Here is a 64,435-nt window from a genome sequence, read left to right as displayed (position 1 = left end):
TTATATTACATAATTATTATTATTAATTAGGGTTTTGTTCAATGGTAGCTCACGATGGTAAATCGTGTGAGGTTAATTAATTGATATTTAAAACCCGGTTAAGGTGGGTTGTGAGCATATGGTTTTGATGGTTGTGCTCATGACAATTAAGGACCGGTTCTTGAGCTACTGTTGTGAAACATTTATCGTGCCAACCACAAGCCAGCGTGGGCAACGGCTTTATCTTTTGTATAGCGTGGTTCATTATAGTGCGCCGGACTGAGAAGTGGCGAGAAGTCCATGGGGGTCGCTGGGGAGTCCATGCCTTGTTTATAAGGGGGTGATTATGATCCAGGAAAGGTGCGCTGTAATGGGTTATGTTGTGCAAGGGGTATTGTCACGACTCCTTTCCGAGGTACCGTGGTGGTATTGAGGCACATGGTGACATGATGTGGGGTTGTGTCTTGTGGGTACAGTGGTACACCTCTGATCAGAGTTTAAACTATTCGAATAGCCGTACCCGCGGTTATGGGTGAGTTGAGCAATGTTTTTCGTGGTTAGTCTCACACTACTCATTAATGGTAATAATGTGGTAATTAATTTAATTCCTGGTTTGGAATGGATAATTCCTGGTTTGGAGGTTTAATTTGTTCAACCGGGGTTGGTTGTTCAAAGGTGGTTGGGCCTATGCAACACAGGTGTGTTGTATGGTGTTTATTTAATATTGATTAATTATTCAACTGTTTTTATTATTCTCTTAAATATTTATTAAATGCTGTTTTCTGCAAATGAGCTATATTTTGCCATCCTTTGTTGTCCTGTGCACTTGCATATTTGCTGTGTGGCTTGTTGAGTATGTTATATGCTCATTCTTGCAATATTCATTCATCAGAAGAGGAGTATCTCAGTGAAGGTGATGATCTGGAGGATTAGGCTTGTTCTCGGTTAAGATGCCTGTGGAGTGGAGTCACCATAGCTGTTCCGTAGTTTGTTTTAGTTTTATTTTTCCGCTGCGTAGAATGTTATTCTTTGAGAGGAACTATCCTCCTCTGTAATAATTTATTATTTGCGAATATTAAATAGTTATTTATTTGTACTCTATTATCAAATTGTCATTGTGTGCCTCGGTTGATTCCTGGACGAGGGTTTAACACACATGTAAGCGTTTGGAATTTTGGATAGAAATTCCGGTCGTGACACGTGCCAGCCACAAGCCAGCGTGGGCAACGGCTTTTGTCACACCCTGAAAATTCAAAATATATAAATTGTTGTTTTAATGGAATTTTTTAGAATTTATTTTAAAAGCCTTGAAAAGAAGATCTAATTTTAATTAATAAATTCCAATATAAAATGGGGCTAGATAAAATTTCATTAAATACTTTGCTTAATTCTATAATTCTTAGATTTTTCTGGGATTTATTTGAGCTAAGGAAGTATTTTTAATAAATGGAATTGCATTTAAGAAATAATTTAAATTGAAAAACGTTTTAAAAGTCTTCTTTTGGCTTTGGGCCGAAAGTCGGCCCAAAACCTTTCTCTCTCTCCTCGGCCCAGTCCGGCCCAGTCCGCAGCCGCCCGCGCGCGTGTTCGGTCGCTGACAGGTGGGGCCCGCTTGTCGGATCCATCGTCTTCGTCGCGCCGCCGCCGCCCGAAACCCTAGCGCCGCGCCGCCGCCGTCTCCTTTCAAATCCGGCCGCTCCTTTCCGTTTCCGGTCGAATTGATAGAGGGGAAATGATCTTCTCGATCTCATCTACCTTTTCTCTTTTGGAAACATCGGCTAATTCGTTTTGGAAATCGTTGGAATCGAGTTCGAATCGGTTTCATCTCTCTCCTCCGAACCCTAAACTTTCCTTCTCGTCGCCGGCCACCGTGGGCCTTCGCCGCCGCCTCCTAGCCCCTTTATAAGCTTCCCCGGTGTCTCCTCTACCCGCCGCCACCCTCGCCTTCGCCTCTCGTCGCCCGTAGCGCTCTAGCGCCGTGTGCCCTAGCGCCGCCGTCGCCGCCGTCGCTCCAGTCGTGCGCCGCCGCCGTTCCAGTCATTGTCGTCGCTCGGGAAGACCGCCGTCGTGGTCGCCAAGTCGTCGCCGTCCTCGTCCGCCGCTTCGCCACCGTCGGAGACCGCCGGAGCATCGTCGCCGTCGTCAAGCCGAAGACCGCCGCCGTTTCAACCTCGTCGCCGTCGCCGTCCCTTGGTCTTCCGCCGTCGCTTTGGTCGCCGGTGAGTTCGCCGTGCCGTCCGCTACCTGTTGGTGCCCTCCGTTCGTGCCGAAGCGCCGCCGTTCACCGGCGAGCGTGCGCCGTCCGAGCCGTCCGAGCCACCGAGCCGCCGCCGCCGGTGGTGACGTCATCGTCGACGTCATCGTCGCCCTCTTCCGTGAGCCGGTCGTGGACCGATCGATCTCGGCCGTCCGTTTTGGATCAAGTCGATCTCGGCCGTCCGTTTTCGTGAACCGCCGCCGTGCGCCCGGTCCACCGAAACCCTAGCCCGTTGACGCAATAATCCTCCTTTTCCTTTTCAAAAATAATTCATTATTGCGTCATAATTCAATTAAAATCAATATAAGTGTTTTAATCCGATTAAATCTTCAAAAATTTATAACTAATTCATCTTAGCTCGGATTTAGTTGGTTCAAGTCTCTAAATTTTTCTAAAATTGAGATCTGCATGTTAAAAATATCCGCATGTACTGTTCATGCTTGTTTATGTGCTGTTTTGGTGATTTTGCTCTTTTATGCTTAGATTCCATCGTTTCCTGAGAGTCCGTTTTCGCCGGAGAAGAGTTTGAAGAGTTCCAAGGTCAGCAAGGCAAGTCACACAGATCCCAAACAACCCTTTGAGCATGTTGATCCTATTTAAAGCTATTGTTTCTATTCAACTATTGCATTTATTTTCGAATGTCATTGGGTGGAATTAACCTATTGTTTGTTGTAGCCCTTTTGTTCTTGATTAACTTATTCCTTGATACCTTGGGTTATTATAATTTGACTAGTTGAGCTTTATGTATATTGGTTCAACTAGATATTAGATATAATTGCTTAGCCCTGCTTAGAAACATTAGCTCACTATTGGGATAACTTATGAATCACTATAATTTAATGATGGCTTAATGATAGTTCACGATGGTCAATCGTGATTAGTTAATTAATTAATGTGCCAACTAAAACCTGATAATGGTGGGTTGTGAGCACATGGTTTTGATGGTCGTGCTCATGACAATTAAGGACCGGTTCACGAGTTTCGGTTGTGAAACATTAACCGTGCCAACCACAAGCCAGCGTGGGCAACGGCTTTATCTTTTGTATAGCATGGTTCATTGCGGGGCACCAGACTGAGAAGTGGCGGAGATAAGCCTACGGGGGTCGCTGGGGAGTCCATGCCTTGTTTATAAGGGGGTGATTATGATCCAGGAAGGTGCGCTGCAGTGGATTGTGTTATGCAAGGGGTATTGTCACAACTCCTTTCCGAGGTACCGTGGTGGTATTCAGGCACATGGTGACATGATGTGGGGTTGTGTCTTGTGGGTACAGTGGTACACCTCTGATCAGAGTAAAACTATTCGAATAGCCGTGCCCGCGGTTATGGGCGGGTCTAACAATGTCTTTCGTGATTAGTCTCACACTTCTCACCATAGTAAATGATGCTATAATTGGTAATAATTTGATTAGCTCCTGGTTTGGAATGGTATATTCCTGGTTTGAAGATAGAACTGTACAGCCGGGATGGTTGTTCAGAATGGTTGGGCCTATACAACAGGGTATGTTGTATAGCGTTGGATTAATATTGTTTAATTACTTAACTGTTTTATTAAATTCTGAAACGTTTGCTAAATGCTACTTTTGCAAATGAAACCCTATTATGCCATCCTTTGTTATCCTGTGTACTTGCATATTTGCTGCGTGGCTTGCTGAGTATGTCATATACTCACCTTGCAATCATTCATCAGAGGAAGAGTTCTACAATGAGGCTGATGGTGTGGAGGATTAGGTGTAGCCCTGGTCAAGCTGCCTGTGGAGTGGAGTCGTCTGCGCCGTTTATCTTTCTTTTCCGCTGCTTAGATCTTTATTGATTGAGAGGAACTATCTACCTCTGTAATGACATTTTATTCGCTTATTAATTAGAGTAATAATTGTACTCTATTATCAATTTGTTATTGTGTGCCTCGGCTGATTCCTGGACGAGGGTTCACACACATGTAAGCGTTTGGAATTTTGGATAGAAATTCTAGGCGTGACAAGTTGGTATCAGAGCCTCCTTGACCCTAGGTTATGCCAAATGGTTATCCATAGAAGCCCTCTAAAAATATTGGAAAAGTAGAACTGTTCTCCTCCCTTTCTCTTTTAATTAAACCAAACTAATGGCACATGCACTTCATAATCTCTTTTAATGGTTCTTGTTCAAAATTTATTTCAGTGTTATTAGTACTGTACATCTATTACTGTACTAATGGCTTATTTTTCCAGCAAAAGTTTTACAATGTTGTTTTATTTAATCTTGCTGCAACAAAATAAATTTAGCAAGTTGATTTTATAACTTTCTTTTATTTCTTTTGAAACCTGTTGTTCAAAAGTACAAAATTTGTAACCTTGTTTCCAACTGTTTCAACTTATCTTGCAAGCTTGGTTTACTTTATTTACTTACCTTTTTACTTTGATTTCTAAACTTTATTCAAATTAATCCAAAAACTTGTGCTATTAATTGGATAAATGTCTTAACTCCCTCCTTTCACTTGTCTTTAGATGCCGCGTTACAAGCCTGAGTACTTGTTTGGTGTTGAGGGTTTTGTCCAGGAGTTGCGTACGATGTCCTTTGTCATTGGATTTGGGACTGCCCCTTTTTATGCCCAGATTCCTCATGATCGTCATGAAGAGAAGTGCCGAGTCAAAGTCACCTTGAACAGTAATAGTAAAGATATCCCCTCAGTGATGTTCGAAGCTGGAGGAAGAAACTACATTCATGGATGTCAGGAGGTAGCAAGGATCGCCATAGGAGAGCTCCGCGATTGCTACAGTGATCAGTTGGCCGACACTGAGTATCGCTACCATCCTCGCCAACCCCAGGGAAGTGACCGTGGTAGCTACCTTGAGACTGAAGGAATTGAGAATGATGCTACCACAAGGCATTTGGTTGAGATGCTGTGGGCTATGGATGAAAGCCGTGCGGAAACTGTGTTAGCGGCTCAAGATCGTGAAGACCGGAATCGTGGTAAGATTTGCAAGCTAGAAGACAAGGTGGATCGTTTGGAGAAGGAGCTAGCTACATTGAAGGGAGAAGCACCACCGCAGAAGGCCAGGATTCGTCTCACCGCAAGGAAGAGAGCTCTATTGGCGCCAAAGGTCCGTGTGGTGGAGAAAGAAGTTACCCCAGCTCTAGCGGATCCTCCGGTCATCATCATAAGTAATGATGAAGAAGAAGAATCCAAGCGCACCCGTTCCAAGATTGAGTGGGTAGCAACTCAAGATGATGAAGACGAGCCGAACGAGCCTTCAATCGACCTCCGATGCTCGGAAGAACTAGAGTGACTTGTTAAGTCGTTGTCTTAGATCGTTGTGTTAGTTTGCTTGTTTTAAGTTTGCTTGTGTGTGTCTCGCATGTGATTTACATCAGTGGTGGGATGTAAGTGCATGTGTTTGTTTGCTTTTGAGTGTTAGGAAGTTGGTGAGTTTAGTGGTGTGAGAGTCTTCAGTTTTGTAATAATGAAACTCAGTTAAGATCAATAAAAGTTAAAGTAATTCTCTGTCCTAAGTAGTTCCCCCGGTTTCTCTTCTTGTGCCCTGTCCATGCCAGATGGTGAACACTCGCAGCAACGGGAATGGCCCCAACAACCCCAATAACAATAACAATGGAGAGAATCCCACACTTGCTCAAGTTCTTGCTCAACAGACTCAGCTTATGAACATGATGATGCAACAACTTCAGAACCAGCAGAACCAAGGAAATAACCATGCACCTCCCCAGAACAAGTTAGCAGAATTTCTTCGTGTGAGGCCGCCTATTTTCTCTAGTACCACTAATCCTGTTGAAGCTGGTGATTGGCTGCATGCCATAGAGAAGAAGTTGGATTTGCTTCAGTGCACTGATCAGGAGAAGGTCTCATTTGCATCACACCAGTTGCATGGCCCTGCCTCTGAATGGTGGGATCACTTCCGCTTGAATAGGACTACTGCTGAACCTATCACTTGGCTTGAATTCACCGCTGCTTTCCGGAAGACGCATATACCATCGGGAGTGGTGTCTCTCAAGAAGAAGGAGTTCAGGTCGCTCACTCAGGGATCTCGCTCTGTTACGGAGTATTTGCACGAGTTCAATCGTCTGGCTCGTTATGCTCCAGAAGATGTGCGCAATGATGAAGAGCGCCAGGAGAAGTTCTTGGAAGGACTTAATGATGAGCTTTCTTACCCACTCATGACTGGGGATTATCATGATTTCCAGAAGTTAGTGGATATGGCTATTCGTCAGGAAGACAAGTACAATCGCATGGAGCAGAAGAAACGCCGGATTGCTCAATTCAAGACACAACAGGGGAATAATCAGAAGCCGCGTCTTACTTTAGGACCCCAGTCCATGTCACAGGGAGGTTCTTCGTCTGTTGTTCGTCCGCAGCGTCAGTTCTTCAACAACAATGCTGGCAACAACATCCGTAATCAAGCTCCACGTCCTGTTGCAGCTCCAGCACAGCAACAACCTGCCAAGAGGGAGCAAGGCAGCAAGCCCGTGGTGTGTTTCAACTGTGGTGACCCAGGACATTATGCTGACAAGTGTCCGAAGCCCCGACGCGTGAAGGTTGTCCCTGCCCAGAGCAACTCTGCTGTACCAGCATCAAAGGCCCGTGTCAATCATGTTGCTGCTGCAGAAGCTCAAGATGCTCCAGATGTGATTTTGGGTACGTTCCTTGTTAACTCAGTTCCTGCAACAGTGCTTTTTGATTCTGGTGCTACACATTCATTCTTATCTATGAGTTTTGCGGGAAATCATGGGATGGAAGTAGAGGATCTTAGACGTCCTTTGATGGTTAGTACCCCAAGTAATCAAGCACTCTCTTTGCAACGTAGCCCCTCTGTCAGAATAGAAATTAAAGGAGTATCATTTCTGGCCAATCTCATCTTGTTAGAATCCAAAGACCTTGATGTCATCCTAGGGATGGACTGGTTAGCCAGACATAAAGGTGTGATAGACTGTGCTAACAGAAAAGTAACTCTCACCAGTAATGATGGTCGAGTTGTAACTGTTCATGCATTGCCTTCTGAGTCTTTAAGGTCAAGACTGAACCAAATAACTTTGGAAGAGATTCCTATAGTCCGGGAGTATTCCGATGTGTTCCCAGATGATTTACCTGGTATGCCGCCCAAAAGGGATATAGAGTTCAGAATAGATTTGGTACCTGGAACAACTCCGATCCATAAGAGACCTTATAGAATGGCAGCCAATGAGTTGGCAGAAGTCAAGAGGCAAGTAGATGATTTGCTTCAGAAAGGATACATCAGACCGAGTTCATCTCCATGGGGAGCTCCGGTTATTTTTGTGGAAAAGAAAGACCATACCCAGAGGATGTGTGTGGACTATCGTGCCCTAAATGATGTGACTATCAAGAATAAGTATCCGCTACCCAGAATTGATGATTTGTTTGATCAGCTTAAAGGTGCTACTATTTTCTCCAAGATAGATCTTCGATCAGGATATCACCAGTTGAGAATCAAAGAGGAAGATATACCTAAGACAGCTTTTACCACTAGGTATGGGTTGTTCGAATGTACTGTTATGTCTTTTGGACTTACCAATGCCCCTGCTTTCTTCATGAACTTGATGAATAAAGTGTTTATGGAATACCTAGACAAGTTCGTGGTGGTCTTTATTGATGATATTCTTATCTACTCTCGAACCAAAGAAGAGCATGAAGAACATCTTCGCCTTGCACTAGAGAAGCTACGAGAACATCAACTGTATGCTAAGTTTAGCAAGTGTGAATTTTGGTTGTCTGAAGTAAAGTTCCTTGGTCACGTCATCTCAGCCGGAGGAGTTGCCGTCGATCCTAGTAATGTGGAATCCGTAACCAACTGGAAACAACCAAAGACAGTTTCAGAGATTCGCAGTTTCCTTGGCCTCGCAGGATATTATCGGAGGTTTATAGAGAATTTTTCCAAGATTGCTAAGCCCATGACACGACTGCTTCAGAAAGATGTGAAGTACAAGTGTTCGGAAGAATGTGAGCAGAGTTTTCTAGAGTTGAAAAGTCGCTTAATATCAGCTCCCATTTTGATTTTGCCTGATCCAAAGAAGGGTTTCCAGGTGTATTGTGATGCATCCAAACTTGGGTTAGGTTGTGTTCTGATGCAAGATGGGAAGGTGGTTGCCTATGCATCTCGTCAGTTACGTCCGCATGAGAAGAACTACCCTACTCATGATATTGAGTTAGCTGCAGTAGTTCATGCGTCGAAGATTTGGCGTCATTATCTTTTCGGTACTCGTACAGAGGTGTACACCGACCACAAGAGTTTAAAGTATATCTTTACTCAGCCGGATTTGAACATGAGACAAAGGAGATGGTTGGAATTAATTAAGGACTATGACATGGGAATTCATTATCACCCAGGAAAGGCTAATGTTGTAGCAGACGCTCTTAGCAGGAAAGGCTATTGCAATGCTACGGAAGGACGACAGTTGCCATTGGAATTATGCAAGGAATTTGAAAGATTAAATTTGGGAATTGTCAGTAGAGGTTTCGTTGCAGCCTTAGAAGCGAAGCCCACTCTAATTGATCAAGTTAGAGAAGCCCAAATTAATGATCCTGATATTCAAGAAATCAAGAAGAATATGAGAAGAGGAAAAGCTATTTGTTTCTTGGAGGATGAGCAAGGAACTGTATGGTTGGGTGAGAGAATTTGTGTCCCCGACAACAAAGATTTAAAGGATGCAATTCTGAAAGAAGCTCATGATACCTTATACTCCATTCACCCTAGTAGTACCAAGATGTAACAGGATCTCAAAGAAAGATTTTGGTGGGCAAGTATGAAGCGTGAAATCGCAGAGTACGTAGCAGTATGTGATGTTTGTCAGCGAGTCAAGGCAGAACATCAGAAACCTGCTGGTTTGTTGCAGCCTTTGAAGATTCCTGAATGGAAGTGGGAAGAAATCGGTATGGATTTTATCACTGGTTTACCCAGAACGTCAATTGAACTCGGAATTGGACCGTTCAAGTCTCTAATTTTTCCTTAAGAAGTCAAGAACCCATTTTTGCGCTTTGTTTCTGCTGTTATGTGGAGTTTATTAGAGTAAAAGCCTTTTTCTTTTCCGTTGGTCGTGTAGACGCTGCAGCTTCGGAAGATCCGCTCTTCGTGGAAGTTGAAGCCGACGTTTGGGAAAGCGAGCAAGGCAAGTCACATCATCTTTGAACATATTGAATCCCAGTTTGTAAAATTATGTTGATTTAAATTATTGCATTATCGCTTTATTTAAATTCCCGCGTTATCACTGTTTTATTTAGCCATGCCTATTTACCTTTGTTATGACCCTATTATTGTTATTGCTATTATTACCTTGTTCACCCTAGAATAAACAAAACCTCAACTAGTGGACACTCTACTCATGGCACCACTAGTTTAATTTTAGGTAGATGCTTCGCAATTTAATTAAGCAACATTAGGTGGTTTTCAACTACAGACTTTGGGAAATATTCATATCACCTGGATACTTTGGAATGGTCTGGTTATTGTGGAATTGGTTTCACACCGCTCCTTCTATTCAAAATCCCCAAAATGGTTTTAGGCTGGGCTCGGGGTGCATGGTTTTGATAGTAGCACCTCGGCCATATAAGGACCGGTCTTCGGGCCTCTGTTGCAAAGCACTACCGTACTTCCACATGTCTAGTGGGTAAGGCTTAGTTTGTGGCTCATTCTGGTTATAAACAAAAGTACACGGATGGAGATGGATGAAGTCGGGGGTCGATGGACATTCTCCAGGGCAAATGAAGGCTACACGAGCTGCGGCCCGGTAGTCGAGATGTCATGGCACAGGGCCGGTGTCCTGCTGCTGGGGGCTCAGTCCTGCCTGCCTGTCCCGGGGGTTCCGGCCGTAGGTGGGATTGGGTCGGTACTCTTGTCTATGGCTAGGATGGGTTGGAAACTATGTCACGTCTTCCGTCTGTATACCGTGGTGGTATGTGGCGCGTGGTGGCACGTGAGGAAGATGTGTCTTGTGGGTAAAGATGTACACCTCTGATCAGAGTATAATCTATTCGAATAGCCGCGCCCTCGGTTATGGGCAAGCCGAGCAATGTACCCAAGTTAGTGTTTCAATTCTTAAAACTTGCTTAACAACTAAAATGTGGAATGGTTGGCCTGGGTTGGCTTGGGACGAGCTGGGACCCAGGGTCGGGTTGCCAGTTCGGTCTGAATCATCGTAGGCCTTGGGTTAAGGCAGGTTCGTGTGGGTTCACGGCCTTGATAAATAATGTTGTATAGTTCTAGGATCGTGTTTACAAAATAGCTTTGAGCAACTAAATGTCTTTAAATGCTGTTTACTGCAACCCTAACCTTTTATAGTATAATTCCCTTGTACTCCCTTGCATTTATTCTGCACTTGCGGGTGTGTCTTGTTGAGTACGGTGGTTGTACTCAGTCTTGCTCAATTTTTCCCAACCCCAGAAGAGGAGTTCCTTGAAGATGAAGGCTTTGGTGTCTAGCTCGTGCCTGCCGTCAAGCGCCTGTGGTCGTCGCCCTAGTCTTCCGCTGTTTCCCGTTTGTCTTTGTGTGTGCTGGGCCTTCGCTGCCCATGTAATAAGTTAACTATTTACGCTTCCGCTTGTTAAACTCTGAATTGTATCAACTTTTGGTGTACCTTGCCTCCTGGGACAAGGATTAATGCACGCACATAAGGAACGCCCGTTGGGTTATTTCCGGTCGTGACAAGTTGGTATCAGAGCCAGGTTGACCCTAGGACGAGCCGTAGACCCCAAGCCTTAGTAATATTTTCAAAAATAAAAATCCTTTGTTATTTGTGAAAACTGTCTAGTCTCTCTCTGTCTTGCTGCTTCATTTATCGCCAAAATCTGACCTTTTTAAATGTTGCTTTTCTTTTTGTTTTTGTTTGTAGATGGCCGGCAGCGTCACCCGTCGTGGTTTGGACATGACTGGCTTCGTCTTGGAGCTGCGGGGCATGTGCGTGGTCTTGGGGTATCCACATGGAGTGGACTACCAGGCCAGGCCGCTTCCGGAGCAGGAGGGTGACGATGCAGAGCCCCACGCTGGTTGGGAGGTCACCGCAGTGATCCTCTCTGGCTCTCCCGAGCGGACTTCGCTGGCAGTCACCGCGGGTGGAGATTCCTTCCCCGCCGCTTGCCAAAACGCCGCTCTCCTCGCCATCGGCACTCTTCACCAGCGCTACCCGGACGAGTTGCAGCAGTCGCCCTACCGCTACCACCCTCGTCGCGGAGGAGCCCGCGACTACGCCACCTTCCGAGATGCTAGCTCGGAGGATGACGCTACCATCGTGCACCTGGCGCGCATGGTGGAGGCGTACGACGCGGCTCGTATCGACTTCCATCAGATGGTGCGCCGAGGGATGGTCGAGAACAACTTGAAGATCCTGGAGCTGCGTCAGGAGAACCTGCAGCTCAAGAAGGACCTCGATGCGGTGGAGGCGCAGCTGCATCAGCTCAAGGTCGCCCAGGGAGAGGACTGCCGCCCCAAGCGTCGCCGCGTCTGCCGCAGCCAGAAGATCACCGCCCGCAAGAGCACCTCCAGGCCCGAGCTTGTTCGTCAGTCCCTGGCGTGGACTTGCTTCGTCGAGACCCCTCGTGCCGAGCCCGCGCCCGTGGTTCCCCAGGAGGGGGAAGCCTCCGGCGTTGGTAGCACGGAGGATGCGCTGCTGCTCACCTTCCGTCCTGGCCCGTCGCAGCGGTAGACGAGCAGTTAGTAGGCTTGCGCGTGTGTTCTTTCTCGTTTGTCTTCTTGTTGGAGTCGTGTGGGGCATGGTTATGCCGGTTTGTGGTATAACTGTGTCGGAGCCTGTCTTTATTTTGTTTGCCTAAGCAACTTGAACTTTAATGAACCAATTTAATAGCAGTAATAAATTCAAGATTTATAGTAGTCGTGGGTGGTTAGTTTTAATTGTCAGCTCTCTCTGTTTGCTGGTCTGTGTGGGGTTTTCAGATGGTGACGACCAGGAGAAATGCTAACACCGGTGATGGCAACCAACCTGAAGGCAGCAACCACAACCACCAGGGCAACCCACCTCCACCTCCTCCTCCGCCTCCACCACCACCACCAGATACCAACGCCATTCTCACCCAAATCCTCGCCCAGCAGGCCAATATGATGACTGCTTTCCTCCACCACCTCCAAAATCCGCCACAACATAATGCTCCACCACCACCTCCACAACACTCCAAACTCGCCGAGTTCCTCCGCATCCGCCCACCCACCTTCTCTAGCTCCAACAACCCTGTGGATGCGTTGGATTGGTTGCATGCCGTGGGGAAAAAGCTAGACACTGTGCAGTGCAGCGATGAGGAGAAAGTCATCTTTGCCGCCCACCAGCTGCAGGGGCCCGTATCTCAATGGTGGGACCATTTCGAGGCTACGCAGCCAAAGGGGCAACCTATCACTTGGGCTCGCTTCACCGCCGCTTTCCGGAGAACCCATGTGCCCGCCGGAGTCGTGGCTCTTAAGAAAAGGGAATTCCGGGAGTTGAAGCAAGGCAACCGCTCCGTGATGGAGTACTTGCACGAGTTCAACAACCTGGCCCGTTACGCCCCGGAGGATGTGCGGGAAGATGAGGAGAAGCAAGAGAAGTTCTTGGCAGGAATGGACCCTGAACTGTCCGTCCGTCTAGTCTCCGGGGACTATCCGGACTTCCAACGTCTGGTGGACAAGAGCATCCGCTTGGAAGCCAAGCACAAGGAACTGGAGTCGCACAAGCGCCGCTTGGCGAACTTCCGCAATCAACAGGGTGCTAACCAAAGGGTCCGCTATACCAATCCCTATCCAGGGGGATCCTCCTCGCAGCAGCAACAACAGCAGCAGCAACCTCGCTCCGCGCCCCGACCTCAATTCGTGGTGCGTGTCCCACAGCCGCAGCAGCAGCAGAATCAACAAGGGACTCGTGCGCCCCATCCTCCTACGCCAACTGTGCAGCCTGGTCAAGGCCGCAGGGACACACAAGGTCCGCAACGTCTGTGCTTCAACTGCTTCGAGCCGGGGCACTTTGCGGATAAATGCCCGAAGCCAAGGCGTCAGCAAGGCCAAGCGCCTCCCCGCTCCAACAACGGTGGGAAGGATGTCATTCGGGGTCGTGTGAACCATGTGACGGCCGAGGACGTGCTGACAACTCCAGACGTCATCGTTGGTACGTTCCTCATTCATTCCATCCCTGCTACCATTTTGTTCGACTCTAGAGCTTCCCACTCGTTTATATCTGTGCCATTCGTGGGGAGAAATCAGTTGGGGGTAGAAAGGCTTAGGAACCCTCTGCTCATCACCACCCCTGGAGGGGTTATGACAGCAAAGTATTATAGCCCTACCGTTCCTATAGAAATTCAGGGGATTCCTTTTCCCTCGGATCTGATTCTGCTAGACACCAAGAACTTGGATGTGATCCTTGGGATGAATTGGTTGGCTCAATTCCAAGGAGTAGTGGATTGCGCGAGGCGCACTGTCACTCTGTACCGAGGGCCGGAACAACCGGTTGTTTTCTTTGCACCCCCAACCTCTGTCAGAAGTTCAGAACTTCATCAGATAGGACTGTCAGAAATCCCCATAGTCAGAGAGTTCGGAGATGTGTTTCCGAAAGAATTACCCGGTATGCCGCCCAAGCGAGAGATTGAGTTCCGGATAGATCTTGCTCCAGGAACCACTCCTCTGTACAAGCGACCCTACCGTATGGCAGCAAATGAACTGGCCGAAGTCAAGAAACAGTTGGAAGAGTTGAAAGAAAAGGGGTATATACGTCCGAGTACTTCCCCCTGGGGTGCTCCTGTGATTTTTGTGGAGAAGAAAGACAAGACGAAGAGGATGTGCGTTGACTACAGAGCTCTCAATGAAGTCACCATCAAAAACAAGTACCCTCTTCCCCGGATCGATGATCTGTTCGATCAGCTTAAAGGTGCCACTGTATTCTCCAAGATCGATCTTCGTTCCGGATATCACCAATTACGTATTCGTGAAGAAGATATTCCGAAGACCGCATTCACCACGCGATACGGACTGTATGAATTCACGGTGATGTCGTTCGGTTTAACCAATGCACCTGCCTTCTTCATGAACTTAATGAACAAAGTGTTCATGGAATACTTGGATAAGTTTGTTGTGGTTTTCATCGATGACATTCTGATATACTCACAATCAGAGGAAGACCATCAGCACCATCTCCGTCTGGTGTTGGGAAAGTTGCGGGAACATCAATTGTATGCCAAACTTAGCAAGTGTGAGTTCTGGTTGTCCGAAGTCAAATTCCTAAGACACGTGATATCTGCTAAAGGAGTTGCTGTGGACCCCGAAACAGTGACCGCCGTCACCGAGTGGAAGCAACCCAAGACAGTCACCCAAATCCGCAGTTTCTTAGGTTTGGCAGGATACTACCGGAGGTTCATCGAGAACTTCTCCAAAATCGCCCGACCCATGACACAGTTATTGAAGAAAGAAGAGAAATTTGTGTGGAGCCCGCAATGCGAGAAGGCGTTCCAAACTCTCAAAGAAAAGCTGGTTTCCTCGCCAGTGTTAATCTTGCCGGATACTCGCAAGGATTTCATGGTGTACTGTGATGCTTCGCGCCAAGGATTGGGGTGCGTGCTCATGCAGGATGGTCATGTGGTGGCCTATGCCTCACGCCAGCTACGGCCTCATGAAGGCAACTACCCTACCCATGATTTGGAGTTAGCAGCGGTGGTTCATGCTCTAAAAATCTGGCGGCACTATCTCATTGGGAATCGCTGTGAAATATATACTGATCATAAGAGTTTGAAATACATCTTCACCCAGTCGGATCTGAATCTTCGGCAAAGGAGATGGTTAGAACTCATCAAGGATTATGATGTGGGAATTCACTATCATCCTGGTAAGGCCAACGTGGTTGCCGACGCTCTAAGTCGGAAAAGCCATTGCAACACTCTTAACGTCCGTGGCATTCCACCCGAACTTAATCAACAGATGGAGGCCCTGAATCTAAGCATAGTGGGTCGTGGATTCTTAGCTGCGTTGGAAGCCAAGCCCACCTTGCTCGATCAAATCCGCGAGGCTCAGAAGAATGATCCGGACATGCATGGACTCCTCAAGAATATGAAACAGGGTAAAGCCGCTGGTTTCACAGAGGACGAACACGGAACCCTATGGAATGGAAATCGGGTATGCGTTCCAGATAACAGAGAACTTAAACAGCTGATACTTCAGGAAGCTCACGAAAGTCCCTATTCCATCCACCCGGGCAGTACAAAGATGTACTTAGACTTGAAGGAGAAATACTGGTGGGTTAGCATGAAGCGGGAAATTGCAGAGTTTGTGGCCCTATGTGATGTGTGCCAGCGTGTCAAGGCAGAGCACCAACGACCGGCCGGACTTCTCCAACCTCTCCAAGTACCAGAATGGAAATGGGATGAAATTGGGATGGATTTCATCACTGGACTTCCAAAAACCCAAGGCGGATATGATTCTATATGGGTAGTTGTGGATCGATTAACCAAGGTAGCTCGATTTATTCCTGTGAAGACCACCTATGGAGGGAACAAACTAGCCAAGCTCTACTTCGCCAGGATCGTGAGTCTCCATGGCGTTCCCAAGAAAATCGTATCTGACAGGGGAAGCCAATTCACCTCTCATTTCTGGAAGAAACTCCAAGAAGAGTTGGGAACCCGATTAAATTTCAGCACCGCGTACCACCCGCAGACAGATGGATAGACCGAGCGTCTAAATCAGATCCTAGAAGATATGCTTCGCGCGTGTGTCCTCGATTTCGGGAAGACCTGGGATAAGAGTCTCCCCTATGCCGAGTTCTCCTACAATAACAGTTATCAAGCCAGCATACAAATGGCACCCTATGAAGCGTTGTATGGGCGCAAGTGCCGGACACCACTATTGTGGGACCAAGTTGGAGAAAGCCAAGTGTTCGGGACTGATATCCTGAGAGAAGCTGAAGCTAAAGTCAGAACCATTCGGGAAAATCTAAAGGTGGCCCAGTCTCGGCAGAAAAGTTATGCGGATAACCGACGCCGTGATCTGGAATTCGCAGTGGATGACTTTGTGTATCTTAGGGTCACGCCATTGCGAGGTGTACACAGGTTTCAGACAAAGGGGAAGCTCGCACCTCGGTATGTGGGCCCTTTCCGTATCATTGCTCGACGCGGAGAAGTCGCTTACCAGCTGGAGCTGCCCGCCTCCTTGGGCAACGTGCATGATGTGTTTCATGTGTCTCAACTCAAGAAATGTCTTCGAGTGCCATCCGAGCAGGCCGACTCAGAGCAAATTGAAGTTCGCGAAGATTTGACCTACGTGGAGAGGCCAGTGAAAATCCTGGACACCATGGAGCGCAGGACCAGGAACCGGGTAATCCGTTTTTGCAAGGTCCAGTGGAGCAACCACGCCTAAGAAGAAGCTACTTGGGAGCGTGAAGACGAGCTGAAGGCAGCCCATCCCGATCTCTTCGCCAGTTCTTCCGAATCTCGGGGTCGAGATTCCGTTTAAGGGGGGTAGGTTTGTCGCGTCCCAAAACGACTCTAAAATACATCCTCAAAATTATGCCGAGAATAATTAAAATCCATGTGAAAGCCTCCAACAATTAAAATGTGCAAATTTAAAAGTCAAATAAGGCGTGGAGGATTTTTGTATATTTCCTAAAAGCCTAAAATGCGTAAATAAATTTTAGTGGAATTTTCAGAGCACCAATAATAATTGAGAAGAAATAAACAAAGTTAAAATGGTTTTATAAAAAGAAAAACCCTAAAAAGTCTTCTTTTCCCCCCTTCCCTTCTTGGGCCGGCTCGGCCCACTTCCCTCTCTCTCTCTCTCCTCTCCCCCGCGGCCCAATCGGCCCCCTCCCCGCGCGCGCGCCGTTGACGGGCGGGCCCGCCAGCCACTCTCGCTGACGGGTGGGGCCCACCCGTCATCCCCTTCCTCCCGCCGCTCCCGCCGCTCGCCCGTGCCCTAGCGCCGCCGCCGCCGCGAATCTCGCCGCCTCCCGCCGTCCCCGCGCGCAATAAAGAGGGGGGAAATATTCCCCACGATTCCCTCTCTCTTTCCCCCCGTTTTTCCCTCTCTCTCTCCCTCGGATTCGTCCGGATTCACTCCCACAAACCTCGCCGGCGCCATCAATGGCGGCCGGATCCTCCGCGCCGGTTTCCATCTCATCCGGCCGCCCTCTCTCACTCCCGTCGCTATATAAACACTCCCCATGCTTCACTCCTCCGTTTCCGCCACTCGATGCTTCCCCTCCCCGTCGGAAACGAGCCCGCGCCGTCGTCCTCTCTCTCCGCCGTCGCCGCCGAGCTCCGGTTCGCCGCCGTCGTCGCCCCGGACCTCCTCCCGCTTCGGCACCGCCTTCTTCGGCTTCGCCGCATTCTCGTCGACCCCGTCCGCTCCTCCGTTTCGCCCGCCGACCGCCGGAACACCGCCGTCCTCGTCGACCCGAGCCGCGCCGCCGCCTTCCTCCGCTCCGGTCGTCGTTTCCGCCGTCCTCGTCGTCCCGGGGTGAGCCGTGGACCGCCCCTTTCGCTTCCCCCTTCCCTCCCCTCTCTCGGGCGCCGCTCCGCCGCGCCGTTGGTCGCCGGCGGCGACCATCGGGGCGCGGGCGCGCCGCCTCCCGTCGGCCGCGCCGGCGAGGCCGCCTTCGGGCGCGCCCCGCGGCTGCCAGGTGGGCCCGGCCGTCATCCGCCCGCGCCCTCGGGTGCGGCTGACGCGTGGGACCCACGGCGCCGGCCGGCGCAAGCCGCGTGCGCCCGGTCCACCGTGGACCGTGAGGCTGCCGCGTGGGCCCCACTCCCGTGGACCCGGTCCGCGCGCCCTCTCTCCCGGCTGACGCAATAAATCCGATTTCTAATTAAAATTTAAATGAAGAAATTCGCAAATATCCATTTAAAGAGCATATAAACTTCAAATGGCCATATCTTGGCCAATTGAACTCGGAATTGGACCGTTCAAGTCTCTAATTTTTCCTTAAGAAGTCAAGAACCCATTTTTGCGCTTTGTTTCTGCTGTTATGTGGAGTTTATTAGAGTAAAAGCCTTTTTCTTTTCCGTTGGTCGTGTAGACGCTGCAGCTTCGGAAGATCCGCTCTTCGTGGAAGTTGAAGCCGACGTTTGGGAAAGCGAGCAAGGCAAGTCACATCATCTTTGAACATATTGAATCCCAGTTTGTAAAATTATGTTGATTTAAATTATTGCATTATCGCTTTATTTAAATTCCCGCGTTATCACTGTTTTATTTAGCCATGCCTATTTACCTTTGTTATGACCCTATTATTGTTATTGCTATTATTACCTTGTTCACCCTAGAATAAACAAAACCTCAACTAGTGGACACTCTACTCATGGCACCACTAGTTTAATTTTAGGTAGATGCTTCACAATTTAATTAAGCAACATTAGGTGGTTTTCAACTACAGACTTTGGGAAATATTCATATCACCTGGATACTTTGGAATGGTCTGGTTATTGTGGAATTGGTTTCACACCGCTCCTTCTATTCAAAATCCCCAAAATGGTTTTAGGCTGGGCTCGGGGTGCATGGTTTTGATAGTAGCACCTCGGCCATATAAGGACCGGTCTTCGGGCCTCTGTTGCAAAGCACTACCGTACTTCCACATGTCTAGTGGGTAAGGCTTAGTTTGTGGCTCATTCTGGTTATAAACAAAAGTACACGGATGGAGATGGATGAAGTCGGGGGTCGATGGACATTCTCCAGGGCAAATGAAGGCTACACGAGCTGCGGCCCGGTAGTCGAGATGTCATGGCACAGGGCCGGTGTCCTGCTGCTGGGGGCTCAGTCCTGCCTGCCTGTCCCGGGGGTTCCGGCCGTAGGTGGGATTGGGTCGGTACTCTTGTCTATGGCTAGGATGGGTTGGAAACTATGTCACGTCTTCCGTCTGTATACCGTGGTGGTATGTGGCGCGTGGTGGCACGTGAGGAAGATGTGTCTTGTGGGTAAAGATGTACACCTCTGATCAGAGTATAATCTATTCGAATAGCCGCGCCCTCGGTTATGGGCAAGCCGAGCAATGTACCCAAGTTAGTGTTTCAATTCTTAAAACTTGCTTAACAACTAAAATGTGGAATGGTTGGCCTGGGTTGGCTTGGGACGAGCTGGGACCCAGGGTCGGGTTGCCAGTTCGGTCTGAATCATCGTAGGCCTTGGGTTAAGGCAGGTTCGTGTGGGTTCACGGCCTTGATAAATAATGTTGTATAGTTCTAGGATCGTGTTTACAAAATAGCTTTGAGCAACTAAATGTCTTTAAATGCTGTTTACTGCAACCCTAACCTTTTATAGTATAATTCCCTTGTACTCCCTTGCATTTATTCTGCACTTGCGGGTGTGTCTTGTTGAGTACGGTGGTTGTACTCAGTCTTGCTCAATTTTCCCCAACCCCAGAAGAGGAGTTCCTTGAAGATGAAGGCTTTGGTGTCTAGCTCGTGCCTGCCGTCAAGCGCCTGTGGTCGTCGCCCTAGTCTTCCGCTGTTTCCCGTTTGTCTTTGTGTGTGCTGGGCCTTCGCTGCCCATGTAATAAGTTAACTATTTACGCTTCCGCTTGTTAAACTCTGAATTGTATCAACTTTTGGTGTACCTTGCCTCCTGGGACAAGGATTAATGCACGTACGTAAGGAACGCCCGTTGGGTTATTTCCGGTCGTGACACCTATGTTGAGAAACCAATCCGTATTTTGGAAATAGATGAGAGAAGAACCAGGAATCGAGTTATCTGTTTTTGCAAAGTCCAGTGGAGTAATCACTCGGAAGAAGAATCAACTTGGGAACGAGAAGATGAATTGAAGTCAGCTCATCCGCATCTGTTCGCCAGTTCTTCCGAATCTCGAGGACGAGATTCTGTTTAAGGGGGTAGGTTTGTCACACCCTAAAAATTCAAAATATATAAATGGTTGTTTAATTGGAATTTTTAGAATTTATTTTAAAAGCCTAGAAGAGAAGATCTAATTTTTAATTAATAAATTCCAATATAAAAAGGGGCCAGATAAAATTTCATGAAATACTTTGCTTAATTCTATAATTCCTAGATTTTTCTGGGATTTATTTGAGCTAAGGAAGTATTTTTAATAAATGGAATTGCATTTAAGAAATAATTTAAATTGAAAAAGGTTTTAAAAGTCTTCTTTTGGCTTCGGCCCAAAACCTTTCTCTCTCTCCTCGGCCCAGTCCGGCCCAGTCCGCCGCCGCGCGCGCGCGCGTCCGCCCGCTGACAGGTGGGGTCCACCTGTCGGGATCGTCGTCTTCCTCCGGCCGAAACCCTAGCGCCGCGCCGGGCCGCCGCCGCTTTCCAATTCGGCCGATCCTTTCCTTCTCCGGCCGAATAAATAGAGGGGAAATGATCCTCGAGATCTCCTCTACCTTTTCTCCTTTGGAAACACCGGCTAAAATCGTTTGGAAATTCGTGGATTCGAGTTTGTTTCGGATTCGATTTTCCCGAACTTTCCTTCTCGTCGCCGGCCGCCGTGGGCCTTCGCCGTTGCCTCCTAGCCCCTTTAAAAGGACCCCCTGTCACGCCCGGAATTTCTATCCAAAATTCCAAACGCTTACATGTGTGTTAAACCCTCGTCCAGGAATCAACCGAGGCACACAATGACAAATTAATAATAGAGTACAAATAATTAACTATTGAATATTCGCAAATAATAAAATATTACAGAGGTAGATAGTTCCTCTCAAAACAAATAACATTCTACGCAGCGGAAAACAAAACTATAACAAACTACGGAACAGCTATGGCGACTCCACTCCACAGGCAACTTAACCAGAACAAGCCTAATCCTCCAGATCATCACCTTCACTGAGATACTCCTCTTCTGATGAATGAATATTGCAAGAATGAGCATATAACATACTCAACAAGCCACACAGCAAATATGCAAGTGCACAGGATAACAAAGGATGGCATAATATGGCTCATTTGCAGAAACATCATTTAATAAATATTTGAGAATAGTAAAAACAGTTGAATAATTAATCAATATTAAATAAACACCATACAACACACCCGTGTTGCACAGGCCCAACCACACTTGAACAACCAACCCCAGTTGAACAAATGAAACCTCCAAACCAGGAATTAACCATTCCAAACCAGGAATTAAATTAATTAACACATTATTAACATTAATGAGTAGTGTGAGACTAATCACGAAAAACATTGCTCAACTCACCCATAACCGCGGGTACGGCTATTCGAATAGTTTAAACTCTGATCGGAGGTGTACCACTGTACCCACAAGACACAACCCCACATCATGTCACCATATGCCTCAATACCACCACGGTACCTCGGAAAGGAATTGTGACAATATCCCTTGCACAACATAACCTATTACAGTGCACCTTTCCTGGATCATAATCACCCCCTTTAAAAACAAGGCATGGACTCCCCAGCGACCCCCGTGGACTTCTCGCCACTTCTCAGTCTGGCGCACTATAACAAATCACGCTATACAAAAGATAAAGCCGTTGCCCACGCTGGCTTGTGGTTGGCACGATAAATGTTTCACAACAGTAGCTCGCGAACCGGTCCTTAATTGTCATGAGCACAACCATCAAAACCATATGCTCACAACCCACCTTAATCAGGTTTTAATTAAGAATTAATTAACATCACACGATTTACCATCGTGAGCTACCATTGAATAAAACCCTAATTAATAATTATATAATATAATTTATATTAAACCCCTTTAGTTAGCTAATGTTTCTAGGCATGGCTAAGCAAACCTATACATAGCATTTAGCTGAACCAATCCAATATATAAGGTTCATGCTAATCAAATTATAACCCATAGGAAAATAAAGTCATCTTCGGCCATTATTTAATTGGGAAAGGTTCACCACCCGATGACATTCGAAAATAATGCATAGTTGAAATAAAATAATAGCTTTAAACGGGATCAACATGCTCAAAGGGTTGTTTGAGATCTGTGTGACTTGCCTTGGGCTTCCACAAACGCTTCGGAACCTTCCTCAACGGAAACGCTCTCCTCCGGAACGTCGGAAACTAAAGCAAATAAACAAAATCAACAAAACAGTACAAAAACAAGCATAAACAGTATATGTGGATATTTTTAACATGTAGATCTTGATTTTAGAAAAATTTAGAAACTTGAACCACCTGAAACGGATCTACGGTTATTTAGTTATGATTTTCCGAAGTTTTAATCTATTAGAAAATTGGAAAAAGGAAAAAAAAAGGAGATGATGACGTCAGCCCTGATGACGTCAGCCCTGATGATGACGTCAGCATGACGTCACCAATGCCGGCCGATTAGGGTTTGCGAGCTCGCCGGCGATTGGAGGGTCGGCCGCGGAATCGGAGGGCATCTACGCGTAGAGGGCATCGAGACGAACCCGATGGTACTTACCACGATGACAAACGACGCACAACGACGGCCGGCGACGAGAAAAGGCGGCGCGGCGGCTCGGGTTAGCGGCGACGGCGGCGCTCCGGTGACCGGCGGCGAAGGAGGAGGGGCGGCCGAGCTTCTCCACCCCTCGGCGCACCTTTTGGCGACGGCGGCGAGCGGCGGCGACGGCGGAGACGGCGGCGCGACACGGCCGAAGGATGGCCGGCGGCGGCGGCGGCTAAAGCGACGCGGCGCGGCGGCTAGGAGACACGGGAGAGGACGAGAGAGGGGGCAAACGAAATAGGACGACGAGGGGATGCTATATATAGCATTGGATTGAAGAGATCGAACTCCAAACGAGAGGAATCGATTCGGGAAAGATTAAAACTCGGTTTTAGGGATAAAATCAAAATGAACACGATTCGGATCAAATCCTCAACGATTCTCTTTGATTCTTGGGGGAAAAGAAAGAGGAGAACGAGAGGAACAAAACCCCTCTAACAATCGGACTCGAGGAGACCGGATTGGGGCGGATTTGGAGGTGGAAAACGGCGGCTCGGGCGGCTTGCGCGGCGGCGGCCGGAGGTTGAAGACAACCCTGACATGTGGGCCCCACATGTCAGCGGCTGGAGGAGGAGGGGGCGGGCGGCTCGGCTGGGCCGGCTTGGGCCGGTTCGGCCGCGCGGAGAGAGAAGGAGTATTGGGCCGAAATCGGCCCAATAACCTAAAGGAGGGGTTTTTGAACTTTTTCAAATAAAACAATTTGTGAAATGTTGTTTCAATTATTAAAAATACTTCCCTTGCTCAAATAATTCCCAGAAAATTCTAGAAAATAGAGGAGCAAGCATAGTATTTAATAAAATTTTATCTAGCTCATTTTTATATTGAAAATTTTCCTAGAAAGTTAGGGTTTAGCTTGAAGGCTTTTAAAATAATTTCTAAAAATTCCAATTAAACAACAATTTATATATTTATGATTTTCAGGGCGTGACACCCCCGGTGTCTCCTCTACCCGCCGCCACCCTCGCCTTCGCCTCTCGTCATCGGAAGAGCCCTAGCGCTGTGTGCCCTAGCGCCGCCGTCGTCGCCGTCGCTCCAGCCGTCGCCGCCGCTCGGGAAGACCGTCGTCGTGGTCGCCTAGTCGTCGCCATCCTCGTCCGCTCCTTCACCGCCGCCGAAGACCGTCGGAACACCATCGCCGCCGTCGACCCGAAGACCGCCGCCGTTTCTTCCTCGTCGCCGTCGCCGTCCGTTGATCTTCCGCCGCTCTTTTGGTCACCGGTGAGTTCGCCGCGTCGCGCTCTACCCGTTGGTGCCTTCCGTTCGCGCCGCCGTGCCGTCGTTCGCCGGCGAGCATGCAAGCCCGAGCCGCCGAGCCGCCGCCGCCGGTGGTGACGTCATCGCTGACGTCATCGTCGCCCTCTCCCGTGAGCCGGTCGTAGACCGATCGATCTCGGCCGTCCGTTTTGGATGGATCGATCTCGGCCGTCCGTTCGCGTGAACCGTCGCCCGTGCGCCCGGTCCACCGAAACCCTAGCCCGCTGACGCAATAAATCCTCTTTTCCTTTTCAAAAATAATTCATTATTGCGTCATAATTCAATTAAAATCAATATAAGTGTTTTAATCCGATTTAATCTTCAAAAATTCATAACTAATTCATCTTAGCTCGGATTTAGTTGGTTCAAGTTTCTAAATTTTTCTAAAATTGAGATCTACATGTTAAAAATATCCACATGTACTGTTCATCCTTGTTTATGTGCTGTTTTGGTGATTTTGCTCTTTTCTGCTTAGATTCCGTCGTTTCCGGAGAGTCCGTTTTCGCCGGAGAAGAGTTTGAAGAGTTCCAAGGCCAGCAAGGCAAGTCACACAGATCCCAAACAACCCTTTGAGCATGTTGATCCTATTTAAAGCTATTGTTTCTATTCAACTATTGCATTTATTTTCGAATGTCATTGGGTGGAATTAACCTATTGTTTGATATAGCCCTTTTTGATCTTGATTACCTTATTCCTTGATACCTTGGGTTATTACAATTTGACTAGTTGAGCTTTATTTATATTGGTTCAACTAGATATTTGATATAATTGCTTAGCCCTGCTTAGAAACATTAGCTCACTATTGGGATAACTTATGAATCACTATAATTTAATGATGGCTTAATGATAGTTCACGATGGTCAATCGTGATTAGTTAATTAATTAATGTGCCAACTAAAACCTGGTAATAGTGGGTTGTGAGCACATGGTTTTGATGGTCGTGCTCATGACAATTAAGGACCGGTTCACGAGTTTCGATTGTGAAACATTAACCGTGCCAACCACAAGCCAGCGTGGGCAACGGCTTTTTCTTTTGTATAGCATGGTTCATTGCGGGGCACCAGACTGAGAAGTGGCGGAGATAAGCCCACGGGGGTCGCTGGGGAGTCCATGCCTTGTTTATAAGGGGGTGATTATGATCCAGGAAGGTGCGCTGCGGTGGATTGTGTTATGCAAGGGGTATTGTCACAACTCCTTTCCGAGGTACCGTGGTGGTATTGAGGCACATGGTGACATGATGTGGGGTTGTGTCTTGTGGGTACAGTGGTACACCTCTGATCAGAGTAAAACTATCCGAATAGCCGTGCCCGCGGTTATGGGAGGGTCTAACAATATCTTTCGTGATTAGTCTCACCCTTCTCACCATAGTAAATGATGCTTTAATTGGTAATAATTTGATTAGCTCCTGGTTTGGAATGGTATATTCCTGGTTTGGAGATAGAACTGTGCAGCCGGGATGATTGTTCAGAATGGTTGGGCCTATGCAACAGGGTATGTTGTATAGTGTTGGATTAATATTGTTTAATTATCACTTAACTGTTTTATAATTCTCAAATGTTTGCTAAATGCTGCTTTTGCAAATGAAACCCTACTATGCCATCCTTTGTTATCCTGTGCACTTGCATATTTGCTGCGTGGCTTGCTGAGTATGTCATATACTCACCTTGCAATCATTCATCAGAGGAAGACTTCTACAGTGAAGCCGATGGTGTGGAGGATTAAGTGTAGCCTTGGTCAAGCTGCCTGTGGAGTGGAGCCGTCTGCGCCGTTTATCTTATTTTCCGCTGCTTAGATCTTTATTGATTGAGAGGAACTATCTACCTCTGTAATGACATTTTATACGCTTATTAATTAGAGTAATAATTGTACTCTATTATCAATTTGTTATTGTGTGCCTCGGCTGATTCCTGGACGAGGGTTCACACACATATAAGCGTTTGGAATTTTGGATAGAAATTCCGGGCGTGACAGAGACGGCGACGTCGGCCGGCACACGGGCACGGCGGAAGGGGTTGCCGAAGGAAACGTCAACGAGGAGGAAGGAGAGGCCGGCGCGGCAGCGACGTGCGGCGGCTTCCGGGCGAAACCGGGGAGTGGCCGAGGTTGATGGCGACGTCACCGTGCCGAGGGAGGGGACGGCAGCGTTGGCCAACGCTTTAGGCGCGGCGAACGGCCGATGGGAGGTGGTGCAGTGGTGGCGATGCCACTGGTTGCCGGCGGGGGCACACCTCCGGTGGTCTCCGCGTGAAACGGAGGCGACGCCGGTGGAGGGGAGGCAGCTGTGACGCCGAGGGAGGAGACGGCGCGGCCGGCCGGCGCACAGGCGCGGCGACAGGGGCGGCTGGAGGCGGCCGACTGCACGGGAGAGAGGGGAGGACGGCGGGGAGGTGGCTAGGGACCTCGGGAAGACTTGCGAGGAGGCAAAAACGAGAGAACGCAAGGAGGGGGTTCCATTTTATAGGCGCGGGGAGGGAGCCGGGCATGGGAGAGGGCGGAACGGCGATGGGAGACACGGCCGGCGGCCATGGAAGGCGGCCGCGATTGGCGCGGGCGTTCCGGGTGATTAAAAGCACGAATCAAGGGGGAAATTAGGGGGAATTGATGAGGAATCAATGGGGATTAAAACCCCCTAATCAATTTCGAAAACCCTGGTTTGAATCGCGTGGATTTTGGGGAGGTTTGGTGCTAGGGTTTGCACGGGAGAGAGAGAGAGGAAGGAGGCCGAGCGGGAGGAAGGAGACGACCGGGTGGGTGGGACCCACGCGGTTGCGCGGTCAGCGCGCGTGATGGGCGCGTGCACGCGGGAGGGAGGGGCGGCTCGGGCAGGGGGGGCGCGGCTTGGGCCACGAGGCGGCCCAGGCAGGAGGGGAGGAAAAGGGAGCTGGGCCGAGGGGGGGAAGGGGAGGCCCAAGAGAAGGAGGGAGAGAAGGAGAGGGAGAGAAAAAGAGGGACGAAGAGAGGACTTTGGCCGCGGGCCGAGAGAGAGAGGGAGGACTTTGGGCCAGACTTGGCCCAAAGGGAGGAGGGGGATTATTTTTAGCTTTTTCTTTTTAATAAACTTTGATCATAGTTGTTGTTGCTTAATAAATATTTCCGGTGCTCTGAAAATTCAAGTAAAATTTGAGGGCTCCTTTTAGACCAAGGAGAATTTAACAAAAATTCTCCGGACCACATTCGAATTTTTCTTGTACGTATTTTAGTGTTTGCCAATTTCTTTTCGAATTTTAATTAATTCTATTATTCCTTTTAGAGAATGATTTTTATTTCGGGATGAATTTATCAGGACGTGACAAAGCTCAGGGGACATAGTAGCAAGCATGAGACAGCTTATATCAAGATAATCATTGCATCGCTTTTCATGCTCCCTACGTTGAGCAAGAATAGACCACAAGTTAAAATTGGATGGTGCAAGAGCTACCATGATCTACAATAGAAATATATGTATGCAAAATGAGCACCATGTTTACATTTAACCTTTCATTAAACAATTTAACAAAAGATACTCCCACTATGTATTGTGAAACAAAATTCCCTCTAGTAACATAGTGAATCAAGATCCTCATTTTATTAGTGTCTAGTGAGCTTTGGCATCACAGCTAGACAACTATCAAAATAGGTAAGCAACACCTTGCTAATCACATCATATGTGACTCTTGTGCTGTTGGGGTGACATCGCCATGTCCAATCCAACCTATGCCCCAAGGTCCAAAACTGTTTTGATAACCTTGTCAAGTAAACGAATAATCTCCGCATATAGATGTCCGACATCTATCCTATTTTATCATGATAAAAAGTGACACTTTGCTATGGCAAACCCATCACTTATGATCACAACCGTAATAGGTACAATTATTGGAAGAGCATAAATTACACTTACTTTTTTTGAGAGAATCTATCCTACCATGTCATATCAAATATACAACAACAATAAAGTAATATAGATATAAAAAACCCAAGCGAAATCTAAGGGGCAACGCACACGGCGGTCCCAGTGGAAACCTTATTGGCGTAATCGAATTATGCCGAAACCGAGTCAATCTCATTGGCTCGTTTTTTCTCATTGGCGTGTGGTTTCAGTGGACGTCGGACTATCCGACGAACACAATTGCGCTCGGCCTTGGTGAGTACTAGACATTCCAGTGAAATCACCAACACACATACCGATTGATCTCATCAACCCATGCGGCTATCGGTTCATCTCATATTCCGATCACATAAGAACTCATATACAACAGAATAGATCTCATCTACTACATTCGCATATCAATTATATGCAATGATCTAGATCATAAACTATACAAGGCGGCTCTGATACAACTGTTGGGATACGCGTAGGCTACGATAGCATAAATCAAAATTTTATATCGTGTAAACCAGGAACCATGCAAGTATTAGATCATAGATCGTTACCACTCGACGCACTGCGCAGCGGAAGAAGACGCTGAGAAGTCGAAGGAACTCTCGCGAAGTAGCGCGCGTCGATGTAGAGGAAGTAGTCGATCGCACCGGCTCGACCTTCTCCTCTTCATGCGTTCTCCTCGCCGTACTCTCACACCGATCAGCACCGCAAACCAGCGGCGCCTCTACCGGTATCCACACGTACAGGGATGGAACGCCACGCGCAGATGTGCTAACACCCACGCGCGGCTAGGGTTTTGCTCGGGGAGGGAAGTGACGGCTAGGGTTTCTCACGTGATGCAATGCCTCCGCCGGTCACACCCCTCACGAATATATAGGATCCATCATTCGGGCCTCCAAGGCTCGTAGGACTCCTATTCGGATCCCTATCCAATCCCCTTATTTCGGCCCATTAAGCGTGCGACCCTGTAGGTTCATGTATACTTGGCTATAACCTGAAAACTCCTTTTCGGTCCACGCGTCAACAGCAGCCCCTAGCAGAATGTATTGACCCACCGGGCATACATAAAGATCATATCGGCTAAACCTCTAGTGTATACTTGTATGAACCCCTTTGGCTCACGATATCGATTAAGCTCAAGGCTAGATATGTGCCATCCTCTAATAGCTCAATCATTCACTCGAACCTGTTGATAGATTATATAACTTGTGATTGACTCCTCAATCACCTTTGGCATGGCCATGCACTTCCATAATCTACAACATCGAGGGGCCCAGAGATATCTCTCCATAGGAGGGGCAAATCCCATCTTGATTATTCATACCCATTACATGTTTCAAAGCATACCCGAAAACTACTTTTATAACTACCCAATTACGGAGTAGCGTTTAGCAGTCCCTAAGTAAGCTACTACACATGTTGGGAACCATGATAATCTCAGGTCTAAGGATTCAACACCAACACTAAATGAGATCACTGATGACACAACACATATGGCTCTTGCAGTGTCTCATGTTGGGTCTATCTAACAATATGTTCACTAACATGTGTCCATATTATTAATTTGGTATCTCTATACCATGATCCATGAGACATGATCATCAATTAATACATGTGCTGATCATCTAAACATATTTGTTCCACATATGATATTTGATCAGGGATACTTTAGAAATAGCAACACATAATATAAAGAGTCTCATGAAAGAATCATATATTCATTAACCAATAATGAGTTTATCTATTTCAAGGAAAAAAGTCGGATAAATATGTAAACATAGTATGTGATACAATCATCTCTATGATTGCTTCTAGGGCATATCACTAACACTTCGCTGCCCCATCCTCGTTCTTTTTGTGTCGCCCCATGACCATTGTGCGGTTGTCGACCCCGGTACCCGTGTGCTGGTGTCGGTAGTCGTTCGCTTGTGCGTGTGGTGACCGTGCTAGTGTGCCCACTAGGTAGCCGTGTGGTTTCTAATGGAGTCTGTTTGTCGGCCACTCACCTCGGTTGACACACGGGGTCTGCTTCTGTCGACCCGTGGACCGTTTCTGTGTACCCGGTCTACCGTGGTCCCTTAGGTTGACATGTGGGGTTCGCATGTCAACAGCGCAGCCTTCCTGTCTTTTTTAGGCTAGCGCTTACACATGTTTTATAATTGCAAAACCTAATTATAATAATCCGCAAATCTTCATATAACAGCATTAAACTTCGGATGACCATATCTTGGTCATACGAACTCCGAATCGACCCGTTCAAGTCTTTTAATGTTTGTTATAACCTAAAGAACCATGTGCTTTCTTTTTATGTATTGCTATTGCTTCTTTATAGGCTTGTAGCTTTGCTTGTGTGCTTCGCATAGCTTCCGTCGTTCCGGAGTTTCCCGAAGCGTGGTTCGTGGTCTTCGCCGAAGGTTCGGAAGGCTGTTGTCTCTGAGCAAGGCAAGTCACATCATCCTTGAGCATATTGAATCCCAGTTTATAAAATTATTTTGGGTTAAATTATTGTGTTATCGCTTTATTTAAATTCCCGCGTTATCATTAGTTTATTTAGCCATGCCCATTTACCTTTGTTATGACCTTATTATTATTGCTATTATTATTATTACCTTGTTCACTCTAGGAAAATAAAACCCCAACTAGTGGGTACTCTATTCATGGTTCCACTAGTATGAACTTAGGTAGATGCTTCGCTGGTTAATTAGGCAACATTAGGTGGTTTTATAAATTTAGACTTTGGGAATTCTCATATCACTTGGACACTATGGAATGGTTGGATTATGGTGGAATTAGACATACACCTCTCTTCCTATTTCAAAACCCCTAAAACATGTTTTCCGATGGGGTTTGGGTGCGTGCCAGTTGTGGGAAGTCAGCACCCCCGGCAATATAAGGATTAAGCTCGGGCCTCTGTTGCAAAGCACTACCGTACTTCTACATGTCTAGTGGGTAAGGCGTAGTTTGTGGCTCAGTCCGGTCATAAACATAGGTACACGGATGGAGATGGACGAAGTCGGGGCTCGATGGACATCTCTAGGACAAATGAAGGCTACATGAGCTACGGCCCGGTAGTTGAGATGTCATGGCACAGGGCCGGTGTCCTGCTGCTAGGGGCTCAACCTTGGTTGCCTGTCTCGGGATTTCGGCCATAGCCAGGGTTGGGTCGGTACTCTTGTCTATGGCTAGGATGGGTTGGGAACTATGTCACGTCTTTCGTCCGTATGCCGTGGTGGTATGTGGCGCGTGGTTACACATGAGGAAGACGTGTCTTGTGGGTAAAGATGTACACCTCTGATCGGAGTATAATCTATTCGAATAGCCGCGCCCTCGGTTATGGGCAAGCCTAGCAATATACCCAAGTTAGTGGTTTACTTCTTAAAACTTGCTTAACAACTAAAATGTGGAATGGTTGGCCTGGGTTGGCTTGGGACGAGCTGGGACCCAGGTCGGGTTGCCAGTTCAGTCTGAATCATCGTAGGCCTTGGGTTAAGGCAGGTTTGTATGGGTTCACGGCCTTGATTAATAACACTGTGTAGCTCTAGTATCGTCTTTACAAAATAGCTTTGGGCAACTAAGTGACTTTTAAATGCTGTTTACTACAAAACATAACCCCTATATTATTACTCCTTGTACCCCCTTGCATTAATCATGCATCTCCCGGTGTGACTTGCTGAGTACTGTGGTTGTACTCGTTCTTGCTCAATCTTTCCCCCTTCAGTAAGAGAAGCTTTGGAGAAGAAGTCTTAGGTGGAGTCCTGGCTTATACCCCAGTTGAGCGCCTGTGAAGATGGAGTCGTAGGCTCGCTAGTCCGCTGCTGTTTATTTCTGTTTGTCAGGCCTGAAGTGCCTTTGTAATAATGTAAATATTATCGATATAATAACGATGTGTCTTTTGTATCATGTTTGTTTGGTGTACCATGGCTTTTCCTGGGACGGGGATTAATACACTAGCGTTCGGGAAAAGGTAATTTTTCCGGGCGCGACATCTTCTTAGGATCAATCTCAACTGCTCTCTCATGCACCATGAATCCTAAGAACTTCCCCGCCGACACACCAAAAGCACACTTAAGTGGGTTCATCTTCAAACCATACCGGCGCATCCTCTCAAAAGCTAACCTTAAATCGGCTATATGTCCCTTCATACCATCTGATTTGACAACAATATCATCAACATAGATTTCTAAGATAATACCTAGTAAATCATGGAAGATTAAATTCATTGCCCTTTGATACGTTGCACCGGCGTTCTTTAATCCGAAAGTCACAACCACCTACTCAAATAGACCAACAAATCCCGGGCACCTGAAAGCCGTCTTGTACATATCCTCCTTCGCCATAAAGATTTGTTTGTAGCCGGCATTACCATCCAAGAAGCTAATCGCCTTACGACCCGAGGCATCATTGATCATCATGTCGGCTATGGGCATATGATATTCATCTTTGGGAGTAGCTTTATTTAAATCTCTAAAGTCTATGCAAACTCCAATCTTACCACTCCCCTTCTTTTCCACCGGGACTATGCTAGACACCCACTCCGCATAACGATATGGCCTAATAAACCCCGCTTTTAATAATCGATCAATCTCCTCTTTGACTCGGTCATATAGCAGTGGATTGAAACGACGAGGTGGTTGTTTATAAGGCCTAAAACCCGGTTTAATTGAAACGACGAGGTGGTTGTTTATAAGTCAGCCTTGGCTTAGTTCCATCACCTATGTCTACTTCCTCCAATGGATCGGCCGATGTAAACCCTTGACTAGGCTTTTCTACTTCATCAAAATCCTCAATAGTTTCACCAATATCATTCTTTGTAGACCGATATTCTTGCACCCTCTTTTGCAACCGCTTCAAATTAGCTTCTTTACTCATTACATAAAGTGATATGGCCTAGCTGTGCTAAACTAGCCGGCTTTACAAAGATAGGCACAAATTTGCCATTGGAGATACTAATAAAATCATAACTAGAAAGGTCCATCCCCGATAAGCATTGAATATTCCCATGACGCCACTCAAATGTAGCATCGGCCATTGCAACCTCGGCCGATGTATCCGCTCGAACAATCTCAAGGTCATCGCCATCCCATTAAATTAAACATTGATGCAAGGTAGATGGCACACAACAATTGGTATGGATCCAACAACGACCCAAAATAACATTGTAGTTACCTTGCACATCGACGATGAAAAAAGCGGTTGGCAACGTCTTGTTTCCTATGGTAAGCTCCACCGAAAAGATACCTTTCGCCTCCGTTGGTTCACCACTGAAGCCATTGAGAATCATGTTAGTCCTCTTCAACTCATCATCTACTCGCCCAACTTCTTGAACAACGAGTATTGCATCAAATTCACGGTGGCACCTCCATCCACCAATATCCTAGAGACCGGCTTCCCATCAAGATAACCTTTGAGATAAAGAGGCTTCATATGATGGTCTGACTCATCGGGCTTATCAAAAACTGCATGTTTAGGACCTAGTGAAAATTGAGCGACCTTGGATTCATCCATAGCACAAAACTCCATAGGCAACATACATACCAAGTTGACATCCATGTCCTCCTTTGGAGATGAATCATCCTTAGCAACCGATTGTTCTTCCTTCTCCTTTTGCACAATAACCGATTCTTCGATGTTTATGGACTTACGCCTCCACATCTTTGTAGGCGGTGGTCGCAACTCGTTAAACCTTCTATCCCTTCGCTCTTTGGCCTCTTTCTCTTTTAATTTCGGGGCCCGAAGACGCTGCAACCTCCTCTTTTGGGTAGTCGTCAAATCCTTAGGCATCCACCTTGGTTTTGGCTCTGTTCCAGGAGGTAAATAATGCCCTCTGTTGGTTTTATTCGATGACGATGAAGCCCACGATCTACCCTTTGCGAATCTTCTATCAAACCGACGCTGGAGCCTGGTCAGACCGGACGAAGACCACCGGTCAGACCGGCGTGTGGCTGGTGGTCAGACCGGCGTGTGGCTGGTGGTCAGGAGGGCCGCAGTCAGACTGGTTGGAGGGCCGACTATGATGAATTGGTCCCGGCTTCGGATTTGTTGCTTGAAGATTCTCCAACTTCATCTCCAGAAGGTACTAGCACATCATGAGTTCCTACTTTGATAGTAATCACCTCCGAAGTCCTTGTCTGCACTTTGACGTGCTTTCCTTCCCTTTTTCCTTCATTGACCCGATTTTTAGCATAAAACCGGCCATTGTTTGGTGAAGACAAACGCTCACTAGCTGGCCTCCTTGGTCCTCCCCATCCTTGGTTGTATTGCATTGGAGGCATATGATTAAACATTGGTGGTGTTGCCCCCCATGGCATGTAGTAAGGAAAAGGATAACCCGGCGGCGGCATTGGATAAGACCCCCATGACATGTCTTGAGAACGATGATATGTAGGTGATTCGGACCGTCTTGGTGAATTACCAAATCACTCCCTAGGAGGTGATCTTGGTCTTTTTCCTTTATTGCGAACTTTCTCACCACCTTGCTTCTCATACTTATCCAAAAGCTTATCAAAGGTCACCTTATTTTTCTTAGGAGCTTTAGGACTCGAAGCTGCACTCCTATTCTCCTTCCAAACACCAAACTCCGTATTCTTTGGCACCACTTCGGCCTACGCTCTCCAATGATCACTCCTTCCCTTTAGTAGATTCAGCTTGCTCCGGCCGAATCAACACCTTCTTATCATTGAAATTAATTGTGTTCACCGGAAAAGGATCATGATCAAGCTTCATCTTGGAACCATCAGTAAATTTCAATCATCCCTCATCTATGGCCGATTGAACTTGTTGTCGAAACACATTGCAATCATTAGTAGAATGAGAATGAGAATGATGCCATTTACAATAAGCTCGACGCTTCAATTCCTCTTGAGATGGTATGACATGGCCTTTTGGTAATCTAATTTGTTTTTCTTGCAAAAGATAATAAAAAATCTTATCACATTTGGCCACGTCAAAACTATACTTAACCTCACTTTGCCGATCTTTACGAGGGGTCAGCATTAGATTAGAACAAACAAAAGGCATATTTTTGTTAGACCATGACCACTCAGCAACATACATGTCATGATCACCCTCATCATCAGAATCACTAGCCTCAGGGTAATCAATCAAATTGAAATTAGGCCTTTTCTCATATGGTCTAACAAATTTCTTACTATCCTTAACCCGGCTTTCCTGAGCCAGAGCCTTTTGCATAAGCTGACTAACATCAAGAAATTGTTGCCCATCTAATCTTTCTTTAATAGAAGCAATTAAACCATTCAAAGCAAGATCAACTAAGTCTCTATCAGTTATATTCAAACTATAACACCGGTTTCTAACATCCCTAAATCTCTTAACATAATCAATGACAGATTCATTGTATTTTTGCTTAACCGATGTAAAATCACTTAGCATAAGTTCAGTTTCACCAGTATAGAAATAATCATGAAATCTTTGTTCTAATTGAGGCCAAGTATGAACAGAATTTGCCGGTAAAGAAGTAAACCATGTAAAAGCAGTACCAGACAAAGATAAAGAAAACAAGCGCAATTTAAAAGTGTCAGAACTACTAGCCTCTCCGCATTGCACTAAGAATTGACCTACATGCTCCCATGTCGTCCCACTATCCTCACCACTAAATTTCGTAAATTCAGGAACCCTATAACCACGAGGATATGGGATGTTGTCATAATAATCAGGATACAGCTTTTGGTAAACCTTAGCACGATTCCGAACTTCAATCCCGAATTTATCCCTAATAATACCACTAATCAATTCCTCCATATTCTCAGGCTTGTGTGGATTTGGTGGTCTAATAGGTTGTGGTTGCGGCGCAATATAATTATATTGGCCATACCTAGTATCGGGAGGATATCCCCTAGTAGGATCATTGTAAGCATTAGGGATATGTGGGGGAACTTGGGGACTAACAGTAGATACAGGGGAATCATGTGCTCTAAGATGATATAACATCCCATTATTTGTCATTGGATCTATCCCCTGTACAGGAATAATTGCACCGGTCTGACCGGTCCAAGACTTGGTCTGACCGGCATCCAAAGGCGCGGTCATTAGGGATATGTGGGGGAACTTGGGGACTAACAGTAGATACAGGGGAATCATGTGCTCTAAGATGATATAACATCCCATTATTTGTCATTGGATCTATCCCCTGTACAGGAATAATTGCGCCGGTCTGACCGGTCCAAGACCCGGTCTGACCGGCTGTCACGCCCTAAAAATCGCCTGATTTAAAATACATTGTTTAAGTCATTTTTAGAAATTATTTTAAAAGCCTACAAGCTAAACCCTAATTTTCTAGGGAAATTTTCAACATAAAAATGAGCTAGATAAAATTTTATTAAATACTTTACTTGTTCCTCTATTTTCTAGAATTTTCTGGGAATTGTTTGAGCAAGGGAAGTATTTTTAATAATTGGAACAACATTTCACAAATTATTTTTATTTAAAAAGTTCAAAAGCCCCTCCTTTAAGTTGTTGGGCCGTTTTTGGCCCAACATCTTCTCTCTCCGCGCGGCCAAGCCGGCCCACGCCGGCCCAAACCACCCAGCCGCCGCCCCCTCCTCCCCTCAGCCGCCGACAGGTGGGACCCACCTGTCGGGTGTGTCCCTAACCTCCGGCCGGCACAGGCCGAGCCCGAGCCGGACGCGCCGCGCCGCCTTGCCGCCTCAAATCCCACCCAATCCGGCCCCGTTTCTTCCGGATTTTTGAGGGGTTTTGATCCTCTCGTTCTCCTCTATCTTTCCCCTCAAGAATTGGAGCAAATCGTTGGGTATTTTATCCGAATCAAACTCGTTTTCGAGTTTATCTCCAAAACCGAGTTTTTGATTTCCCGAAGCGATTTCTTGCGGGTGGAGTCCGATCTCTTCAATCCAAGGCTATAAATAGGACCACCTCGTCGCCCTCTTTCGTTTGCCCCCTCTCCCGTGGTCTCTCGTGCTCCGTAGCTCCGTCGCCGCCGCCGTCTAGCTCGCCACCGCCGTCGGCCGGGTTGCAGCCGCGCCGCCGCGCCGCCTCCGCCGTCGCCGCCGCCTGCCGCCGTCGCCAAGAGGTGTGCCGAGGAGTGAGGAAGCTCGGCCGCCCTTTCCCCTTCGTCGCCGGCCGCCGTAGCTCGCCGCCGTCGGTCAACCCGAGCCGCCGCCCGTTCCCCGTCGTCGCCGGCCGTCGTCCGACGTCGTTTGTCGTTATGGTGAGTACCGTTGGGTTCGTCTCGTCGTCCTCTACGTGTGCATGCCCTCCAATTCCGCAGCCGGCCGCTCTATCTCCGGCGAGGTCGTCATCGTGGTTCGGCCGCTATGGGTGATGTCAGCATGACGTCATCATTTTTTCTTTTTCCCGATTTTCTAATAGATTAAAATTTCGGAAAATCATAACTAAATAACCGTAGATCCGTTTCAGGTGGTTCAAGTTGCTAAATTTTTCTAAAATCAAGATCTACATGTTAAAAATATCCAAATGTATTGTTTATGCTTTTTTTTGTACTGTTTTGTTGATTTTTTGTTTAATTGCTTTAGTTTCCGACGTTCCGGAGGAGAGCGTTTCTGTTGAGGAAGGTTCCGAAGCGTTTGCGGAAGTCCAAGGCAAGTCACACAGATTGCAAACAACCCTTTGAGCATGTTGAACCCATTTAAAGCTAATATTTTATTTCAACTATGCATTGTTTTCGAATGTCATCGGGTGGTGAACCTTTCCCAGTTAATTATTGGCCGAAGATGACTTTATTTTCCTATGGGTTATAATTTGATTAGCATGAACCTTATATATTGGATTGGTTCAGCTAAATGCTATATGTATGTTTGCTTAGCCATGCCTAGAAACATAGCTAATTAAAGGGATTAATTATAAACTATGTTATATTATTATTAATTATGGTTACATTAAATGGTAGCTCACGATGGTTAATCGTGTGATGTTAATTAATTGATAATTAAAACCTGGTTAAGGTGGGTTGTGAGCATATGGTTTTGATGGTTGTGCTCATGACAATTAAGGACCGGTTCGCGAGCTACTGTTGTGAAACATTTATCGTGCCAACCACAAGCCAGCGTGGGCAACGGCTTTATCTTTTGTATAGCGTGATTCATTATAGTGCGCCAGACTGAGAAGTGGCGAGAAGTCCACGGGGGTCGCTGGGGAGTCCATGCCTTGTTTATAAGGGGGTGATTATGATCCAGGAAAGGTGCGCTGTAATGGGTTATGTTGTGCAAGGGGTATTGTCACAACTCCTTTCCGAGGTACCGTGGTGGTATTGAGGCACATGGTGACATGATGTGGGGTTGTGTCTTGTGGGTACATTGGTACACCTCTGATCAGAGTTTAATCTATTCGAATAGCCGTACCCGCGGTTATGGGTGAGTTGAGCAATGTTTTTCGTGATTAGTCTCACACTACTCATCAATGTTAATAATGTGATAATTAATTTGACTCCTGGTTTGGAATGGATAATTCCTGGTTTGGAGGTTTAATTTGTTCAACTGGGGTTGGTTGTTCAAATGTGGTTGGGCCTATGCAACATGGGTGTGTTGTATGGTGTTACTTAATATTGATTAATTATTCAACTGTTTTTACCATTCTCTTAAAATATTTATTAAATGCTGTTTCTGCAAATGAGCTATATTATGCCATCCTTTGTTATTCTGTGCACTTGCATATTTGCTGTGTGGCTTGTTGAGTATGTCATATGCTCATTCTTGCAATATTCAATCATCAGAAGAGGAGTATTTCAGCGAAGGTGATGATCTGAGGGATTGAGCTTGTTCTGGTTAAGATGCCTGTGGAGTGGAGTCGCTACAGCTGTTCCGTAGTTTGTTATAGTTTTTTTTTTATTTCCGCTGCGTAGAAGGTTATTCTTTGAGAGGAACTATCCACCTCTGTAATAATTTATTTTTTGCGATTATTAGATAGTTATTTATTTGTACTCTATTATCAATTTGTTATTGTGTGCCTCGGTTGATTCCTGGACGAGGGTTTAACACACATGTAAGCGTTTGGAATTTTGGATAGAAATTCCGGGCGTGACAAGTTGGTATCAGAGCCACCTTGACCTTAGGATAAGCCAAATGGTAAACCTTAAGTAGCCTTCAAAATATTTTGAAAAAAATAGAACTGCTCTTCTCTATTCTCTTATAAATTAAATAAGTTGGCAGCACATGCAAGGTTATGCACAAAATTAATTTAATTCATTTTCTTTTCTTTTAAAAGAAAAAAAAATTTTGTTCTTCTCAAAATGTTTCTTATTCCGCCTTAGTAAACTTCATTGATTAGTCGGCACTGTACATCTATTATGGTATCGATACAATCATGATAGCACTAGTACTACTCATCCTTCTTATGGTGACACTGTACCGTGCTTATAATAGATCATAAGTATTTTAGTTTTACTTTAGTTATTTGTAAAAAAAAAATTATTTGTCTTTGTCCAAAAAGTTAAATTCTAAAAATATATATATATAATAGCTTAGTATGTGTCTTTTCTTTTATTTTTTCTTCCTCTTTGGTCAAATCAATTAAGTCTAGATGGTGCAGCTAACTTAAAATATGCATTAATTCCTCTCTTCTATGTTTCTTTAGATGCCGCCTCATTCACCGAGAAATTTGTTCAAGGTGTTAGGATTCGTCAGGGAGCTGAGGTTGATGGCTTTTGAGGTAGGCTATGAAGTTGCTCCTGAGTATCGCCGGATTTCCCATGACCCCAACGAGGAGAAGTGTCGTGTTCGTGTGACGTTGGCTAGTGATCGTGAAGACCTTCCGTCCATTAAGTTCGAAGCTGGAGGAAGATCGTACAGCCATGCTTGTCAAGAAGCAGCTTTGGTGGCCATTGGAGAGTTGCGTCAACGCTTTGAAGAAGAGTTGGATTCATCAGCTTTCCAGTACCATCCTCACAAACCTCATGGTCAAGACTATGGAACCTATACCTGTCCTGATGGTGAAGAGAGTGCCACTCTGATGCATGCGGTGCATATGCTTAGTGCTATGGATGCAGTAAGTGTGGAGCGAGACAAAGCAGCTCATGACAGGGAAAACTGGAATCGAGGCAAGATTTGCAAGTTGGAGAGCAAGGTATACCGTCTATAGAAGGAATTAGCTGAACTTAAAGGAGAAACGCCGCCGCCAGCACCCAAGCTTCGCCTCACCGCAAGAAAGAGAACCTGTCCACCACCTCGTCTCCAGTTAGCTTCGAAGATTCGCGTGATGGGTGGAGCGGTGCCCGATCGTGCTGAACCTGTCATCGACATCATAAGTGATGAGGAAGAAGAGGAAGATCCTGAAGAAAGAGAGCCAGCTACTCCAGAGGAAGAAGATCCATCGCTTCGTTCCGACGCAAGGTGGGATTAGTCGCTTAGTTAGATCGTTGCCGTAGTTCGCTGTGTTAGATTGCTTGTTTAAGTTTGCTTGTGAGTGTGTGGGTTTTAGTTGTTGCTTACATCATTGGTGGGATGTAACAGCATGAGTCTAGTTCGTTTGCTTGTCAGAGTGTAAGATAGTTGGTGAGGTAGTGTTAATGCAATTTAAATGTAATCGTACACAGTTAAGAGCAATATAGAATTTAAATTAATTAAATAACTCCGTTCTAAGGATGTCTCTCTGTCGTTCTTTCCTGTTGTCTCTACTTACTGTCAGATGGTGAACACGCGCACCGGAAGTGGAAGTGGAAGTGGAAGTGGAGCTGCTAACAATGGAGGAGACCCCACGCTAGCTCAGATTCTGGCCCAACAAACACAACTGATCAATCTGTTAGTGCAGCAGGCACAGAATCAGCAGGCAAACAATCAGAACCAGAATCCACCCCCACCTCCCCAAAACAAGCTGGCAGATTTCTTACGTGTGAGACCCCCTACCTTTTCAAGCACCACCAATCCAGTAGAAGCAGGAGATTGGCTGCATGCGGTGGAGAAGAAGTTGGATCTGATCCAGTGTACTGAGCAGGAGAAAGTTTCTTTTGCTTCGCATCAATTGCATGGTCCTGCTGCTGAATGGTGGGATCATTTTCGCCAAGGCAGGGCTGAAGGAGAGCCTATTACTTGGCAGGAATTCACGGCCGCTTTCAAGAAGACACACATACCAGCGGGTGTTGTAGCTCTAAAGAAGAGAGAATTTAGAGCACTCAACCAGGGATCTCGTTCGGTCACCGAGTACCTCATGATTTCAACCGTTTAGCTCGTTATGCTCCAGAAGATGTTCGTTCAGATGAAGAACGTCAGGAGAAGTTTTTAGAGGGACTAAATGATGAGTTGTCTTATGTCTTGATGTCTACGGATTTCTGGGATTTCCAGCAGTTGGTGGACAAGGCGATTCGTCAGGAAGACAAGTATAACCGGATGGAGCAGAAGAAGCGCAGGGCTGCCCAATTCAAGGCACAACAGGGCAGTAACCAGAGGCCGCGTATCGTTACGGGACCTCAATCTCCATCGTACCCTCATGGAGGATCTTCATCAGTTGTCCGCCCCCAACGCCAGTTCTACAACAACAATACTGGTAATCGTGGCAATGACAACCGCAACATGGTTGCTCGTCCTGCAGCAACTCCAGCTCAGAACCAGCCCGTCAGGAAGGAACAGGGAAGCAAGCCAGGGGTGTGCTTCAATTGTGGTGATCCAGGACATTATGCTGATAAGTGTCCTAAGCCTCGGCGCGTGAAGAACGCTCCAGCCCCGAACAACTCCAATGTTCTAGCACCGAAGGCACGTGTTAATCATGTGGTAGCAGCAGAAGCTCAGAATGCACCAGATGTAGTTTTGGGTACGTTTCCTGTTAACTCTATACCCGCAACTGTGCTTTTTGATTCCGGTGCTACACATTCCTTTTTGTCTAAAAGTTTTGCGAGCAATCATGGGATGGAAGTTATTAGTCTTGGGAGACCTTTACTAGTTAATACCCCAGGCAATCAAGTATTTTCGACACAGTATTGTCCTTCCGCTACTATAGAAATAGAAGAAGTTCCTTTTCCGTCCTCGCTTATCTTGCTAGAATCCAAAGATTTAGATGTTATCTTAGGGATGGACTGGTTATCTCGTCACAGAGGAGTTATAGATTGTGCCAACCGTAAGGTGACTTTAACCAGTAGCAATGGGGAAACCGTTTCTTTCTTTGTGTCCTCTCCTAAATGTCATGGTGTGATCTTAAACCAAGTTGCTCTACAAGAGATCCCCATAGTACAAGACTACCCAGATGTGTTTCCCGAGGATTTGCCAGGCATGCCACTTAAGAGAGACATAGAGTTTGGGATAGACTTGGTACCTGGAACCAACCCTATCCATAAGAGACCATACAGAATGGCAGCTAATGAGTTAGCTGAGGTGAAGAGACAGGTGGATGATTTGCTTCAGAAAGGATACATCAGGCCCAGTACTTCGCCATGGGGAGCACCAGTCATCTTTGTGGAGAAGAAAGATCATACTCAGAGAATGTGCGTGGATTATCGAGCGTTGAATGAGGTTACTATTAAGAATAAGTATCCTCTACCCAGAATTGATGACCTGTTTGATCAACTGGAAGGTGCTACGGTTTTCTCCAAGATAGATCTCCGTTCTGGATATCATCAACTGCAAATCCGTGAGGAAGATATACCAAAGACCGCCTTCACAACTCGGTATGGTTTGTTCGAATGTACCGTTATGTCATTTGGACTCACTAATGCCCCAGCCTTTTTCATGAATCTGATGAACAAGGTGTTTATGGAATATCTGGATAAGTTTGTCGTGGTGTTTATTGATGACATTCTCATTTACTCCAAGACGAAGGAAGAACATGAAGAGCATCTTCGTCTAGCTTTAGAGAAACTACGTGAGCATCAGCTTTATGCCAAGTTCAGTAAATGTGAATTTTGGTTGTCCGAAGTGAAGTTTCTTGGTCATGTCATCTCATCTGGAGGAGTGGCAGTAGATCCAAGCAATGCGGAGTCAGTGTTAAGTTGGAAGCAACCCAAGACGGTTTCAGAAATTCGTAGTTTCCTTGGACTTGCGGGGTATTACTGCAGGTTTATTGAGAACTTTTCAAAGATCGCCAGACCAATGACTCGTCTGCTTCAGAAGGAAGTGAAGTACAAGTGGACAGAGGATTGTGAACGAAGTTTCCAAGAACTGAAGAAAAGGCTAGTGACTGCGCCTATGTTAATTTTGCCTGATTCGAGGAAAGGTTTCCAAGTGTATTGTGATGCATCCCGACACGGTTTGGGTTGTGTGTTGATGCAAGAAGGAAAGGTGGTTGCCTATGCATCTAGGCAATTACGACCTCATGAGAATAACTATCCAACGCATGACCTAGAGTTGGCAGCTGTGGTGCATGCATTGAAGATTTGGCGTCATTATCTTTTCGGTAACCGTACAGAGATATATACGGATCATAAAAGTTTGAAGTACATTTTCACTCAACCTGATTTGAACATGCATCAGCGAAGATGGTTAGAGTTGATTAAAGATTATGATATGGAAATCCACTATCACCCGGGAAAAGCAAATGTTGTAGCCGATGCTCTTAGCAGGAAAAGCTACTGTAATATGTCAGAAGGTCGACGTTTACCTTGGGAGTTATGCCAAGAATTTGAAAAGTTGAACTTGGGAACGGGAAGATGAATTGAAGTCAGCTCATCCTCATCTGTTTGCCAGTTCTTCTGAATCTCGAGGACGAGATTCCGTTTAAGGGGGTAGGTTTGTCACGCCCTAAAAATCGCCTGATTTAAAATACATTGTTTAAGTCATTTTTAGAAATTATTTTAAAAGCCTACAAGCTAAACCCTAATTTTCTAGGGAAATTTTCAACATAAAAATGAGCTAGATAAAATTTTATTAAATACTTTACTTGTTTCTCTATTTTCTAGAATTTTCTGGGAATTGTTTGAGCAAGGGAAGTATTTTTAATAATTGGAACAACATTTCACAAATTATTTTTATTTAAAAAGTTCAAAAACCCCTCCTTTAAGTTGTTGGGCCGTTTTCGGCCCAACATCTTCTCTCTCCGCGCGGCCAAGCCGGCCCACGCCGGCCCAAACCACCCAGCCGCCGCCCCTCCTCCCCTCAGCCGCCGACAGGTGGGACCCACCTGTCGGGTGTGTCCCTAACCTCCAGCCGGCACAGGCCGAGCCCGAGCTGGACGCGCCGCGCCGCCTTGCCGCCTCAAATCCCACCCAATCCGGCCCCGTTTCTTCCGGATTTTTGAGGGGTTTTGATCCTCTTGTTCTCCTCTATCTTTCCCCTCAAGAATTGGAGCAAATCGTTGGGTATTTTATCCGAATCAAACTCGTTTTCGAGTTTATCTCCAAAACCGAGTTTTTGATTTCCCGAAGCGATTTCTTGCGGGAGGAGTCCGATCTCTTCAATCCAAGGCTATAAATAGGACCACCTCGTCGCCCTCTTTCGTTTGCCCCCTCTCCCGTGGTCTCTCATGCTCCGTAGCTCCGTCGCCGCCGGCGTCTAGCTCGCCACCGCCGTCGGCCGGGTTGCAGCCGCGCCGCCGCGCCGCCTCCGCCGTCGCCGCCGCTTGCCGCCATCGCCAAGAGGTGCGCCGAGGAGTGAGGAAGCTCGGCCGCCCTTTCCCCTTCGTCGCCGGCCGCCGTAGCTCGCCGCTGTCGGTCAACCCGAGCCGCCGCCCGTTCCCCGTCGTCGCCGGCCGTCGTCCGACGTCGTTTGTCGTTGTGGTGAGTACCGTTGGGTTCGTCTCGTCGTCCTCTACGTGTGCATGCCCTCCAATTCCGCAGCCGGCCGCTCTATCTCCGGCGAGGTCGTCATCGTGGTTCGGCCGCTATGGGTGATGTTAGCATGACGTCATCATTTTTTCTTTTTCCCGATTTTCTAATAGATTAAAACTTCGGAAAATCATAACTAAATAACCGTAGATCCGTTTCAGGTGGTTCAAGTTGCTAAATTTTTCTAAAATCAAGATCTACATGTTAAAAATATCCAAATGTATTGTTTATGCTTTTTTTTGTACTGTTTTGTTGATTTTTTGTTTAATTGCTTTAGTTTCCGACGTTCCGGAGGAGAGCGTTTCTGTTGAGGAAGGTTCCGAAGCGTTTGCGGAAGTCCAAGGCAAGTCACACAGATTGCAAACAACCCTTTGAGCATGTTGAACCCATTTAAAGCTAATATTTTATTTCAACTATGCATTGTTTTCGAATGTCATCGGGTGGTGAACCTTTCCCAGTTAATTATTGGCCGAAGATGACTTTATTTTCCTATGGGTTATAATTTGATTAGCATGAACCTTATACATTGGATTGGTTCAGCTAAATGCTATATGTATGTTTGCTTAGCCATGCCTAGAAACATAGCTAATTAAAGGGATTAATTATAAACTATGTTATATTATTATTAATTATGGTTACATTAAATGGTAGCTCACGATGGTTAATCGTGTGATGTTAATTAATTGATAATTAAAACCTGGTTAAGGTGGGTTGTGAGCATATGGTTTTGATGGTTGTGCTCATGACAATTAAGGACCGGTTCGCGAGCTACTGTTGTGAAACATTTATCGTGCCAACCACAAGCCAGCGTGGGCAACGGCTTTATCTTTTGTATAGCGTGATTCATTATAGTGCGCCAGACTGAGAAGTGGCGAGAAGTCCACGGGGGTCGCTGGGGAGTCCATGCCTTGTTTATAAGGGGGTGATTATGATCCAGGAAAGGTGCGCTGTAATGGGTTATGTTGTGCAAGGGGTATTGTCACAACTCCTTTCCGAGGTACCGTGGTGGTATTGAGGCACATGGTGACATGATGTGGGGTTGTGTCTTGTGGGTACAGTGGTACACCTCTGATCAGAGTTTAATCTATTCGAATAGCCGTACCCGCGGTTATGGGTGAGTTGAGCAATGTTTTTCGTGATTAGTCTCACACTACTCATCAATGTTAATAATGTGATAATTAATTTGACTCCTGGTTTGGAATGGATAATTCCTGGTTTGGAGGTTTAATTTGTTCAACTGGGGTTGGTTGTTCAAATGTGGTTGGGCCTATGCAACATGGGTGTGTTGTATGGTGTTACTTAATATTGATTAATTATTCAACTGTTTTTACCATTCTCTTAAAATATTTATTAAATGCTGTTTCTGCAAATGAGCTATATTATGCCATCCTTTGTTATTCTGTGCACTTGCATATTTGCTGTGTGGCTTGTTGAGTATGTCATATGCTCATTCTTGCAATATTCAATCATCAGAAGAGGAGTATTTCAGCGAAGGTGATGATCTGAGGGATTGAGCTTGTTCTGGTTAAGATGCCTGTGGAGTGGAGTCGCTACTGCTGTTCCGTAGTTTGTTATAGTTTTTTTTTTATTTCCGCTGCGTAGAAGGTTATTCTTTGAGAGGAACTATCCACCTCTGTAATAATTTATTTTTTGCGATTATTAGATAGTTATTTATTTGTACTCTATTATCAATTTGTTATTGTGTGCCTCGGTTGATTCCTGGATGAGGGTTTAACACACATGTAAGCGTTTGGAATTTTGGATAGAAATTCCGGGCGTGACACCGGCATCCAAAGGCGCGGTCATTAGGGATATGGGGGGGAACTTGGGGACTAACAGTAGATACAGGGGAATCATGTGCTCTAAGATGATATAACATCCCATTATTTGTCATTGGATCTATCCCCTGTACAGGAATAATTGCGCCGGTCTGACCGGTCCAAGACCCGGTCTGACCGGCATCCAAAGGCGCGGTCAGACCAGTCTGGGGTCCGGTCTGACCACCGGGAGGAAACCCGGTCTAACCGGCGGCCACGTCACGGTCTAACCGGCCATCTGGCCCGGTCAGACCGGCTGAGTGCGCAGCCCATCTATCGAAGAATTGGGCCTGGGGGTACGCACTATATGTTGACAGTCGTTATCGATCAGTTTCGATCGTCAATATTACCGAAATAGAGGAGAACTAGTGATGCTTGCAATGCATAAATATGTTAGAATAATAATATTCCACTAGCATTAGGTATACTAACCTTTTGCAGAGAATGACAATAAAGTGGAGGAGAATCGACATCAACTCAAACGATAAATCAATCGGACGATGTCGAGAACCAGACATATGTATGAATGGGCCAAGAACTTAGAATTAACACGAAAAACAGGGACAAAATTCACAAGTCTGCAGAGAAGAACAACAGAAGTGGCCGCCAGCCAAACCATGGGCTGTTTGGGCCAGCCCCGGGTTTGGCTGAACCTCCCTCATCGCCGCTGGAAGCAGGGTTTCTTCTGGACGGTGTGGATTAGCTCCCAATGACGGTTGGAGGGTATTTCCGACCATTCCAACCGTCACAACCGTCATTGGGAGGCTATATAAACCCCTCACCTTCTCACTTCACTCACACACCTCAAGCAATAGCTCTCTCATTTCTCTCAAGTTTAGTTTAGTAGTATCTAGCTGGTGGAATAGGAATAGAGTAGAAATCAGGAGTCCGGAAGTCTTCGGAAGAGTTCGGGTATGGCTCTAGTAGCTTTTCACTTCTCTTTTGTGAGCTTTGTAGTTTTATTAGAATACTCTTCTATATATACATTTGTGGTACTGAAATACTTTCCGAGTATATGAGTACCTACTTTACATTATGTTCATGTTATACTGAATATATGGCTAGCTTATCTGGGAGATGCTTTGGTACGGGTATAATGTTTGCCTATGCAATTACTCTATGTCATGACGATGATATTAGAGTAGTATCTGGTAGTTTCGACGTGGTGTCTAGATTACGGGATATCATTATTTGCGGTTATATATTGCGGATGAGAGGTGGGCCGCTGATGGTGACAGCTCAGTACGGGTATTCCTCCGCGCCGGTATATAATCCTAAGTTAATTCCCTGGGGAGGGTATTCCTCCGTATTTAGCCCCGGTTGTATGGTCACGACGGGCTGTCGTAAGGAACTCGGCAGTTAGGGGTGGCTTCTCGAAGTAACAGGAGAGCATCGGATAGAGGGTATTAGCTAGTATATTGGTTAACTAGAATGTATGTATGCTATGTATATTAGAAGTATAGGAATAGATTTTCTTTCTCTTTTCTTTCCACTTAGCTTAGATAATATATTATGAGAATGAGTTGTTAATGCTTGTGTGTCACTCTACCCTTGGATTATCTTAACCCCTGCTTAGAATATGATTATCTCAAGTAATATATAAATTATTAGTTGAGTTATCTCTACATGATCTTGCCACGGGATAAAATAAATACAATACCCTTGGAATACTCTCGGGTGAAACGGTATAATGGTATGTCCGTGCGCCTGCGGATGAACTCTGTAACCATAATATACCAGAAGTATTTATGCGCCATTGCTGGGAATTATATTTCTAGTAATGTCGTTAAGAAATTCCAACAAGCATTTCTGGCGCCGTTGCCAGGGAAGATTCATAATAGAGATTACTTGAACTAATATTTTATATTTACCTCTGTATAATCATTTTCCTTTGAAGGATTACCTTAGTTGTTTTTACTTTTGTTGTGAAAATAAGCTAGTGCATGACTGGGTTCAACCTACCGGAAAACTTCAAAGAATATCCTGAAGCTTTCTTCCGAAGCGTCAGGCCACGAGTCGTTGCTCCGTAGAAAACTCTACCGACAGAGAAACCAGCCGTACCAGCGCCACCGACCTTCAAGACTATGGCTAACAAGTCTCTTCGCGAGTTTGACTTGGGACGCAGGTCAACATAGGGGACGTGGATTTCGACTTGAAGTCCAGCCTCATCACGATGGCGCAGGCTAGCCCATTCTGTGGCAAGCCTAATGAGGATGCCAATGCTCATCTGCAACAGTTCCTGGAGATCTGTAGTACATACACCATCAAGGGCATCAGTCCCGACGCCGTCAGGCTATGACTGTTTCCGTTCTCTCTTCTTGGGAGAGCTAAGCAGTGGTTCTATGCCAACCGTGCTGCTGTCAACACCTGGGACAAATGCTCTACGACATTCCTCTCAAAATTCTTCCCGATGGGCAAAACCAATGCCCTTCGAGGAAGGATTTCAAGTTTCCAGCAGATAAGGGATGAGTCTATTCCGGAAGCATGGGAACGACAGCAGGAATACGTGGCCGCCTGTCCTCATTATGGGATGGACGACTGGCTGATCCTGCAGAACTTTTACAATGGACTCACCCCAATGTCCCGCGATAACCTAGACACGGCAGCTGGAGGAGCTTTCTTCTCTAAAACGGTTCAAGGAGCTGCCGTTGATCTAATAGAGAAGATGGTCTCCGACATGGGTTAGAGCGAGGAACGACTCCAGACCCGTCAGCGAGGCATGCACACTGTCAAGGAGACGGAGTTACTTGCTGCCAAGCTGGACCTCCTCATGAAACGCTTGGACGACCACGAGAAACAGCCACAAGGCACCGTCAAGGCCTTGGACTCTCACATTACATGTGAGGCCTGCGGCAACACGGGTCATTCTAGGAATGACTACCCGGAAACCCGTGAGGAGGTGATGTACATGGGCAAAAACGACAATGGGTATTGTCCGCAAGGAGGTCAGGGGTGGAACCAACCACGCCCATATTATGAAGGAGGTAACGATAACGGTAATTTTTCTAACCAGCCCTCCTTGAAGGATCTCGTTTTTGCACAAGCTAAAACCATTGATGCGCTAAGCAAAAAGCTTGCAGCTAATGATAAGATCCTAAAAAACATAAATGTCAAATTAGATGGTTTTGCTTCTGCTTTTCAAAATCAGCTGAGCTTTAATAAAATGATAGAAACCCAGCTAGCTCAATTGGCATCCTTAGTCCCTGCAAATGAATCTAGGAGGATTCCGGGGCAACCCGACTCCTCCATTGAAACTGTCAAGGCGATCATAACGAGGGAAGGCAAGTCCACTCGTGATCCGCCATATCCTAACCCTGCAGGAACTAATGAGATGTCAAAAGAAGCGCCATCTAATGACTCGGCTGACAAGGTGATTCGGCCAGAAAAGACCGTGCCGCAGGAATACTGCGACACATGGTTGTTGTCATTCCGTCAATGGAGTAGGAAACCGTCAGTGGACGAGCAATTCGCTCGTTTTGTTGAAGTAATCCAGAAGATCCACATCAACGTGCCATTGTTGGATGCTATGCAAGTGCCGACATACGCCCGTTATCTCAAGGACATACTCAACAACAAGAGACTGCTCCCAACAACGGAGGTGGTTAAGCTGACGGAACAATGCAGCAACGTCATAATCCACAAGCTCTCGGAGAAGAAGAAATATTCGGGGTGTCCCACGATTACCTGCTCGATCGGGGCACAACAATTCTACCAGGCCTTGTGCAACCTTGGAGCCAGCGTCAGCGTCATGCCAAAGGACGTCTTCGACAAGCTCAACTTCACGGTGTTGGCACCGACACCGATGCGCCTCCAACTAGCTGACTCGTCAGTTCGTTACCTGGCGGAGATAGCGGAGGATGTGCCAGTCAAGATACGGGATTTCTTCATCCCGGTTGATTTTGTGGTGCTAGACATGGAGAAGGGGAAGGAGACGCCACTCATCCTAGGGCGTCCATTCCTTAGCCTCGCAGGAGGCAACATTGACGTGGGAACGGGAAGTATCTGTTTCCATATCAACGGGAAGTTTGAGTTTCAACCAAGGATGGAACATTGCTCCATGGTCAGAATCAAGTACGGGCCAAACCCGTAGAATATTCAAGAGTTCGAAGTGGAGCACCCAAGACGGACAGACTGGTGAAATTCATGCAAAACTTCCTAGAGAAGGAAACAACAATGCCCAAGAACCGTTATTGGAGGACGCCGGTTAAATCACCTGTACCGTCCATGAAGTTAGAGCAGCCGGCTCAGAAGAAGCCGTCTTCCCCACCGAAATCAAAGAAGGTGTGGAAGGAAAAGCCGAAGACGCCCGCTCCATCACCTCCGGAGACGGGTGGAAAATCCATTAACTGAAATGGAAGAAGGTACAGTCTTGCACATCGGACATTAAATGATGTGACCTTCGCTAATAGGTAAATTGGTATGTATCCGCATATTTGCTTTCAACAGCAGTAAATTGATCTGGAGTCGTTCCTCGCTCCAACCCATATTGGAGACCATCTTCTCTATTAATTCAACGGCTCCTTGAACCGTTTTAGAGAAGAAAGCTCCTCCAGCTGCCGCGTCCAGGTGATCGCGGGACATTGGGGTGAGACAATTGTAGAAGTTCAGCAGGATCAGCCAGTCGTCCATCCCATGATGAGGACAGGCGGCCACGTACTCCTGTAGTCGTTTCCATGCTTCCGGAATAGACTCGTCCCTTGTCTGCTGGAAAATGGAAATTCGTCCACGAAGGGCGTTGGTTTTGCTCATAGGGAAGAACTTCGAGAGGAATGCCGTAGAGCATTTATCCCAGGTGTTGACAGCAGCACGGTTGGCATAAAACCACTGCTTCGCTCTCCCGAGGAGGAAGATCGAAAACAGTCGCAGCCTGACGGCATCGGGACTGTCGCCCTTGATGGTGTACGTGCTACATATCTCCAGGAATTGTTGCAGATGAGCGTTGGCATCCTCATTAGGCTTGCCACAGAACGGGCTAGCCTGCGCCATCATGATAAGGCTGGATTTCAAGTCAAAATCCACATCTCCTATGTTGACTTGTGGCCCAATGGCCACATTATCAGCAGAGGGAGCAGCGAACTCGCGAAGAGTCTTGCTGGCTATTGTCTTGAATGTCGGTGGCACAGGTACGGCTGGTACGGCCTGACGCTCTGGAAGAAAGCTCCTGGATTTTCTTTGAAGTTTTTCGGTAGGTTGAAACCAGTCATGCACAACCCTGTTTTCACAAAAAGTGAAAACAACCATGGTTAACATGCAAAGGAAAATGATTATACAAAGGTAAATATAAAGTATTAGTGCAGGTAATCTCTATTATGAATCTTCCCTGGCAATGGCGCCAGAAATGCTTGTTGGTATTTCTTAACGACATTACAAGAAATGTAATTCCCAGCAATGGCGCAGAAATACTTCTGGTATATTATGGTTACGGAGTTTATCCGCAAGTGCACGGATATACCATTGGAACATTTCACCCGAAAGTATTCCAAGGGTATCGTATTTATTTTATCCCGTGGGAAGATCATGTAGAGAGAACTCAACTAATAATTTATATATTACTTGTGATATATAAATTATAAGCAGGGGTTAAGATAATCTAAGGGTATAATGATACACAAGCATTAACAACTCATTCTCATAATAAATGATCTAAGCTAGGTGGAAAGAAAAGTGAAAGAGAATTTATTCCTATACTTCTAATATACATAGTATACATACATTCTAGTTAACTGATATATTAACTAATACCCTCTATCCGATGCCCTCCTGGTACTTCGAGAAGCCACCCCTGACTGCCGAATTCCTTATGACAGCCCATCATGACCATACAACCGGGGCTAAATACGGAGGAATACCCTCCCCAGGGAATTAACTTAGGATTATATACCGGCGTCGAGGAATACCCATACTGAGCTGTCATCATAAGCGGCCCACCTCTCATCCGCAATATATAACCCCAAATAATGATATCCCGTAATCTAGACACCACGCCTAAACTACCAGATACTACTCTGATATCGTCGTCATGACATAGAGCAATTGCATAAGCAAACATTATACCGCACCAAAGTATCTCCAAGATAAGCTAGTCGTATATTTAGTATAACATGAACATAATGTAAAGTAGGTACTCATATACTTGGAAAGTATTTCAATACCATAAATGTATATAGAAGAGTATTCTAATAAAAGTACAAAGCTTACAAAAGAGGAAAGGAAAGCTACTAGAGCCATACCCGAACTCTCCCGAAGGATTCCGGACTCCTGACTCCTATTCTACTTCTATTCCACCAGCTAGATAGTACTAAACTAAACTTGAGAGAAATGAGAGAGCTATTGCTTGAGGTGTGTAAGTGAAGTGAAGAGAGGAACTCCTTAAATAGGCTGTCAATGACGGTTGTGGCAGTTGGAATGGTTGAAATTGCCCTCCAACCGTCATTGGGGAGTGATCCACGCCGTCCAGCCAAAACCTGGATCCAACGGTGCCAGGGGAGGTTCGGCCGAACCACCAGGTTCGGCCAAACCTGGGGCTAGCCCAATCCAGCCCAATTTCGGCTGGTGGCCTCCTCTATTGCTCCACTCCGCAAACTTCTGAATTTTGGCCCAAGTCATCGTGCCAGTTCTGAGTTCTTGGCCCATCTATTCATAAGTATGGTACTCGACATCGTCCAATTGATTTATCGTCTGAATTGATATCGATTCTCCTCCACTTTATTGTCATTCTCTGCAAAAGGTTAGTATACCTAATACTAGTGGAATATTATTATTCTAACATATTTATGCATTGCAAGCATCACTAATTCTCCTCTATTTTGGTAATATTGACGGTCGAAACTGATTGATAACGACCGTCAACAATATACCAGAAGTATTTCTGTGCCATTGCTGCGAATTATATTTCTAGTAATGTCATTAAGAACGACCGTCAACAATATACCAGAAGTATTTCTGCGCCATTGCTGGGAATTATATGGAAGTAACTTCCCCATCTGGCCACATGGCCATGCGGCCTGTTTTTTCCCACCCCTTCGTGGGGAGGTCAGGTAGCAATGAGGTGGCCGGGGGGCCTCGGGGTGCCACGTCACGCCCCTCGGGCCAGTGAGGCGTGCCGCCCCGAGGCCCTCACCCGGCCACCACGTGGCAGAGTGAGTGGGCAGAGCAGGAAGCGCTGCTCAGCGTCTTAAATGCGCGATGCCCCAACCATCCCTCGCTGCATTTAATGCGGCGTGGGCGGACGTGCGGCACTGCCCGATTGACCCATGTCAATCAGGCTTGACCGCTCTGTAACCGGTCACAGGGGATGAGATGGGTGGCAGTGCCCCCACGTCCAGCCCTGTGTCAGGCGGAGTGGGGGCAGGTATGCCCCGTCCCATCAGCACAATGCCAGGTGTGCCCCCTGCGCATGGTGAGTCCACCAAAGTCTCCATACATTTAAGAGGTAATGACAGGAACGTCCCCTGTGTCAGGCGGAGGACGGCGCTCGGCCCCACCTTGCTTCTAGTTGAAGGCACGGATGGCGGTCTGATCCAGGCTAGGTGGGTCCCCCTCCCATGGAGGGGTAGGTATGGACGGTGCATGTGGTATCCCCTTGAACTATGAAAGGAGGACCTTCACCATCGAAAAAAAGGGGACGACTCTTGATAGCTTGAGCTCTATAGGAAGAACAGCTAGGGTTTCCGCAGAACTCAAGATCTCTTATAAGAACTCCACAATAATTCCACGCACAGGAGTAGGGTGTTACGCATCCCAGGTGGCCCGAACCTGTATAATTCCTCATCTCTCACGCAGATTCGCGAGCGATCTAGTAGTTAAAGTCTAAGCAGAGATACGCTCCCGATCATCGCGCCTTATCCCCTGGCCGAACTCACAAAGGGGGGTCTCACGACCTCCCGCGAGAGAGGATCACTCCTCGACAGCTGGCGCGCCAGGTAGGGGGAAATCCGTGCTCTTGAGAGGGAAGACGTTTCCTTCCGCTTCAAGTTTCTTTCCATCATCCACAACGACGGTGGAGGTAGTGGATGGAGAAGTGGCGGTGCACACTCCCACTCCACCTAGGAGTGAGGACGGTAGCGGGAAACGCGATCCCCTCTACCGCCGCCAGAATTCTCTGTCTCCCCCGCGCCGTAGCCCCCGGCGGTCGGAGGACCCCGGTCAGTCCGGGGGCACAGCCCTTTCCCCGCCGCTTGACGGAGGAAGATCGCGCCGCGCCGGGGTGCGTCGCCACCTGAACTACGCTGACGGTGGCACGCCTCAGGGCGCGCTCCAGGCGGTGGGGGCCCTCTTGTGGCACCCCCCCGTCAATCCGGAGCCGGAGATCCCCCCGTCTAGCGATGGCTGGATAATGAGGCCAACCTGGTCACCGCCGCTCAACGGTAGCTGGCCGCTGACAGTCGGCCCGCGATAACTGGAACCTCGCGTACCCCTACCACCCTCTCCTCGTCAGCAAGGAGGAGGGCTCATCAGTCGGCCCTAGCTTCAAGGCGATCGACAGCTTCGACATCGTCGAGGCCCTCAAGAAGCTGAGGGCATCAAGACGATCTCTACGGAGAGCGAGACGCTCGGATCAACTTCGAGAGACGTAGGGTTGAGCGCCGCGCTGCCCGCCTGTCACGCCCAGAAATTTAGCCCAAATTTCCAGTTAAATTTGTGTATTAAATCCCTGTCCAGGACCAGCCAGGGTACACAAAACGACAAGTAATATACAGTTCCAACCGTAAATAAAGCGTAAATACTTACAGAAGAGGCGCTTAGTCCCCACAACGAAGAGAACGACAGCAGCGGAAAAGGCGATCCTAGCGGGGCTTCAGCTCCACTCCACAGGAAAAACTCAACAAGGGTCTGAACCTTGGTCTTCTAACTTCGTCTTCAGCTCAGAAGCACTACACTTCTGAAAAAAGGGGAATAATAGCAAGGCTGAGTACAACCACCATACTCAGCAACTCACACCAACGATACAGACGTGCAAGGGGATACAAGGATGGCTGGTGGCTATTTACATAAAGGCGGTTGTAAAACATTTTATTTAGCAAACAGTAAAACTGTTGAGTAATTAAAGTAAGATTAAATCTCCACTGATCAACGCTACACCATGTTGAACAGGCCCAACCAACCCACCTGAACTACAGTGCATTGGGTCAATTTATTAGGGGAGACTAATTACGGTGAATCTGGTCGACCGCCCATAACCGCGGGCACGACAATTCGAATAGTTTTACTCTGATCAGAGGCGTACAACTGTACCCACAAGACACAGCCCCACGACACGTTTCCGTGGGCCGACATGCCACCACGACATACCGGAAAGAGGCCGTGACAGGACCCTTCGCATAACCCCCTCTAACCAAGCACACCACACCTCAGGTTTCACTCCCACTCCTTGCAAGGCAGCGGGCAGTCCCCTCTCGTGCCTAGGTGAATCCGGAAGCCACATAGGTCGTCGCAGGGCCCATCCAAATTCCATCACGCCCACCCTTGCCTGGATACGTCAGCTAGAGGAAAGCTACACTACAAGCCCAGCCGTTGCCCACGCTGGCTTGTGGTAAGCACGATAAATTATTCCAGGGTTTCCCGCGAACCGGTCCTTAATTGCTATGGGTGCGACTAGCAAAAACCATGCACCCACAGCCCACCATTCAGTCGCATTTTAGTTGGATAATTACGGCCATGAAGCATGGCCAGATGTCTCGAGCACGCAGCTCATTCTGATACTAAAAAGGTCTAATACTGCAATTATCCCATCAACTGAGCTAGTGGTAATTAAGCATGGCTAAACATATAGTTCAAGCTAGGTCACATAAGTAAAATGAGCTAGTTGATTTATTACCCAATGTTGACAAAGGACAGATATCAAGCAAACATAGCACAAGCAAGCAGATAGGTAATACCCTGACCCCATGTAATTAGCAAAACATACATATTTATTTGCAAACAGTAAAACATTTGTAAATTGGGATCAACATGCTCAAGGGGAATGTGTGACTTGCCTTGCTTCTTCAAAACAATCTTCCGAACTCTTTTCCTCGCTACCGCGGACTTCCGAAACGACGGATTCTACACGCTGGCACGCAAAACGATGAAAAACTCTAATAAAAACCAAGTAAACAGTACATAAAAAGTAAACAAACATGTAGAGCTCAATTTTAGATGAATTTTGCAAGTTGAACGGCTCAATTCAGAGTTCGAATGAATTAGATATGAATTTTAGAAGTTTTGAGCCATTTAAATGAATTTCTATAATTATTAACAAATTATGACGCGATTATTAATTGTTTTCTCAAAGGAAAAGGACTGTCGTTGACGTCAGCAAGGGAAACCGGCGCCGACAGGCGGGTCCCACATGTCAGCGGCACAAGGGGGAAGGCGCATGGTGGACTCGGTCCACCGCGGCCGGGGTGGCACCGTGGACATGGACCACGGGAGTGGTCCACGGGTACGACCTACATCGGCATAAAGGGAGGCCGGCTTGCCGGCCAACCCGACAAGGCGGTGGCGGCACATGCCGGACGATCACCGGCGACGGCGGCGCGACGCAGGCAAGGGGAGCAGTGGAGGAGGGGAAAAAGGAGGGGAGACGGAGGAAGAGCTCACCAAGCACCATGGCGGCGAGGGGCAATGGGCGGTGGTGATGCCTTCTCGGGAAGACGGCGCGAGCGTCCTCGAGCGACGACTGGCGGCGTGGAAAGGACGGCCGAGGTGCGGGACGACTGGTGCGCGAGGAGGACGGAGCTCCGGTGGGTTCCTGACGACGAGAAGCGAACGCCGGACCTCCCCTCGTCGCTGCGAAGCTGATGGAGGAAGGTGTGATGGCCGGGGATCGCTCGGAGCGGCGGCAAGCGGCAGCTGGAGGTGGCAAATGGCAGTGGCGGATCGGGTTCGCGGTGGGAGCAGTGCTTCGGGGGTGGAGGAGAGGCCAGGTCAATAGCTCAACTTTGAGAAGCACCATCAGGAACGGTTGCAGTTCAGACGAAAGACAGGTCAAGCAGGTTTCCTGGAATTACGTGTCATTCTAGTCAGAACCCGTTCAAGCGGACGTAGGATCAATGAGTTACAAATACCAGATGCAAGTTTTAGGAACAACTTTACCCTTCTCTAGACAGCTTGGTGGATTGTCAGGTTATCAAACTGCTAGTATCAACAGTATAGTTCAGATCAAGATAAGTAAGTTTCATGAGCATCCACAGTTCTGGTCGGGGTCAGTTCAAGCAGAACCAGCCGGTCTAGTTTTTGCAAAGCAAAGGAACAGAAAGGTCAAATCCAGCCATTTCAATCGTGCAGGTTTGATCAATCAGTCAATCAGTCAGTTCGAGACAGAAAGGGGCAGTGCAATGTGCGGATCCGTCAGATCAGTCAGACCGCCAGCCTACACCAGCTTTCTTTCTAGCCATCCCAGAATCTCGGGACGAGATTCCTGTAAGGGGGGTAGATTTGTAACGCCTCGATTTTCGTTCGTGATTAAAAATCATTTAATAATGCATTTTTTAGAAATTAAATAAAAGTTAAAGCAATTTAATCAAGTGAAATAATGGGAGAATTAAAATTTCCTTTAAAAATCATTGGCCGGGAATATTTTGTAATGTTCTTTGTGCCCTAATGTACTCTCCGGAATTTTTCGTGAATTTTCAGAGCTCAAGAAGTAATTTTAATAGCACAAAGTTCATTGAATCAATTAAATAAATAAAATGAAAACAAATTAAAAACTCCTCTTCCTCCTTGGGCCATTTTCGGCCCAAGAATCCTTCCCCTCCCCGCGGCCCGCGCGCCCCTCCCCCTCTCGGGCCTCTCTCTCTCCCCCTCGGCCCGCTCGCCCTTGAAGTCTAAATAACCCCCTGCTCCCTTTCTACCTCAGGCCGACAAGCGGGACCGTGGGACCCACTTGTCAGGTCCATCCCCAACCTTCCTCCATCCCGGCCAGCAACCGCCCGAAGCCGCCATGCTCCCCGTTGCCGCCCACGTCGCCGCAGATTCCGGCTCCTCTCGCTTGCGCCCTCACGCCCAAACCGCATGAAATCGGTTCCCCTCCATCTCCTCCACAAAATCCCCCACTTTTCCCCAATTTTTGGCGCCAAATCGAGTCCCCACTCCGCCCACGTTGAGCTCCACGTCGCCGGCCGTTGCCGCCCCAAATTCACCACTCCCCGGGCTCCCCGTTGCTCCCTCGCGCTATAAAAAGCCTCCCCGTGCTCTCCTCATCCGTTTCCCCCATTTTTCCCAACCCGCTACGCCCTCCCTCGCTCTCCCCGCGCCGACCCCCATCGCCGCCCCTCGCCGGCGACCTTCCAGCCGCAGGCCACCGCCGCTCGCGTCGCCGCCATGCTACGCCGCCACCGCCACCGGCATCGCCGCGCTCCTCCACGCCCCGGCCCCTACTCCATTTCCTCTGTCCGCACCCGAAAGACCGCCGCCACGTGCACCCCCTCTCTCCGCCACCATTGCCACCTCCAGCCGCGCCGCATCGCCTCTCTGGTCCACCTCACGCTGTGCCGTCTCTGCTGACACCTTGCAACTGACTTCTTCAAGTACAACCTAGATTGTTTCACTGGGTTGAACCTTCAACTAAAACAGCGATGAGGTGAGCCAAAACTCATCTCCGAGACCTACCCCCCTTACAGGGAGTAGTCTTACTTTCGCCTGACTAGGAACAATTGAACTATTGTCCTTGAAAAATAATAAACACTTCTCCGACTTACAAAGACCCTCACTTTGAAAACTGAAACTTCACTGATCAATCAAAATGAATCAAAATGGAGCAATGACGATGCACTTTCATCCAGGTCAAGACTTGGAACTTAACCCTTAGTTGCTGATGGGAAATTCCACATAAAGAAATTCTCATTTAGCTCGTTGTCGAAACTAGATTTCGGCAATAATAAAAGGGGGTGGCTATCAAGCTGGAAAAGTGTATGGGTTTGGAGACAAAAGATTTATACAGGTTCAGGCCTTCTTATTCAAGAAGTAATACCCTACTCCTGTCCGGGGATGAATCCGCCGAGTGTCTTATTGATTGTATAATTTGGAGAAAATCAACATCCGCCCCTAGAGGCACCCGGACCCCCCTTATATATGGGAAGGAGTCCATGTTACAAAAGATAATCTATATCCCTAACGGAATATGTAGATACAAATAAAATACAGTCGTAACCGACTAAGTCTCAAGGTGTTTCCTTGATGTACAAGTTGAGAAACAAACCCGAGATACAAATAAGATATTCTATCTATATTCGGTATTCTGTATTCAGCCCAAATACCATCGCCGTGCAGATATGGGATATCCATAATCTCCACAGTAGCCCCCGAGACCTTTGCAGTCAACCATCATAGCCTTCTCAAAGATAATAATCCGAGTGCTTCAAACTTTTAATGCCAAGGCCTGCCGAGTAGCGAAGACAAAGACTGCAAAGGGCGAAAAGATAAAGAATATGGTGCATCGAATAGATGCACCTAATTAGGTGTAGCCCCCAACTATGTGATTAGTTAACAAACTAAACATATAGTTGAGAACAAAATTATAGCACAATCGCGCATCATATGACAAAAGCATACGCGGCGCCTAAAGAGGCATTCTAGCCGACTGCTTTTTAGCCATAATAAAAGGAATCCGAGTGGTTTACTCTCTAAAAAGGTTCATGAATGAACACACTTGACAGGCATCCGAATAAAAAACTCTAAAGATTAACCACCAAGTATTATAAAAATTATGGTAATGAGTAAGTCTAATAGCCTAGGCTATGACTATTTACCATAATGAAAACAGGCATATAACATACCAAGGAAATGACTATGGTAAAAACAAATCATTCCAAGTTAACCCAGACAGCTTTTGTAGCCTAAAAAAGCTTACAAAAACAGCATAACGCCTTTCTGTCGGGCACCTTTTAATTTGCATTGCAATAATTCCAAAGAATTATATGACCGCGTAAAAAGGATTTTATCAGCATTGGGCAACACTATTGTGCACATAAATTGCCAAAGCAAAAAATGCCTAAGTCCCTAAGGAGCACAATGGGCCACGCTGTTAAAAGTATTGGGCTGAGGTACTGTTCAGGCCTAACCCCATTCGCACCTCCGATACCCTTAACAAGAAATTCCGAGATCCAAGCGTCACTTCGTCTTCCCCGCCGGAACTCTCGCCATTTTCCCCACTCCCTGCTACAGTAAAGAGCTGCGCCGGCAAACTAGGGTTCACCATTCCACTCAAATCCACCTTCGAAAAGTGCATCAAAATCCTTCCCGTGATCCACCGCCTCAATCCCTCACCTCTCCCTAGCCATCCCTCGAATCAAATCAGCGCATTCGGGTAAAATCGATGGTGGAAGAGAAAGAAAGCTTTGAAGGCCAATGGGCGCCATCCGACGTGACGGAGGAGAACCTGAAGGAGATGGTGGCGCACGGCGTTCTCCCTGCCAAGGAGATCATCGGGTGGCGGCCAGCATGCGGTGAGGCTTTTCCGTCCCCCGATACACACGAAGTTGTAGTCTTTTCCCATTTCTTCTATGGCGGCTTCGCTCTTCCGACCTCAAAATTCTTCCGCGGGATATTAAGCTTCTATGGAATCAGCTTGCATCACCTAAACCCGAATTCCATAGTCCACATCGCCAATTTCGTCCATGTTTGTGAAGCCTTCTTGGGAATTAAACCCCACTTCGCTCTGTTCCGCCGAATCTTCTTTCTCAAGCCCCAACCGAACAAGAGTAAGCCATGTGTAGTCGGAGGGGCCAGATTTCAGTTGAGGGGAACCCTAAGCCAGAAGTACTTCTCTATGCCCTTCAAGACCTCAAACAAAGGGTGGCATGCGAACTGGTTTTATGTCCAGAATCCTGAGCCTGCTCTTCCCGAGTACTCTTGTCTTCCTCCGGTATACCAAGATACTTGGAACTCTCTTCCGATTGGGGATGAAGCAGCCCAAGCCTTGGAGCTGATGGATCGCATGCTAAAACTCAAAGAACAAGGCTTACAAGGAGAGCAGATTACTCGGCACTTCATCAAATGCCGATTGGCTCCAATTAAAGAAAGATCCCGCACAGCATTCGAGTTTGACGGCAAGCATGATCCTAATCGTGAAGAACCAGACTCTCTGGATTTTAAAATCATGAAAGAGAGAATGTATAAAATCTTCTCAAACGCTATTGTCGTCAGCTACTCACATCAGCTGCCAGTTGTGCCATACAATGCATTCAATCCGCCTCCGCAGGTATGTATCTGAAACCTTCAACCCATGACCAAAACATAATCTTGTCTTCATGTTGAGTTAACTAACCGTGGAGGCATCTCATTCAGGAATATGTATTGATGAAGTCCGATCCCCCAATCACTCAGCGCCGGTCTCCTCGCCAACACACCGTTCAGGGAGGTGGAGGGCCAACAATCAGATCAGATCCGCAACCTCAAATCTCCAATCCAACTGGACAGACAGGTTCTCGCAAGAGAAAACTGGTGCTTGACAACGACGAAGGCGATGATGACAACAAATCTGGGGACAAGGGCTCGCCTAATAAACTCCCAAAGCGTACCATGCCCAGGAAAAAACTGGCTGGCCGTCCAATGCCAAAGATTAGAACATCTTCCAGGTATAAACCTCTTGGTACCATTTCATGTCGGCATGCCTCTCTCATGAAAATGATACTAAATATTGAAAGAACACTTTGCAGGAAACCATCCGACATAGATCCAACTGGAAAAGATCCTGATCCGGCTGTGACAGAGCCAAGTTCATCCAAGGATTCTGAGCCGACTACCGAAAGCCAGCCGACTGGCGCCCATACTTCAGGTGACAAGGCCGATCCGACTGACCAGCCGCCGACTGGAAACCAGTCGGCAGCAGCTGAAACTGCAACAACCCAAGAGCCCCCGACTGGAAACCAGTCGGATGTAGGTCCCGATCAAGAAATCCCCGAAGTTTAAGCGCAGACGACAACTTCTCAAGGACCAGAGGCTGGTAACGACTCGATGATTGGGTCTCCAAATAAAGAACAAGGATCACCTCACGCTCAGCTAGGAACATCTTCAGGTAACCTATCTTCTCAAGTGATGCCGATTTGAACAACTTCAGCTTATTCGTCTAATATCTTGGAAATACACCAGGACCACCAGGCGATGACGAAGAAGCAATTCCTCGCATAAAGGCGGCTGATGACTCTCGTCCTCCTATCTTGCTCAAATGGTGGGACGAGAACTCACAAGTTGCCGGTATCATCATAAATCGTCAAAAAGAAGATGAGGAAGTGTGCCAGCTGAAGAAGGCACTTGGAGAAGCCACTCGCATCGTGAATGTAAATCTTCCGGGTGACTGCCTTTGATAACTTTGTTCTCTCTTTAGCAGAACTAAACCATGAACCATCATGCAGAGAATCCATCTTCGCAATGAAGCCAAGACTACAACTTTAGAAAAGCTGGTTCCTCATTTGGGAACTCTTGAAGCAGTTAGGGACCAGCTACACGAGGCCAAGGAGCTTGCCAAAAAGACGGAGAAAGAATTAAGGGAGCGAATTGCTCAGCTCCAGGATTCAAACTTCGAGCTGAGTGGTTCATCAAAAGGTAATCTTTAGATCTATCCCATTAATTTATGCTGTCGTAACTGTATCCTCAATCATTTGGATTTCAAACAGCGCAAGCCGCCAGGATGACTCAAATGGAAAAACAAATTGAAGCCCTGAAAATAGACAAGGTAGAACTGGCTGCGCAAAGGGACTCGGCCTTGAAGGAGGTTGAAGGTACTGCCAGCTAACAATCTGGACTTCTCTCTTTTAAATGCAGCAGAATCTTATCATAAATGTGTTTTGTAGACCGCAAAATCAAATCTCAAGCTCAATTTGATGTCCTGATTGGTAAGATCAAGAGGCTTGAAGGAGCAAGAGATGAAGTCGCCAATGTCGCTACACCACTCGTCCAAGCTATGTTCCTCAATAACAGTGGTCCGAGTGCACTTGACGCAACCGAAATATTCGACAAGCTGAGAGTTGCTCCGGATGTATATTTCAAGAATATCAAGAAAGCTGGAAGTATGGGAGCTAGCATGGCATTGGCGATGACCAAATCCTTGTACCCGAGGATTGAAATTGACGCCATTGATGGCTTTGCAGACGGGACAAGCGAAGAAGCTGCTCTTGATCTTATCAGCAATGCTCAAAATGCGGCTGACAAGATTGCAAGTGACGTTGTAGAGCAATTCCGCAACAACGACCTTCAGCCGAGCAACAATAACTCTGATGATGAAAGGACTGATTCTGACTGAGTATGGATGTAACAAATGGAGGCTCAATTTGTACAATACTGGTGTATGTATGCTGTGCTTGATAGTTCTAGCCAAGTCTTTGATTTCTTAAAAGTTTTTATCAAGCTTTGTTGAGCCTAAAACCCAAAGAAGCTATTAAAAACTTTCAGTCCTCGCAGACTAAGTAGAAAAAACCAAACAAGGCAATGATAGACCAAGTAAGCAAATTAAATTGATAAAAAATCACACTCCATTATTATGATGATAGCCCCCGACTGACAACATCAAGAAGAAAACTTGATGTTGACAGTCAAGAGAGGGAAGTACAATGATAAGCTTAAGCGTAGAAACGACGAAGATGTTCAATGTTCCAAGAGTTGTCGACGATAGTACCGTCTTCGCGCTTGAGTCGATAGGAACCTGGCCGGGTGACTTCAGAGATGATAAATGGCCCCTCCCATAGAGGAGATAACTTGTGCCGATCCGTGTAGTTTGAATTTTCCTCAAAACCAGGTCACCGACTAAAAAGGCACGGGATCGAACATTGCGATTATGATAACGCCGCAACCCTTGTAAGTATCGAGCCGACCGAATTAAAGCTGCTTCGCGGACTTCCTCCAATCGGTGCAAGTCATCCTCTCGGTCCTCTTCGTAGCGTTCTTCGCGGAAATTACGAAAGCGCAAAGACTCGAATTCAACTTCACTCGGCAACATTGCTTCTGCCCCATAGACAAGGAAAAAAGGTGACTGGCCTGTGGCCCGACTGGGTGTAGTTCGCAAAGACCAAAGTACTGATGGCAGCTGTTGCACCCATTTGCCGGCATAGGGTTTTAGCCGGTCAAAAACACGCGCTTTAATCCCTTGAAGTATCATGCCATTGGCTCGCTCCACCTGTCCATTGCTCATGGGATGCGCCACTGAGGCATAGCAAATCTTAATCCCAAAGTCTTCACAAAAGTTTTTAAAAACTCCGCCAGTGAATTGTCTGCCATTATCAGTGATGATTCGATTGGGCACTCCAAATCTATGCACAATGTTGATGAAGAAGTCTCGAGCG

General features: G+C 46.8%; 2 long non-coding RNA genes and 2 other non-coding genes across 4 annotated transcripts; 3 read left to right on the top strand and 1 right to left on the bottom strand.

Annotated features, from left to right (window-relative positions):
* The first annotated feature begins 36,258 nt into the window (after positions 1–36,258).
* LOC136357212 (uncharacterized) lies at positions 36,259–38,638 on the top strand. Its single transcript, XR_010742403.1, has 3 exons — positions 36,259–36,870; positions 37,196–37,261; positions 38,392–38,638. It is a non-coding gene; the product is annotated as an uncharacterized lncRNA (long non-coding RNA).
* A 5,020-nt stretch (positions 38,639–43,658) lies between these two features.
* LOC136357255 (uncharacterized) lies at positions 43,659–46,100 on the top strand. The gene is made up of 3 exons (XR_010742456.1): positions 43,659–44,313; positions 44,639–44,704; positions 45,835–46,100. It is a non-coding gene; the product is annotated as an uncharacterized lncRNA (long non-coding RNA).
* Positions 46,101–48,603: 2,503 nt separating this feature from the next.
* LOC112939763 (small nucleolar RNA R71) lies at positions 48,604–48,710 on the bottom strand. The gene has a single exon (XR_003243633.1). It is a non-coding gene; the product is annotated as a small nucleolar RNA R71 (small nucleolar RNA).
* A 2,095-nt stretch (positions 48,711–50,805) lies between these two features.
* On the top strand, positions 50,806–50,912 carry LOC112939765 (small nucleolar RNA R71). Its single transcript, XR_003243635.1, has one exon. It is a non-coding gene; the product is annotated as a small nucleolar RNA R71 (small nucleolar RNA).
* Positions 50,913–64,435: the final 13,523 nt, after the last annotated feature.

This window comes from Oryza sativa, chromosome 7 (assembly GCF_034140825.1).
Source record: "Oryza sativa Japonica Group chromosome 7, ASM3414082v1".
NCBI classification, from domain to species: Eukaryota; Viridiplantae; Streptophyta; class Magnoliopsida; order Poales; family Poaceae; genus Oryza; species Oryza sativa.
Note: the sequence above shows the minus strand (reverse complement) of the source record. Positions and strands in the feature narration are given on the sequence as shown.